This window comes from Rhamphochromis longiceps, linkage group LG2 (genome assembly GCF_057381845.1).
Source record: "Rhamphochromis longiceps isolate RC_006_pf linkage group LG2, R_longiceps_female_GT1.1, whole genome shotgun sequence".
Classification (NCBI taxonomy): Eukaryota; Metazoa; Chordata; class Actinopteri; order Cichliformes; family Cichlidae; genus Rhamphochromis; species Rhamphochromis longiceps.
Window position 1 is genome coordinate 4,872,100 of NC_140558.1, and position 72,089 is coordinate 4,944,188.

Genomic DNA, 72,089 nt, shown 5'->3' on the forward strand with positions numbered 1-72,089 from the left:
TTGAAACTGATTGAGCTTTAAGTGGTACAGAGTTATTACAGCCCAAGAGGTCTGGACTACTGCCATTTGGTGCACAAACTTGCCCCGGGATAAGTTTATGCAACAGCGCAGTAAGATTATTATTTTTTGTTAAATCTACGTTTATTCTTCTGTAGGTGATGTTGAGGTCTCTGTCTTCCCTTGGGCATTTTTTTCTCATCCGTGCAGCTCTTGCCATTTTTAAATTATTCCAAGGCTTAATTCATTTTAAAAGCAATGTCTTGGCAGCAGAGAAGTATCCTCTATGTGGTCTTCATTATACATGGGGATTTGAAAAATATGGAGGGAGCCAGTGTGTGGGCGAATAGACCAGGGATTCGAGAATACCCATAAAGATCACAGTGTTATCCTTTTATCATCTAACCTTTCCTATTATCTTTAACCTGGTAAAGTTTTATCTTATTATAGCGTTCTTTGAAATTTTAAAAACTTGACACATTAATTGCCCTTTCATTTTTCCTCAAGTAGCACAATCTCTCTGATGATCACAGAAATAGAAACCATGACATCCAATAATAAAGCATCCTTGTAAAAACACTCAAGATTTCTCAAAGGAGATACGACTGGGGGGGAAACAACTCATCTGCCTTGTATTAGAACCAGTGACATTTCATGTTTGTTAATGAAGCTGGCAGTAGACACATTTTATTGTCAAATACACTCACTGCTCAGTTTGCCAGGTACACTTGGTCAGTCGCTTGTTAACGCCAATATGTAATCGCCAATAACATTGCAGCAATTCAGGTATCTTGACTTGGTCAAGAAAAGCTGCTGAAAAACAATCATCAAAATGGACAAGAGAGGCGATTTAAGCTCTATGGCAAAAAAGAGAACATATCTAGTACGGTAAATTGTTAATTGCCAGAGGTCAGAGGAGAATGGCCAGACTGCTTTGAGATCATAAGAAGGCAACAGTAACTCAAATGACAGCTCGTTACAGGAAGGTTATGCGGGAGAGTGTCTCTGAACATGCCCAACAGACTGAACTGACCTGCATCAGTGCTTCAGGCTGTTGGTGGTGGTGATTTGGTGTGGGATATATATGTCTTGACACACTTTGGGCCCCTTAGTACCAGCTTAGCATCATTTATTTGCTGCGTCCTTCCTGAGTAGTGTTACTGATCATGCTCACTCATTCATAACCACAGTGTACCCATCTCCCGGTATCCGTTTCCAGCAGGATAATGTGCCATGTTACAAAGCTCAGATCATTTGATACCGGTTCTTGACAATGAGTTCGCTGTACTCAAATGGCCTCACAGTCACCAAATCTCAACCCAACAGTGCACCTTTGGGATCTGCAGCAAATGCGTGATGGCATCATGTCAAAATGGACAAACATATCATATCTATGTAGGTTTCCAGCATCTTGCTAAATCTAACCTATGAAGAAGTAGCTGTGAGAACAAAAAGTGGGGCCAATGCAATGTGAGCAAATAAAGTAGCTTGTTAATGTATTTCTCCTTAGATTTCTTCTTCTTCTTTAAACATTTTTGCTTAAGTAAAATTTCCAGTATAGGATTTCATGTTTGCCAAACAAAGTAAAAGAAAATTATTACTCTAAACTCAAAGCATCATGGCTAAATGATATTTTTGTCGAACTAAATTGAAGCCATATTGAATGTTCTAATACCTCGTTGGATATATCAGTTTAGAACAATGTATCATGAATTAGTACAAGATTTTGTGTTATTGACCTTCAAACCTCCTGCACTAACTCACTGTGTTTGAGTTAACCTCGCCCTTGCGTTACAGGGGTGGGGCTTGTCTTGGGGTCCTACCATGTGACTCCACACACCTGGAGGTAATGAGCTCACCAGTTCCGGATCACCTAATCTGCTGCCATTACTTAGAGCGATGGTTTCTCTTCAGTCTTTCCTGTACCGCTGAACTAACAATAGCAGCTGAAGCTGGTGCTCTTGCTTGTTGTTTTGTTATGCTTTCTCTTTGTAAGTCACTTACCTTGTTGTCCTTCAGCGCAGATTGCCTGGAGATCAGAGAGCTGAGACTTTTATTCGGTGTGAGAGACTCTGAAGAGAAGAGGGACTGTGGAATTGCCTGTCTGTTTGGAACCTAGACTTCACTGGCTGACACCTTTCCCTTTTTACCCTTGGTGTTTTCAATAAACCTGTTAAACCTTTCCTCTCAAGTCCAGCCTTTGAGTCCAATCCGCCTGAGTGGCCATGACATACTGTTTGTAAAATGTTCAGAAGTAGTGGAGTGAATTATAAAATAGAAGTCTATGGTGGTAACATTTGTTTTATACATTGTTTTAATATTTTTACCTTTGATTTTCTAATATTTTTGGGCATTAGTTTAAGTTCAGGCACCAAAATTACTTTAAGCTCAATTTGTTTTACTTACTTACTTACTTACTACTACTACTAATGGGACTAATACCACAGGTTTTTAATATGTATTACAAAGATAACAAAAATTGTACTTTTATCTACAGTACTCACTTTCTGTTATTTAAAATTCAGTAAATGTACGCACATAATTGTACATTACATTTGGAGTCTAATATGTGAACCTGTGTGAATTACACCAAAAGCTCTTTGATATAACTGGAAACTCCGTCACAGTGTTGGATGTTTACTCCTCGATGTTTTTGTCAGTTTGTGTTCTTCGCAGCTGTAATTATCTACTTCCCCTGAGGACAAATAAAGTTCATCGTACTTGTAAGGGTCTTGTTTATGGAAAGTGACTCAGTGCTCAGTGTCAACAACTCGGTTGTTGTATTCTGGGATCCAGCAATGCTAATGACATTGTTATCAACTCTGTTGACAGCTCTACATCTTGTTTGCTGAGTACTCAGATGAATTGTTGCTTGTGATTCGTGAGCTGCTCCAGTCAGTTGATTAGATCAAATAATCATGAAATGAAATCATTTCATTTTACTCAAAGTGAAATAAAGCAGTGATGTTATTAAATAAAAATTATTAATGCGATGGAAATGCTGTGGAAAAAAAGGCAATAAAAGCCCCCGTGTTTTTGGCCCCCTTCACCCTTTCTTCTTCTTTTTTTAGATAAAAACCATTTAATTATTTATCAAAGTTTGCGTTGCCATTTATAGGCACATGATGCATCAAGCAAATATGAGCTACATTAAGAATTTATATCAGATTCAGAACTGTATGTTGCAAATAAACAAGAGTCTTTTTGAACAGATGCAAATAGAAGTGCATTAGGAAAATCTGTTGAATTATAAATTTCTTTCCTGTGTTTCAAGGATTTATATTACTTATTGCTGAATCCATTATATTCGCTGACTCTTTACTGTATGTCTTCCATTTGCTGGATTTTCCTCTTCCTATGTCTATGTTATATTAATGTGGATGGACTCAATTTTGCGAGTAAGCTTTGCTCTTATCAGCTCTTCATTATATGTCATATCATAACTCATGAATTGCCAACAATTGTAGAGCTGTCTGTACAATCGGAAAACTTTCATATGAAAACTTTCATTCCCATCTATTACAATAATGCTTATCTTAGAGTGCAAAAACATTCAGTTTCTGTTGGACGCTGATTTACCATGTTCCATTCATTCTCTGTGATAAGTGGAGATACAGTGAAAGCTATTCAGCTTCAGTGCTGTGTGAGGATGCCGAGACTCCAAGGAACAGTTTCAATGACGGGAGGAAAGACACGGCCTTGGATTGTACTCATTTGTATCGCAGCTGCATGCAGTACATGAAAAAGCTCTACCAGCGTGTCAACAACAAGAGAGCAGATGAGTCGATTTTTCAGAAGCAGCATCTTAGTTCCTCTGCAAAAATCATCTTACACCTGCTGTTCAATTTCCCTCATAAAAACCCTCATAGTGAAACAGCTTCATAAACAAAGAGACCCATCATATTTTTAGTGTTATACACTTTTAATGACCTAAGTTATATGAACAGAACCACCACCCCAGCAAGACCACTGAAAGCCCTGACCAGCACATTCAGTTACTGATGCCTTGTGTATCATTGCTAGCTAGGAGCAATGGTTTTAAAGCTCTGTAGCTCCCTTTATGGTGAAAAAAAGAAGAAAATCATGGCTGTGGTAGCCTCATTACCAGGCAGTTAGAAAAGCATCAAAAAATAAATGGTACAAAGGGCTCAACAATTTAAGTGTGAATTCACAGTGGCAGAACAGGCCACAACACAGAACCTAAATGGCAGCTCTCCAAGCGTCCTTCTTACTAAAAATGACATATTTACACAGTCTTACAAGTCTGCAATATTTTCACAGGAACTTGAAATCACTGAGATTATGTTTATAATCAACCTGAACACCTTTTTTTTTTTCCTATGAGCCAACGATAAACATTGTGATGCTATTGACATAGCATCACATTTCAATTTAGCCAGATATCAAGGAGAAACAAATCCCTTGAGGATTGTATCAGGAAGGGCGTCGGGCTAAAAAAAAAAAAAAAAATCTGCCCAATCACACATGTAGAGCTACCTGCTGTGGTTACCTCTGGTGAATAAAGCAGCAACCACAAGCAGACCACAACCACAAGAACACACTTTAATATGCAGTATCAGTACTAAAACATTTCTCAGAGATTTTGGTCCATATTGACGTGAGTTGCTGCCTATTTGTTGGCTGCACATTCACGATGGGGAATTCCTGTTCCACCCCCCTCCAAAGACTCTCACAAGTGTTCTGTTCAATCCACTGTGGATGCCGTATGAGTGAAAAATTCATTGTTATGTTCAAGAAACCAATTCGAGGTGGTCTGAGCTTTGTAACGTGTTGTGTTATCCTGCTGGAATGAAAAGATGGGTACACACTGGGCATAAAGGGATAGACATGGCCAGCAACAATACTCAAGCAGGCTGTGGCGTTTAAATGATGCTCAGTTGGTACTAAGGGGCCTGAAATGTGCCAAGAAAAATCTCTCACACCATTACACCATCACCAGCCTGGGCCATCGATACAAGGCAGGATGGAGCTTTCATGTTTTTTTTTTTTTACAGCAAATTCTGACCCTACCATGCAAGACTCAACCAGATCATGTTTTCCCAATCTTATATTGTTCAATTTTGGTTGGCCCTTGCAAAATGCTTGAAGCAGTCTGGACATTTTCCTCTGATATTTGGCTTACAGATGAGCTATTTTTGCTCAAAGAAATGACACTCACTGGAAATTGTCTTTTTTTTTTTCAAGACCATTCTCTTTAAAGCTTACAGATGGTTGTGTGGGAAAAGCTCAGTAGATCAGCAATCTTTGAAATACGCAGACCAACTCTTCAATCATCTTTCTTCCTCATTCTGATGCTCCGCTTGAACTTCAGCGGATAGTCTGGATCATGTCAACATGCCTAAATCCATGAAGTTGTAGGCCATGTAATTGGCTGATTACATTTCATTTACATGAGCAGTCAAACGGCACTCTCAAAGTCACTTCATCAGGTCACTAAAATAGACTATCTTGTTTCTGCTGTTGGTGTTTGTTAGAATACTTATAAAGCATTTTAATAGAATAATGGCAAGAATTCAAATGCCTAAAAGGGTTTTTACTTCAGTTTTGGTGAGTAGAATTCTCATTTTATTTGTCTAACAATAAGTGATAATTAACAGATATTAAATCCGTGTCGTGTTACCTTGTACCACCACAGTTTTCTGCACGAACCTTGATAATTAAGCTTGCTAGTTAAAACATGGTGGCAACCTAAACGCTTGCTGAGTTTTCAAAATGTCTTCGTTAATGACAAGCACAATGCATATTTTATGCGAGACCAAGTTATTTTGCAAGCACTGTATATCGGGAATTATTCATGACAGCATGACACATGCAGGCAGGCATTTAATAAGTCATTTTACGCCCTCCTGAAGTGAATGTTTTGCATCAGTTCAGTAGGAATGAGATGTATGCATTGGTGGGTGTTTATTGGTTTTAATGTGTTCTATTCTCGTTGTTTCTTCTGCATTTCCACGCTGTCAAACTCAACTCTGCTGACATCAGACTGATCTTCTTTATACCTTCTACAAGCCAATCAGTCTCTGTTCCCTGTTCTTTAAAACTCTGCTCTGTCATTCGGCCCTTGAGACTCTCATTTTTGCAACGGTGCTGCATCTCTACCGTATCCTGGACGTTCAAAGAGCATCATCCAAGTCTCCGTTTGCCATCTGTTCTACTACCACCAACAGTGTCTAAACTACAGGTCCTCTCCCACTTCCTACCGTTGTTGAATACACTGTTCTGCTATGTTGCTTCACTGGTGTCTAATTATCAAACCGGTTTTTAAAAACTAAAACTCTGTACACCAGTAAGTAACGCGCATTGCTTTTAACTGAGCTCCTCTCATTGATATGCATTTAAAATGATCAAACAGGACAAGTGGATCATGGGACCTGAATTTGGGGACTGCCCACTAACCTGGCTAACTGCATTTATTTGGACTTTAATCAATAATTATGACCGGCAGAAAACTGAGGAATAAGGGAAAGATAACACAATTCAGCATTATCCATGGGTTACAAAATTCTTTTACTGCCAGAGTGCAAGAATATTTAAAGAGCCATCAGGCACAATGGTGCGATCCTACTTGGTACCCTTTACAGCATGTGCGAGTGCCGTATGAAGGTCAACAGCTTTATGGGACGTTAGTTTTGGAGATGGAATCCTTTAAAGGGCCCAGTTACATTTCAAAAGTTCAACTATACTTCAAGAAAAATTACCTCATTTGTGAAACACATAATGAGAGCAATGGAGTGCATCCCTCGCACAGTATTTAGCTCTCTCCTCTGTACAGTATAAAGCAACACTAGGAACAGTGATACTTTATACTGTAGACTTGAACTCAAAGACGAGTTCATGTTTGTAGACTTCCCACAATAGCTCTCTTTGCTTGTTTCCACAAATATCTTTTCACGTAGGAGTTAGAAAGGAGATGCATGCACTCACATTCATAAGGTTGCAGATTTGCGTGCTTTGCAAATAGTAGCATTGCGTATCCTCATCAAATCTACAATGTGCTCAATCTGGAGTGACATACCCATCTTTACTAGCAGACATCTCAATGCATGTGCAGATTTCTCCAGTTGCCTCTCACTCTATTTGATACAGACCTGTCCTCTCAGACCCTACAGAAGCATGGGTAATGAAGGCACTCCCAGCTGTGAATTCATTCATAGATCATCGGGTGATTTTATTAATGCATGAAGACTTGCTGGGTAGACCCAGTCCTCACCCTCATCCCTCAGGAGAGCATGATTAATGATGTTCCCCCCAAACTGCATCAGTTAGCCACCGCTATCTGGTATTTGTCTTTACAAGATCGTATCGACTTTTGGGAGATCATGCAGAAAATGAACTGTCATGTGTGCAGGAGCTCGCTGAACGAAGGGTGGTAATACCTCCGTTCTGTGGGCGAACAGAAACAAGGCTTAGCGTGAAAATAGACACCACGAAAGGCTTGTGTAGATGGCGATGCACAGACACCTCCTTGGTCTCACTGTGAGAGTAGAAATCTTGTTCTGCCTTTAATAAGTGTGGCTCCCAGCTTCTTTTATGGAAATGGGTTTTAACAGAGGTCTCAGCGAGGATATTATAACATATCAAGCTGTTCCACTGTTTGGTTACACCACATAATGGCATCATTATTTCTTCCTCTGCGTACAGATGGAAAATTTACCACCGCACACTGACATCAGGCTTTGCCTTTGTACTCTGTAAATGGCTACTTAAAGTCAGATTAACATCTAAGACCAAATTTCTAACACCCTTTGATTTCAGAGGTTTTTCTCTTCCATTCTTGGTGGCTTTTACACATTTGCACAGATTTCAGAAAGGCATTATAACAACATAGTACAAAACTTTACATAATGACTTGTTTGTTGTTTAGATGTACTTTTCTTCAAAGACATAATCTCCATATTTTTTTTTATTCAATGCAGAAGCAATCTTTGATCTTCCAAGGTCTAATATGACAATGACTTCCGTGGCAATTACAACCGATAATTAAAGCAATACCTCTCCTTATTCCAAATTTGCTGGGCATGTGAAACACTTTCACTCGCAGTTCAGGAATTGGAAAGCTTCTTCCGGTGAGTCGGAGTCAAATATAGACATTTAGAATTTTCAAAACAGAAAATATCAGTACATCTATTATCGCCCTCTTTTTTTCTTTTTTTGCTGTGTAGTCAAGCTTGAACTTATTTTTGCCATCAATCACCTAGTAAGGCAGCCCATATCCACAAACCTTTTCTGTTTCAAATCAGATTGTATTTTTTCCTCTTTTCCTTGTAATTCAGAGTGAAATCTTAAAATCTAAAGTCACTACCTGGTCCAAGAAGTCATCCACCAGCTATGTAAGGGGCAATCTGGAAGAAAGCGATTGCATCAACCAGGCTAATAATAAGTTAAGCCTGAGGCTGATTTTCTGACACAGCAGTGCTGAGGCTATGAGGGAGATCAACAAACAACAACCAGTGGAGGGAGAAAAAAGGAAGGCAGGCCTCTTATTGAGGCAATTCACATCTGCCCGACAGGGGGTGGAATGACTGCCTTGGGAAGATAATTGTGCCTGGAGAAAATCCAACCACAGGAACACTCAGAATTTTATCAGCAAACCACCTTCCTCCTTCGCTGATAGGCTCGGATATGAAAACTGGCAAGGTGCAGGTGGGGAAGCTGGGAGTGTCATTACTGGAGGGTCACCGCACATATGATAACCCTCACCAGTCTTTTATTTCTTTCACTTTGTTTATGCTCTCCACTCGGTTGCGTGCTTGATGAGGTAAACACATTGGTCTCCTGGCTTTTGAAATCAATTGGATTCTGGATTTGTCTCGGCAGGCTCCTGACGGACCCTGTGGTGCGGCCCGTTATGGGGCCGTGAGGAGTGCTCCTGCTGCCCTCCTTCCCTTCAAATACTGCGAGAGGAGGCACAAAAGCACTCATCACTAACTCAAAGGCGCAAGCAAAGATGCCACCGCAGTCTCTCTTCACCCTGCTTCACCCAGCTCTCCAACTGTGTTGCAGTATTGGGCAGAGGCCAAAACAACGCAGTATTTGGATGAGCCTTGTTCCTGTGAGAGACTGTAAAGTAGGTTGAGAGGACAGCCGTGTACACAAGCCTCTTCCTAAGCTAATGAACATTCTGGAAAATAATTAACGAGATGCAGCCAAATGTTGTGTTTGACCTTAGCTACCTTCATCTGTCTCCTCTAAAAGCAGCTCCATTTTACAGCTCACGATGGCTTACTTATCCATTAGTTTTAGTCTATTGGTAGATTAATACAATTCATATTACAGTTTGTTAATTGATGGCAAGTGTGTTTCTCCTGGACACAAATTACTTTGCATAACTTTTGGATGCGCATGGTTAACACTGTAAATTTATTTTTTCCCCTTTTAATTCCAAACAACAATCTTTTTTTAATCTTTAAATAAAAAAAAGAAAGCTTGCGTGCATAAACCTAACCAAAAACAAAACATTCTCAAGATTTGCACCACTTCTACTGCATCTTTTTGTGGACTCTGTCAGTCTAAAATTGGAGCGTGTTCTTTCAGAGTTTTTGTTTTGTTATTGAGACAGATGGTGCTTCAATGCACCAATGCCAAGGAGCACCTTGTGCTCATGTCAGGGATACTTGCAGCTTTGACAAACTGGCAGTATTTTAACACCCAGGGAATGAAAATGGGCTGGTTGTTTCTATCAGCGTTAATGGAAATATAATCGTAAATAGGTATGATATACTGGTTTGAGACCAGGCACCCAAAAATAATGACGATACGTGTTCTTTTATTCTACCTGCATTACCGGGACAATTCCAGCTGTTCCATCTGCTATTTCCATGATATTAAGCTTCACCGTTATTAAATTGATCCAATACTCTTCTTTACCTCCTTTTTCATGCCAATAATAATCTATTTCCAGTTCTTTAAAGCAATTTTGTCATTCTGCCTTTCAAACTCTTATTTGTGTAACCCACCTGCATCCCCACCTTATCGTGGATGTTTAGAGAGTGTCATCCATGTTTACATCTACCACCTGCTCCACCATTGTGCGTATAATGTCAGCAAGTTATCTTCAAGCAGTGCTCAGAGTCTCTATATCAATAAATAATGTTGATTACTTTCACTTGATCTCTCCTTATTGACATCAAAGTTATTCATGCATGTGTGTGTGATATATGATGAAAAGGTGGTGATGTTTAAGGTGCTGTGTTCAAGTCAGTGTACACTACATTTCATTACTGTTTAGTTTAATTATCCATTCTTCTGTGCCAAGGTGACATATTGTAGTTTTTACTCATATTTGACTGTTTGATGAACAAAATAATGACCTGCAGTTGAGTTCGGTGGAACGTTTTCTCGCAAATGGCACAAGCAAATATCGAACGCCATTTTTATCTGCATCTGAAGCGAGCGTTCGATTTACTGTGTGCTTTCTTTTTTTATTACAGCTGTTTCTTGATTGATCAAATTTGTTTTTTTTTATGCAAACGCAAACATTCTCCGTGTTTGCGCAGCGGCACACATAAAGCTGTTCCAAACTTAGTGTTTGAATTGTGCTGTAATATGTTTTTCCTACATACACATCAACACAGCTCTATGTAGAATTCTAATGCTGGTCAATATAAGAAATGGGGTTCAATTTACAACGACACAAAAGTGGAAACCAGGATCGCGCATGAGAAACAAAATATTTTGCACGTTTTCTTGATACAGTCATTAACACTGATTGCTTAGCTAAATGGAGATGGATGCAATTAAGTTAAAAAAAAGTATTCAGTTTCTGTAATAGGTAAATTTCTCATTTGTGATAGCTACAGTGATATATTATTAAATCACAAAGCTTGAGTCGTCTTCCCATTTGGGGGTGTCAGGCTATAATGTCAGCACAGTTCTGACATTATTTGTAAAAGGGCTCTTCAGCAGGTTGCTGTCAGAAGGGCCTGAACCCAATCCTCCTGGCTGAAGGATCATCTCCTTAATTACCAGGTCACCCTGACACTGAAATGAGGTATGATTTATGAGGAACATTACAGTTCAAGTGTTCATAACAGTAATAAGAATCCAGGACACTTAAGGATGATTACAATTATTTCTGCGGTTCAATTGTTCAGGGACCAAGAAGGATGTGCACTCATGGTTCTCTTAATCAGGTCTGAGCTGATTAGTGGTTGTAAATAATCTTAATATTTATTTTAACCTACTTTAGGTAAGAGATGAGGTTGGATTTGTCTCTTTACTGCTCATATCCTATTAGATTAGTTGGCAGGTGCGAAAAAGGGCACTAGTTTGCTTTTTTTTGTCCCACCAAGGTCATTGGAATTCAAAGAAAACAAACTTTTAAAGAAGATTTCTAATGTGACGAGATAGAAAGGCAGACTGCAGTGAGATATTCCCAGTGGTAGAACTTTTGTGATAGTTTGTGAAATAGCAAGGCGGTCTGTTCAAGGCTATTGCTTCTCACTCCTGCATTAAATGCACAGGCATAAATATATCAGTTCACATGCGCTCGCTGGGAGCAGTCGAAAGGTGTCCGGGGAGATGAAGGAAATCAGTTAATGAAGCATGTGCAGCATATGAGTCCGACTGAAAACAGATGGCCCACCCAAGAAAAATCGACATCAGCTGTTTAAGCACCCTTCTTAGCATTATTTCCATTTAACCATGACTATAATCATTCCCCAACGTCAGCACTTTTTTTAAATTTGGGAATTTTAGCATTATAATGTTTTAGAAGGCACTGTTAAAAAATGATGACGTCAACAGGGACAGCGGATCACCTGAACAGAAACAAAGACCATACAATCTCAGTTTAATCTCAAGGACTAGTTTTAAAATGATAGATAATAACATTTTTGAAAGGGGATTATCAAATATTTCCTCTTTGTGTTTTGTCTTTTGTGTTTAAACACACACACACAAAAAATGTATCATATACAAGAAGATATCTGCCCCGGTCCTATCATCTGGTTTTAGATAATACACAGCCTTATTTAATTTGCCTGTTTCCTTCGTAGCATCTTTGGTAGAAGTCCAGGAGCAGCTGTACACTTGAATTAGCTTGATTACTGCAGACACTGATAAATAAAGACCTTCACTGAAAAGTTCAACAGTGAGCTGACATGCAGCAGTATTTCTCAGCGCATGTCGAATAACTTAAGGTTGGATCAATAGGCAAGTCCCTTTCTACATCAGGCGAGTCTCCAGCAACTACCCCTAAAGAGCCATTATTTACTGCTGCCCACATTGCAACAAATGAACCCAGCATGGGCCCATTAATGTGTAATTAGAGAAAAGAATGAGACAAATATTTAACAACACGAGTGTTTCTGCTCATTAGATCAGCTTCAAAAGGGGAATTATTAATGCTTTCCAAGCTAGGACTAGTGGTAAGCTCGGGTTACAGAAGAAAAAGTTCAGCTGTGATTTCTTCCTCTGCTGTAGCATTGTCTGTCTGTCTGTCTGTCAGCAAGATTACAGAAAACCCGCCAAGCTGAACTTGATAACACCAGGAGGAGACATGGAACACTGGCAGTTTTAAAAAGGCAAAATTGCAATCCACTCTTCAGTGCCTTACTGGTTTAGTTAGCTTACCAATTATATACTGTTGCTTTTTAAGTCTTGTTAAGGAATGCAGAAATCTCCTTGTGATGCCACAGATGACAACATCAGTCAAAAATAATAACACGATATCAGATTAATTGCAAAAATCTGTTCTGTCTCCAGTTTGCCACTCACAAGCTACTCCATGTGGTAGTGGTATACATATTTACCTAAAACGTGTAATGTTTCTGGTTTAAGACTAGGAGCAGATACAGGAAGGGCATAAGGTTGTCATGAACTGTGTGTGGAGCAGTGTTGGGACTAACGCGTTATTAAGTAACGCGTTACAGTAACTACATTATTATTGTGTAACGAGCACGGTAACTAGTAATTATGCCAAAATCAGGAACGTGTTAATCGTTACTGGGATTTAGATAGAATCGTTATTCGTTACTTCGTGTGGTGGCTATCGTGGAGCTTCCACAGTTTCAATAACATTAGCAAGTGGTGGAGGCAGCAGGTGGATGAGGGAAAGGGAAACCGGAGGCAGGAGCAGAGACCCGAGGCGGCCGCCGGTCCGAGCGTCAGGTGAACTGAACTTCAGGTAAGAAGTTATGACCTGCAGTCCATCTGGGTCAGATATAAACCAAGTTTAGGTGGAGTTTATTTTCGTTATGCTGACTTTTTCGTACTGGGTACTAGCTAGCATGACAGAGTTTCTATACAGCTGGGTGGTGCTTTGATACTGATGTTGAACTTTATTTTGTTCATAAGGTTAATTATTAGAGTTTCCAACCGTCCCCTAAAAAACAGAATCGTCTCGTATTCAGAGAAAATATCAAGCATTTCGTATTGAGGTGAAAAGAAACACAGTTTGTCCCGGACTTCAGCTACAATGAAAAAGGCACAAAGCTGGATTTATTCTGTGTCTTTACACTGTCAGCTGTCTCTTCTTCTCTCATCCTCTCCCCTCCCTCTCCTGCTGCTACTTCAATCATGAAACTGATCAATGATCAGCTGATCGGCTTTTCTCTCTTGTTTGTTTATCGCTCACTTTGCGCCAGAAAGAGGAAACAAGCGGATGTTGCGTTAAACAACAGCAGCACGTTTAAGCTTGATCAGCTGTTGTTAGAATTTATTTAATATTAATTTCTAGTATCAGCTGATGTTTGCTGGAGCCACAGCTGTAAAACCTGCTGGTCATGATATCGTTTGGTTATCTGGGAAACATGAAGATGAAACCAGGAGATGTCCTTACTGAACCATCAGAGCTGAACAGGTGATGGAGAAACAGGTTTACCTTTTAGGTGACATGAATGAGTTGAAGGGAAGTTATGAGCTGTTTCTGAGAGACAAATAACACCAGGAACCTTTTCTAAGCAGCTGACAGCTGGTAACTGTGCAGGGGCGGGTCTAGCAAAGTGTTGCCAGGGGGGGCAGGTGGGGCATTAACAGGGAGAGGGGGGCACAAAGAAGTACTTTTCTTTCTTATTCTCATTTAAAATGTCTCGCTTTTAAAAAATAATTATCTGAATCTTACAACAAAAAGCGCACATGACGCTGTGACGTAGGCTAGAATCATGGCGGCGAACAACGACGGTCCAGGTGTGGGATTTCTCTTGTGGAAATATGCAGATTATTTTTCCCTTTCTATTGGTAGGTGGCACAGTGCACTTGTGGCAAGTAAGCAAGCTAGACGACTGCCAGTCTGTCTGGCTGGGTATCCAGTTACAGAAGCAATACATTAACAAGAGAATTCTGAGTAAAACCAAAGTTACTTTCCCTAGTAACTAGTTACTCTGAGAGTAACGAGTAACTTGAAGTAACTGAGTTACTTTTGATAGAAGTAACTAGTAATGTAACTAAGTTACTAATTTAAAGTAACTTACCCAACACTGAACATAACACATGAGACGAGGTACCTTAAAAGTAAGAGAAGCAAAACAAAACACAGCGCACAGGCAGGAGACTACCAAAGTAAAACAGGAAGTAACAGTAACATGCCCAGAGACGCAGACAGACACACAGAGACATGACTGGGAAAACATGGATTAAGAATGAAACACAAAGAAGGAAGCTAGACACAAGAACACAAGTATGAACACAGACACACACAAAGAGACACAGGGAAAACACATAAGAGGGAATCTAATAATCAAAAGCTAAACAGAACAATCTTGGCACTTTAGAATAAACTCAAGACTAACAAAGTAGACTTAAACATAAACCATAATAAAAAATGACAAAAACTCAAAACGCTGGGTGTACGGTGTACATTTTAGGACATCGTCAGGTATCAGACAAAAAATTGTCAGGTATCAGAAAAAAAATTGTCAGGTGTCAGTTGTCAAAAAAAAATTTGTCAGGTATCAGACAAAAAATTGTCAGGTGTCAGAAAAAAAATTGTCAGGTGTCAGTTGTCAAAAAAAAAAAAAAAGGTCAGGTATCAGAAAAAAAAATTGTCAGGTGTCAGTTGTCAAAAAAAAAAAAGTCAGGTATCAGAAAAAAAATTGTCAGGTGTCAGGAAAAAAAAATGTCAGGTATCAGAAAAAAAAATGTCAGGTATCAGAAAAAAAATTGTCAGGTGTCAGACAAAAAAGTTGTCAGGTGTCAGACAAAAAAGTTGTCAGGTGTCAGTTGTCAAAAAAAAAATTGTCAGGTATCAGAACACAAGGTACCAGAGAGAAAATCTTCCTGCAGGTGGCGCTGTTGTCATGTCCCACCCGAATTGATTTCCAAATACGTCATCAACGTGTGACCGTGGGAGAGCGTAAGGTCATTGACCTCACCGGAGTTTTACCGTGGTTCAGGCTCCTAACGACACAAGGTAAGTTTAACTTTTTCTCCCTTTTGTTCATATTTTTGCCACAGTTGTGTTATATTAAGTTGCAGTTATGTTGTGAAAGTTACATATCAGAGACGGAAAGCCAGTTTTGTACGAAACCAAATCAGTACTATTTTTGTCTGGCTAATTCATTCTAGCTAGCGACAGTGGTGAAACGTGATTCAAATTTAAACTGTTCAGTAATTGTTTTGTATACATTTCAGCAAATGGACAAGCTGAAAGCTCACGAGCAGCCTGCATCCTTTCTGTCGCTCTTTTTCTTTATTTCTCTTTTCTATATTGCTACTGTCGGGATATTTTTTGATCCCGATATGTTTTTTTCTGTTGTTGTTTTTAGACTTTGCTGCAATATGTCATCTGACGATGATGAAAGGAGTATCCGACTCTGGCTGGTTCCCATGACTGTACCAAAAATACTTTTTTTTTTTTTATTAAAAAAAGAGCATTAAAAATAAATGACTAAAGTACAACTTATTTATTAACTACTGTTCACCTCTTTCATATCAAAGAAGTGTATTTTTTTGCTACACATGTTTTATTTGTGGGCACTGAATAGACGATGCTTTTAGTGTAATTGCCACATAAAAAGATTTAGTACTTTACTGGTTAATTACTTATGTTCAGTGTAAGAGGTGGGTGATCAATTAGACTGTTGTTGTTACACTTAACCTTTCAAGATATGATGATAATAACATTGTTCAACAAAGGCTTAAAACAAAAGGAAATCAGCTGTGCACTGAATTCATATGGGCATAAAATAAGGTAAGTCTGCATTTCAACAGTTTCCGTGACAACTCTCTAAAATGACAAAACATGCAGTTTGCATTTAATATAATGTAAGTCTGTGTTGTCTTTTAACAGTGAGAGGCATCTGAGACGAGTTTTAAAACTTCTAGGGTTGAAGCGAAGATGCCCCCAACGACCTTTTACTGAAATCCACAAAGCTGTGGAGGTAAGCGTTAAAACATCAGTGCAAAAATTATATATTTTCCTGAAGTCTGTGTCATGAGCTATTGTAGAAACAATAAATGTTATTTTCTGTAGTGATTTAAAAAAAAAAAACATTCAATTGTCTGTTTGTTTGTTTTTTAGAGTGAGATGAAACAGTGGTCTCCTGAACAAGGAATCAGGGCAATGGTAAAGCGGGTAAGGGATGTCAGAGGAGTGCGGCCTTGTTACAGGTTGGTTAAATAGTGTGTATATGATCAAGTGTTCTCTTGTTTTACTGTTGAGCTCAGAGTAAAATCTATTGTTACTGTAGAGACGATGTTGCTAATATAATGAGGTATATGGATGCAAGTGGTCTTCAGAGGAGATCTCCTGGAAAGAAGAAAATTCCCCGTCGGAATTACATCAGCCGTGGTCCAAATGACACACGGCACATTGATGGTATTTATTTTATCTTTTCAATTAACCTTCCAAACATGTTTTGATGGTACTTCTGTTGAAACAAATTGTAATTATTATTTGTTGTTTCATATAGGCAATGATAAACTGAAGTTCTTTGGAATGTGGATACATTTGGGGATTGATGGGTAGGTTTGAATATGGCATTCGCTACTTAATTTATTATATTCAGTGATAGTACAAAGTTGCTTCAAGATAAGGATGTGCGGTAAACTGAGGTGTTATCTCTCCTGAGTAGTCTAGGGCAGGGATGGGCAAGTCCAGGCCTCGAGGGCCGGTGTCCTGCAGGTTTTAGATGTGTCCTTGATCCACAGCTGATTCAAATGGCTAAATTACCCTCACAACATGTTTTGTAGTTCTCCAGAGGCCTGGTAATGAACTAATCATTTTATTCAAGTGTGTTTACCCAGGGTGATATCTAAAACATGCAGGACACTGGCCCTCGAGGTCTGGATTTGGCCAAGCCTGGTCTAAGGGACCAAGATAAAGTATGAATAGTGAAGGAGGATTCAAGATGGCGGTTTTTAAAAGGCTTATTTCCTGCTAGTCTTAAAGTTCCATTTCAGACTGGCAGTTAATTTCAGGGAGGGCCAAGACCAACACAACAAACAAAACATCCCTGATATAAAGTAAACAGAATTTAACTCCAAAGAAAATAAAATGTACAATTTACGATAACCTACCTAACCAACACATAAACAGGAGAATACAAGGGATTACAAAACAAAAGGCAGCTCTCCCCTCGCGTCAGTCTGAACACAGTCAAGAGTCACATTCAATTCCAAAGGCATGTAAGCCTACACAACTATGGCAGTCAAAATGGCCGGAGGAACCAGAAACAACGCCTAGACATAATACAATGGAAAACCAGCATACTCTTGGGGAATGTAACAAAAACCAAACATAGTGCCAAAACATGATTAAATCATATGTACAAGTGGCCACTTTTCTGTTTCTTTCTTTTCAGATTTTCCAGGAAGGTTCTATGGCTAAAGGTGGGCACATCCAACCGCAAGCAAAACTTTGTGGCCAGATACTTCTTTGAGGCTGTTCAAGAACAGGGTGGTATGCAATATACTAAAAAATGGGGGGTTAAAAAAGATTACATTTTGTTAATAAATTTATTTTTTCATCATTCACTAATTATCTTCAGTTTGTGTCTTTAGGCTGTCCTCAAATGATTCGGGGGGACAGAGGAAAGGAGAACCTTGTTGTGGGTCAAATGCAGATGGCATTTCACATGCGAGATCTTGGGAATCAGGCATGGAGGTGCTTCAGAATGGGGACATCAGTGCACAACCAGGTATGTCTTTAAGCTGGTAAATGACTATTTCTAAAGTAACAACCTGACAACAAAACTGATAATGTCATGTTTCTGTTGTTTAGAGAGCTGAATGTTTCAACAGTATTTTAAAGCGGACATGGATTAAGAAATGGCTGACAACATTTGAGGTAAAGCAAATCTTTCACCTGTAAAACCTATTAACAAAGAGTAGCCATCCAAATTTCGTTAAACATACGATGGATTAGTTTATCTGAAAACACAAGGCCAGAATCTGTGTTTATGTACATCTGTACCTTTTCACTAATGAAATTCTCACCTTCACAACTTATGTCTTTTTCAAAACAACATGCGTAGGCCATGATGGAGTCTGGGATCCTTGAACTGGACAATCCTGTGCACATGTAAGTCAATATTTTTAGACATGAAAAATAATCAAGCAGCAGTATGAAAGTATGTGGTCTAGGAATGCCTTTCTTTTTGAGTACTGATTAAAATTTAGCTTTTACTTATTCTACCTCAAAGAAGCAGATGAACATATTAATTTTTTAATTCTCCTTTTTCATAGCAACTGCTTGCAGTACTCACACTTGCCACTGCTTCAAAGAGACTTAAAAACAGAGCAAACAGTTTGGAACACCCATGACATCCGCAAGCAACGCAATGCACCTGGTCCATTTGGGAAACCCGACCTTCTGTTTACCTCACCACCTCCTGGTATGTCATTTGAAAGCCTGTGGGGTTTTATTTTTTTGTTTGTTTTTTAACTTTCATTAGTTTACTTTTACTTTGATATAGCACTCTTCACAGGATAAAAACCACAAAGTGGCTTCACAATAATATAAAACAGATAAACATAAAACAGCACAATCGAACATACAGAATAAATGCAATCAAGGAAACGTAATGATGGAGGCAGAGCATTCCATGACCTGGGAGCCACCGCTTTGGAAGATCTCTTGCCTCTGGTCTTCTGGTGGGACTACTAACAGCCATTGATTAGATGATCACAGGCTGGGAGAGGGAGCGTGGGGTTCTATAAGATCAGAAATTAAGGCAGGAGCTTCACGATTCGGAGCATTGAAAGTCATTACTAAAATTTTAAAATGAATTTTCTAAAATATACTGGAAGCCAGTGTAATGAGCGTAAAACTGTTATAATGTGCTTTCTCTTTTGTGTCTTCCGAAGAAGCCTACTTGTAGTACAATAAGAGATTTCTGAATTTCTACTGTCAATACTAAAATGGCTTCATATTGACACCTTTAACTAAAAATTTATCTAAATGTTTGAGTGATATTTCCATCTTTAAGTTTCTGTAATAACATCTGTAAACACTGACTGCTTCTTATACAGGTTCTAGAACAGCTTTGTCATTATTCATTTATTTTTAACATTCAAAGTGAACATCTTTTCAATATTGTCTTTCATTCGCAGGATATGGCAATGTGCTGCACATTGTTGACCCAGACCTTTTAGGCTATGCCAAGCAATTAATCTGTGAGAGGGAAGAGCCTTCACTGGTAGCAAACCAGGAATTCAGAGACATGTGCCAGAACATTTTAGAAAACAGCCAGTTTCCCTGCACACCTGATGGTTGCCTTGCTGCATACCTCATGCTAGTCCAAGAGCTCACAACTGCCATGAACAGAAATGCAGTTCCTACACTTTCTACGTTTGCCGAGGCAAATGACATATACATCTTTCTGAAGAGAGAGAGGATGGAAGGTGCACCAGTAAACATTTCCAATGACCAATAAAATCATACAACAGTGTTTGTTAACATTTATTTATCCTTGTTTAAAATCAACAGGTAATTTGAAAACTGTCTGACCAACAAAATGTACAATAAAATGTTGAAATACAATTGACAAGGTGCCATCTTTCATAATGATTCAGTGTTTCATTTACCACAACTTTTGTTAACAATAATGTAGAACATAATTCACATTGAAAGACTTTTGAACTGCAGACTGTAGCAACATTACCACTTGTAGCCATATCGGCTCGTAAGATCAAGGCCTGACTTGAGAAACTTAACAACATCAGATGCGGAAGGCCTTGAGTCTGGGTCATAGCTCACCAAACCACCAAGAAAACTGTTTTTGTCACTGAGATGTGATAGGGCATGTGGTGGGGTTTTGGTCGCCATTAGTGCAGCCAGTTCTCTTTGTTTTTTAACCATCCACGGAGCGGAACCCGTCAGGATCTCCAGATATGTGGCTCCGAGGGACCACATGTCTGTCTGGAACGAGGCCTCTTCAAACATCAGTATGCATTCAGGGGCCATGTAAAGATATGTGCCACCAGCTGGACCAGTAGCCTGGGCAGTGAACTTACTCCCTTGACGAAGCATCACAGTGTCTCTTATGTTTGCCATGCCCCAGTCTGTCAGGACTGCCTTCTTAGAAGGGTGGTGAACCTATAAGGTATACATATGAGAACTTACCAGGTTGTCTAAAATTTCACAAATGTTATCAAAAATGTCATTCCAAAGACCACAGCTCATAATTGGGGAAAAAAAAAAACCCTCAAAGCTTTTAGCACCCAGATCACCCAATCACTGCAGATTTATTCTGAGATTGTTTATTATACCCAACATTAAAATTAACAGATTGGTTAATGATCCAACCCGGTTTTATAGTCCTGTGCATTTTTTAATCCCCATTCCACTTAAGCAAGTGGTACAGACTAATAAAATAATAGAAACTTTCAGTTTGTAAAGCCTAAACTTACAACATGTTTGGGAATTTTGTAGGTGTGCAAGAACCAACATATTAAAGAAAAATTGGACTATTAAAGAAACAATGTAAGGCTTCTTACTTTAAAAAAAAATCCTTTATATGAATATGCCAGAAAAGTTTCTCATTGTTCAAATGTAGTGTTTAATAGACTGAAGAGAATAAAGTTAAATAAATAATATACTATTTTTATTTTGATCTTCAAAAACAAAGTGGAGAAAAAGAAAAATACAATATGGCTTACCATGACATTTGCTGGCTTTATATCCTGGTGAATGATTCTCTGTGCATGGATGTACTCTACTGCCATGGATAAGTCCAGTGATATGAAACCGGCATCATCCCCTTCAAGCTATCAAGACAATATATAATATTAATAAAACAATGCGTAGCCAGGTGTGACAATCTAACATGTCTACCACTGGAAATGTATTACTTCAAATAGGATTAGTATTCAAATGCAACTGCTCGTGAGCTTTCAGCTTGTCCATTTGCTGAAATGTATACAAAACAATTACTGAACAGTTTAAATTTGAATCACGTTTCACCACTGTCGCTAGCTAGAATGAATTAGCCAGACAAAAATAGTACTGATTTGGTTTCGTACAAAACTGGCTTTCCGTCTCTGATATGTAACTTTCACAACATAACTGCAACTTAATATAACACAACTGTGGCAAAAATATGAACAAAAGGGAGAAAAAGTTAAACTTACCTTGTGTCGTTAGGAGCCTGAACCACGGTAAAACTCCGGTGAGGTCAATGACCTTACGCTCTCCCACGGTCACACGTTGATGACATATTTGGAAATCAATTCGGGTGGGACATGACAACAGCGCCACCTGCAGGAAGATTTTCTCTCTGGTACCTTGTGTTCTGACACCTGACAACTTTGTCTGACACCTGACAATTTTTTTTTTTGACAACTGACACCTGACAACTTTTTTTCTGACACCTGACAACTTTGTCTGACACCTGACTTTTTTTTTTTTTGACAACTGACACCTGACAACTTTTTTTCTGACACCTGACAATTTTGTCTGACACCTGACTTTTTTTTTTTGACAACTGACACCTGACTTTTTTTTTTTCTGATACCTGACAATTTTTTTTTTGACAACTGACACCTGACAATTTTTTGTCTGATACCTGACGATGTCCTAAAATGTACACCGTATGGGTGAAATGACCCAGGGCCACGACAAAGGTATGAAACTACCCTCTGTGGCGCTCCGGTCTTGTGAGCAAAGAAACAGCTGAAAGCAGTAGCATCTCAAGTACAAATTCAAGGCATGATTTTGCATTTATTTGTTATTTTGGAATTTTTCAAGCATAGAGTAATACTTATTACATTGCTGTAATGGTATGTTAACAATATCTTACTTTCGCCCAACTTTGTTGTTTAAAAAATGATTCATTAATACTGCAATGAGATGTTTTTTGGCCACACTGGTTTGGAATCAAGATGTGAACACACAACTGACATTATCACCTTCTGATCTGATGTGGTAAACAGTTGCTCATTTACACATCCAACAGATGCAGAGCAACATTAGCATTCATTTGAATTCACAATGAATCTAAGTCCAGTATTTACACTCTGCTCAGTCTACTCTGAATTTGAACGCCTCTCTTTAAACCGCCGCTTTGTTCACCGGATACCTTTTTCTGCTGTTTGATGCTGTGTTTGATGCTTTCACCAACACAGTAACAGTCAGTTAAAATACCAAGATTACAGGCCATAATCAACGAGATGAAGAGAACTGCGAGGTTGGGTGAATTCTCAGGGGGGTCCTCTATATGAGTGACTGCTGAGCCATTTTCACACATTAACTTTCAGGGGAGTCATGTGAGGATATTGACCACAATCTCTCACATGCAGCCCAAAGCTAGTCAGTATGCTTCAGATGCATTTTCAGGGAAGGGAGATGCTTGGATAGAACGTGCAGGATCCAGACTTGCTAGCGATAAAGGCACTGGGCAATTAACTGTGGGGACTAGTGAGGTGACAGGTTAAAAACCTACTAAGGTGGTACATTTCTGTATCACACGCACATGTGTCAGGTGAAGTCTGGAGAAGTTCAACACTGCACTGCTTTTGTGAACACTGCTCTGTACTGATCCGCGGTGCTTCAAATATGCTGCATTAAAAAGGGTAAAATAAAGAATGTGAGCACGAGTGATATTTTAAATATCACACCAGGTGTCTGGAGCGTTGTCATTTTCATGAAAGATGCTTCCTCTGTAAGTCAGCCTGCATGGCATTAACAAAGCTTCAAACTCAGAAATTCCATTGCTATATCGATCCAAAAAATCCAACTGGCAGAGAGTTTCAGCTAGCTTCATCATCAAAAGTCAACATCTTTATCTGCGTAAACAGAGAAAGTGAATCTCAGTTCACAGTGAATTGCTGTGAAATACGAAACCTTGGTTTCACAGGGATTGCATTAAAGATTGTACCTGGCGCTCTCTATGACTTAACAGAAGCACTGGAGTTAGTGCTGACTGACTTAAGCATACTGTAGTGACTGGTTGCAGTGGGAAAAGTGCTATCCAGCCTTAACTTACTCCTGTTGCTCTGATTAAAATTAATGCAGTAGCCTGCTTCATTTCGCAGTGGTGAAGCGTCTTCATGTAATGGTTAATTCATACGCTGGTTTTGTTTTCATCGTATTCCATATTATATTTGTGTGTTTAGTCTCACCTGGGAAGAATTCCTTCCTGTCCATCCAGTTCTCAGTGGCAGTTGATCATGCTCCACAACATCCCCCATAATCCCTTGCTCTGCTTCCATTTGATGTCATCTTTTCCCGGGGATTAGCACGGGTGCCCTGAGGGCTTGTGATAAGCATGCCTTCTTAGAACAGCCCAGTCAATGAAAAAAAAGAATCAGGATACTTAAAAGTTTCACTTACACATACACAGATGGTAACGCACATACAAAAACACACAAATATGTCATACACCAGAAAACTAAAAAGAAACTCATACATGATCGCCAAATACCGTCAATTATTCATCCAAATCTTTGACTGTGGATAAATCAATGGAAATTTACCAAATGTGAAAAACACTTAGAATATAATTTTGCCAATTTATTCACACACACACACATATATATAATAAAAATGTTCCCAGCTGGAGTTTATCTGTCAGCAGTTGAACAGTGAGCCCCGAGGCTAGAGTGCAATGGCTGTGTGTGCAGAACTGTTTGGATAAAAACAATATTCTGTCAATTACAGTTTTTGCAGTGGTCCCTGTAGACTGGATTTTTTTAAGCGTTTGGAAGTTTGTCCAGGGCATTTAAGTTTTGAAATAATATTTGGCTTACATCCTTTCTCTCCCTCTCAAATGCAGATTGATCTCATAAGCCTTGTAGACAATAGAAATAAAACAGAAAAATTAAGATTTTTTTTTTTTTTTTTTTTTTTTTTTTTTTTTTTTAAATCTGCTTCTACTAATTTATCTTACTCAACGACAAAAGAAGGTAGCTGACACCAAAACCCGAGAGGATGTAAACTGACATTTCAAAGGTAAAATGCACAAATGACAAGTGAAATAAACTCAGTGACAAGACTTTGAGGCCCGCTGTTAAAAAAAGGTTCTTTTATTCTTACACAAAGCTAATTGCGTAAAAATCAACCCACTGTTTAATGCTTTTCAGAGTAGTAAAATTCTACCACTTCAAAATGAACTGAAATAAACCACAAGTATAGTCCAACCACTTTTATGCACCTGTCAGACCACAATAGAGCAAGAAGCAGCGAGGAATGAGGATAGGTTTAATAACCAGAACACAAAACCGCAATGATCTGACATCTTGGTTTTCAGTCAATATCCAGCGATCAATACTTGGACCATGTTGAAACCAACATTTTCAGATTATACCAAGCATAAATGATGTATGTCATGGCTGAGTTATTGACCCCGGAATGAGAAAAACAAAAACAAAGTATATACACACATAAATAACTCAGAGACCCAGATGTCTGCGGGTATTTAGGGCTGTCATTACTCCAACATAAGATGCTGCCACAATTTATAGTCCCGTCTCCTTTGCACATTCTTTCACCACTTATGCACAGAAAAATAGGATCATCTGCATCTCTCTGGAGGACACCCCCATTGGGCTTTGTGTGGCTTATATGTGTACTACTAAAAATTTTCTTCTTTGCACTTCTAATTATTCAACAGATAAGGGAAGGGTGGGTTGTTCTCAGTAAAAAAAAAATAAAATAATGAGAGACACACAAAAAAGTTAATGAGGTTTTTCCTGTATTACACCTCTAGAGGCAGGGGTCCGCTAAGCAGCAATGTCATTAGACAGGAATTAAACTGGGACTGTTGTTTTGCTGTGCTATCAATTCATGTGCTTTAATTGCATAACTGAAGTGTTGTGCCAAAACAAGGCGAGCTGAAGATGCAGCAGCGTGAGTGTGACTGCTGCGTGTGTCGGTGAACAGAAGCCTTTATTGCTGTTATTCTTCTAGAAAATAGGGTTTCTATACACACACACACACAACCCTGCTTTCTTTTTTTTTTAAGTGCAAAGTCTTAAACTGGAGCAGACACAAACTCAGTCCCAAGAGAAGCAATACATTAGCGAACACCCTTTAGCAAGCTGGGGACTATGTCCTAATAGTATTTTAAAGCAGCTACTCTTGGCAATCCATCATGGAGATAGCAATCCCAGCCTGTCCCCTCATACTGCAATCATCCACACAGGTGGCTCTATGCACATTTATGCACCAGGTAATTCATACATGGAAAAAAACAAAACAAAACAGAAATATGCGACAAAATAATAGAACCTTTAACTATTTTAAAGTTAAAGTAATCTACGTTTTTATCAGCCTACTAGAAGAGGAAAAAAAAGGGAGAGGAAACCTGTGCACTGCAGAGCAGGTAGACAGCAATGACTTTGCTCAAGATAATGTCATTCAAAAGGAAACTGTCCCACTTCTTTAAAACTCAACCCGTGTCCTCAAAGCTGAAAGCACTTTAGGGAATAAAATAGGCCACAGCTACATCTCTGGGAAATGTCATGCGAGCAGTAAGGTTAAGATATTTTGGGGATAGCGATGGTGTTGGGGTTTGTTGGAAGAATAATGCAAGATACCAATTAAATAAAAACACAGATTGTATAAAACATAGAAACACCCACTGGTTTCGGACTGTGTTTTAACGCTTCAACAGAAGGGTTGAATGCTAATTTATCAGCTAACCAAACGCATAAAGTTTATGAATGCAGCAGCTAATTAGTGCCATATAATAAAATTCACTCACCCAAACTAAAGCACAAACATCTTGGTTGGTCAGTACCCCACAACAATAATATTAGCAACATTACCTGTTAAAAATTCTCCAAAATAACGTAACAGCACAAATGTAGTAAAGGACTCTGGTTTAATGACTAGAAATAATGACCGAGGCCTCGAAGACGCTGATTAGCTCCATCTTCCAGCTGGTTGAGTTGGGACACCTGTCCTTCAGTGCTGCCAACCCTGTCAAATCAATTATCCAGGTGGATGAAAATTCAACCAAGAGTTGTTATGAAGAGGAATATTGTCCACACACCAAAACTGTATTTTTGTACCAGACTATAAATATGTTTTTTTACGGATCCCCGCAAGGAACAGGGGAGAAAAAAAATTAAGATAAACTTTTGCGAGATCTCGCAAAATCTTAATTTTATTTTCTCCCCTGTTCCTTGCGGGGCTCCGTAGTTTTTAATGGTGTGAATGTGGGGATAGCAACTTTAGGTCTATGGGGATTGCCTCAAGTGGCACCAAGAGGAACTGTAGTTTTTGCCACTTCAGTGCTGGCTGTTTTTTTTCAGTCTCTATAGTTGCCCCTTGCGTCAAAATGCAAGAAGAGGAACTACAGCAAAGCTACCGTTGGGTAAAATATATATGGATTTACTAAACCTACTGAGAAAAATTTATCTAAACTACTGACACTATACAAGTGATGCATTTTTAAAAATGGGCTAATCTCCATGCTTTTAAGAAAGTATTAATGAGGCTATTACAGAAAACAGAGCTGCTCCCAAATAACTAATGGCTTGCAACACCTTCCCTGAATATTTCTTAAACTGATAAATCTTACTTCAGAACATTAAAATACTTTTTTTTAAAGAAATACTGCTGTCTTTTATGGCATAAATACTTTTTTTATGATTGTCAGGCTATCTGAATAAAACAAGCAAATGTAGTTGAAGTACTAGTGGTCTCTTGCATATATATATATATATATATATATATATATATATGTATACATATATGTCCAAAAAACCTCCTACTGTAATACATTACTACACATAAACAGAATGACACACATTTTTATGGATAAAAGCAGGTACATTCAAATGTCAGATCAATAATAGAAAGCGAAACAATAATTGACAGAGATAAGGAAGAAAAGAAATCCACTGCTATGTTAGGTTCACTTATCTTAGAGTAGAGTTTGCTATATTTATTTAAACGATATAATCTGTGAACTGAAAACTCTGGTGAGCAAGTGAAAGTGAGGAATCAGCTCTAAGATTGTATTATATTTACTGTTATTGTTGATTTGACAAATTTATCCCGTCACGTCTATAAAGGCTGCTGAATTGAACACCATTGATTCGAACAGAACAGAAATGTCAGGGAGAACAGGCGCAGACAGACCAACACACAGACCAAAATCTGACAGATGTGTCAAAATATAAAAATACTACATTTTCTTTTCATCTCTCTGTTTTTTTTCTTCCCTTTGTTGAGTGGGGGAGTAGAAATGTTTCCCTCCCTGCCACATTCCCTTTCCTTTGTTGCACTGGGATGATGAAGGCCTTCTTTATTCTCACACCGCCGCGCTGACTGAGTGATCCTTTGTTCAAAAGCGTGTTAATATTTTCATTTGCCTGATTGCATTATGAAGAAGTTCTTTCAACTCTGGGGAACAAAAAGCATAGAGAATAGTGGGAAAGAGTTTAACATATCCATCCTCAGCCCGCACACCTCAACCCTTCATGACTGCTATTCCTCCCAACCTTTGTAATTGAACCTGAGATATCAGGATGGGCGGTGCTGATGCCAGGTGGATACTAAAAATAGTGCTCTCTCATTGGACCCTCTCCTAGGGATGCCATTTTGTCATGAATTATGCATATATGCAAATACGGGACAAGAAAATGGATTACTTGAAAGGGCACCTGTGGTTCCCAGCTCAAAGATATACGCAACAGGGGAAATGAAGCAAACTGAGCTATCATTTAGCTGATGCACAGCTGTAAGAAGTGGAGAAACACTCTCTCAGACAGTTCAGTAATTCAAAAGTGGGTAATGACTGATAAATGGAGACAAAATCAAAAGCAGACAGGAGTTTATATATGCAGGTATGTGAAGGGTACTCTCATCATTCAACTCTTTATTCACAAGATGTTTAGTTTAATTACTTTTAAAATTTAAGGATATTTAAGGCAAGCTGGAGCACAGTATAGCATAATTTCTTATTACTTTAAGTTAACTTAAACGATAATAATTTGATTAAATGCAGCATGGAAAGTACTAATACTGCTAATGATAATAATGATATTGTTTTGACATAAGTGTCTGGCTCATATAGGAACTATTTTATCTATGTGATAAATAGATATTTTATGATATCAGAGTTTATTAATCATTGCAATTTGGTCCAAAGAATCAGGCTCCTTCTGAAATTTCTTGCAGACAAACCACAACAAAGACTGTATATAAAAAGATTGATGCAGGCGCAATGACAGTCAGTACTTCCTGTTTTGAGGCCATGAGTTTTACAAGATACCAGTGGTAAATAGCAGAGCTATTATCCAACACCAGCAATCTTCTTTAGCAAGGTCCAAAAATATACTGGTAATTTACACAGAAATTAATAACTGGTTATCAGTGTTTTCTGCTGATTTAATTATGAATAAAGTAGTAAAATAATATACATACTGAGCAATGTATGGGATGGGATTTTGGAATGTGGTAACATGTGGACAAAAAGTCTGTCAAAAAAGCAAATTCAAGCTGTAGCACATTCAAATTCAATACCACAATAGGTACACTGAAACCCAGCTACATTATTCATCCACTGAAAATGACAAAATCTGTTGTCTTGCAAAAGAAGTGCATTTTTTAAAAAAAGATGCAGGCTACATAGACCATCTAAAGCTAAATCTTTTGAATTCTTCAATGCTGCACGAAAAGCACCTTTAAAGTCATATTTTCCCCATAACTAAATGCTTTGTATGTGTTTTAAGGAGTTTTAAAAGCACTCCACCGTTTGCTGTGATTAAAAGTAATTACTGACTGATGTTACTCTGGTTATTCCTGTGGTATTTCCGACAGCCAGTCATATTTAGGCTTTTACTTTATCAAGCTATGGATTACTGCGTGCCACTGCTCAGGGTCTTCTACTACATAAAGGAACCTCTAAGATAAAACTGCAGCAGACATAAATGTGCTCTGCTTTATTCAATCCCAAGGCATCAGACAAGAAAACCAATCTTACCCAGCATTTCTCTGCTAGTGTCTCTGAATCCATCACTTTAAATACCTCCTCTTACTGGCACCTACTCATGTATGACTTCCCCGTGGTATAGTGCACTACTTGCCATCATCATCATGCTCTGCAGCTGCAGACTCTGCATTTGGAAGCTTCTCTATAACCATTACAATTAATTGTTAAAATCTGAATGCAAAATTAAATATATAATACCACTGAGAAATTATAATGGGCAAATGCAGGCAAATGTTTGCACTGAGTTGATTCAAATTTCAAAACCTCGTAGTCCAAATATGAAGTGTTAAGGTTCAAAATTGAGGAGGGAGAGTACAAACCACCCATGGTCCAGAAGGTCTTGGTCAAACAATGATTTTAATGAACACACGTGTGGGAAGATACTCTGTACGCCGACAGCAAGTGATCTCCGACTTAATCAAAGCATGAACAGATATTTTATAGCATCAGGGTTTGATTTACTGACGCCCCTTCATGCGTCACAGATACATTTTATACATAGATCAGATCAACACCACAATGACTTTTCACCCAGAAGATCATCTTCTATTTTCATGGCTGGTACTTTCCGTTCTTATCTTAAAGTAAATTGTTCCTCTTTCTTGCCGAGACAACAAGGACGGTTCCTCTTTTACCGAGACACTTTTGCAGTTACAACCAGACATGACTAATCTCTCCTCTAAATAAATTTAACTCATGTGTGTGTGTCACGACCTCACATGCTCTTTCTCAATTCACCTGTTGCACTTCTGACCTTTCACCAGACCAGAGGCTCACTGAGACTATGTGTATGTCTTCTACTAAATAAATGTTTTAACCAAGAACTTCTACTTAAAAGCTTAATACAAGAATATGAACATATAAAAGATATTAAAATGAACTGTTGTGTAAGCATGTACTGCAATTCCTTCTATGTTCTAGTTTTCCCTCAGCATGGATCATCTAGACACTCTCACTAGATGAAGCTTAAGACCATTAATGAACCTGAACATCAACTCAAATAAGCACAGATATGCATTGTGTATAAAATAGTCATAACTGCTTAAGGCCTTCTTAAAGCTATCTGTTACATTGTTAAAGCCTCGTCTTAGCCTGCTGCTCAAAATAACTTTCACTTCTGCAAAACTCTCCAAGCCTGTTTCCTGTCCTGTTACTTTTAGCCTTTCTGAAAGACACACACTGTTCAACCCCTGAATGCAATATAAACTCCAGATTATATTATTAATGCAATGGTAATGATGACAATTATTTAACAATAGCAGTAAAATAATTTCCCTGCTCCACAGAAGCAATTCTATGACTGTATCCTGATATCTGAAACTTTCTAAAGGTCCAAGGGAGATGAATGAGGTCTGGCCTCTAGCTGTGAAATAATCCCCTTCCTCCCTGACGAAGATTCATCCAATACAAAGCAAACTAAGGCACACTTTCTTTTCTCCTTTCATGTGGGCACAAGAGAGCCACACACAGCCTTCTATAAAGTGTTGAAAGCAGATGGATGCACTGTTAGTGCTGAGCAAAGGTGACAGCTCTCAGTCATCCGCTCACTGCAGGTGAAATTGGGGTCTCAGTCTTGACACAGGAAGCACGAGAACAGGGTAACAAGAAGCCGGGAAGCTGGGCTAATATCCTTAGTCACACGGATGTCTCTGTGCTTACATGTGCGGATATGTGAACTTCATGCTCTGCGAGTATGAATAAAAATTGATTCTGTTGTCTCTAAAGAAACAGAGCAATTATCCTCTGTCTCCCTCCCATCTGCTGTTTTTGTTGTGCCTAAGATGTCTAAGCTATGTTGTCCAAGTGTGCTGGCTGGGGAAGACATATTTATCCCATAAGCTTTTGTCTCATTAGGAGAAGCTATACAAGCGTATTTCCCCAATGTCCTTTGCACATGTGATACAAAGTTCACCCGCTCTAAGCAATGTTTTCTTACATGTTACACAATGAACATCAGTTGACTGCACTGAAAGCATCCTTTGGTCTTTCTGTAAACTTTGCAAACAACATTGTTCTTTGTTATGCTTAGGTGCTTAATTAGAGGCCAATATATCACTATAAATATTGGAATGACTTAAATATAGGTAAAGTGTATTTACATAAACACATTACATTTCTGTAGGTTCTTTGTGTTTTGGTTATTAAAAGATGATGGCTGGTTATTATGACTGTCTAACTATCCACAGTAAGTCCAACAACCAATGACTACTGATATAGTCCACTAGTGTAAATCCAATCTTGCATAGACATAGACAGAACCACCTAAATTATACAATTGAGGTACCTGAATGATGCAATCATATGAAAGATGCGTTGCAGTCTTGAAAAGAACGACCAGATGGGGATAAGATATGTTATTACTGTAAATGACGCTGCTGTTCTCATTCGCACAACATCAAATATTGCTTTACATTAAATATACAAGTATAGCTTTTCGTGTGACTCCCAACTCATTACGTTTGTACACATATAAAAGAACCCTTAGAATTACATTTAAATGCTCAGACTAAACATTGTTCTTTAATTTGGTTTGGTTTGTGTAAAGGGGAATACTTAAACTCAATTTAGCTTTGCTGCCCAAAGCTAGTCCAAGCAGTCACTCAAAGTAAAAGTAAAAAGTGGGTGGAAAGGAAACAAATTAAGGAGGAAACACAAAACTCCCAAAATGGACATGAATCAGAGCCTCCTCACTGACCTGTGACTTTCTCATCTGCCACCCCCTACTTACTAATGCAGGCTTTATCAATCTTAGTGCATCTAATATTTCAACAAGCATTGCTTCAAACACATTTTAAGTTATACGCTTCCACAACCTGCAACATGTGGTGGTGATTATCTAGCACAGGCTTTGGGAAATCTTGCAAGTTAAAACATTTGTTGGCCATGAGATTATAAAACGCGTCGCAGCCTTATGTCACGAGAATGATCAAAATTTGTGTACATACAGAAGGTTTCAACATGTGGCTCCATTTAGCGATTGTGCGTTGCAAGGTTATTTATGTTTTTTACCATATTGAATTCTCCAGGTGGCAGTCCACTAAATTAGCAGCTCGGCCAATTGCTGATAGCCGATATATTCATCCAATTGCTCAAGCCCTCGGGGTATGTGCAGGTGACTTCACAGCGCTTCATAAAAATAAACTTATTTGTGCTCTCTGGTAGCCAAATAAATAATTAAAACACTTTCTAATTAAAACCAACATTTTTGGCAAATGTGTGTTGCAGTTTGTTTGATACCCATTTTGCAGCATCGTTAAACTGTAAATTCATTAATGATTGAAGTCAATTTTTAAGCACATATGTCAAAAACATTCAATGTGTCGAACCCCTCCGATGGGAATTGGCCACTGTTTGAAAATACTCACTACTGTATTTGTGGGTCCATGTCTGTATGTGACTTGTAACAGACGTAATTGCGATGATGCGGTCGCATGTCCTTGTAATGTGTGTGCATTTGTTCATGTAGGTGCTTGTGTGTGTTTGCGTCCACCTGATCTCTTGCCAGTTGTGGCCATTAGCTCAAAGCTGAGCCTGAGCGGATGTGCAGATCAGAGTTCTGATCTAATCTGGAGGATCTGTGTCTGATGAGGTCTCCACTGTAAACAGAATGGCCAGCCAGAGCCAGCTACAGAAATCATGGAGCCACTGGGCAGCAGGGATGGAGTGGGCAGGCAGACATTAGCACAAGGGTAATTGCTGTCCCCACGGCAGCCCACTGAATGACATCTAATATTGCTGGGGAGGGTAGCTAACCATTACCAGTGAAGTCCAATTGGGCTCGAAAATGGTTCATCATACTCCCCGGTCGACCAATTTAGCCTCCTGTGTTGTTGTGTCTGAGAAAGGTATGGCAACTAGATTATTGATTGTCCTTGAAATTTTTTATACGCCAATGTTTTTCATAGACTTTGAACCGACAGCATTGTAAGGCTAAAGTGAAGAGGGTGACTGCTGCATTTATGGATGTGGTGCATTGCAGAGGCACACAAGCCTGATAATTGGGGGCCTTTGGCAACTTAATCTAACCGTAGGCTCCCTCTGCTTTGCAGGATTTGAATTTACTAGAATAATGTGCTTTATAAGCAAAATATGGCCTCATATGTGCTTTGTGTTTGTTTGCAGCTAGTTTCATCATTCTGTAGCGATTCATTCTGACATATTGAACATGCTTTGATCGCTCTTTGAAGCAAAAAGGCTTCATTTTAAGAAGACACATATTTTTAAGCACAGTAAGTGTTACAGCTCATGCTTGCATAGCTGAAAGTTTTGTATGAAGGAGGAAGAGTCTCATGAACGAATCCCCACAGGGAATGCGCACAATTATAAACAGATGCTGCAAAAGAAGGAGTGGGTCAATGAAGCCATATATTGGAATGATGAAACAGTTACTTCACAGCTACCGTTTACAGACGTCATCCAGACATATTTTGTTTCTCCCTATTACAGTGAAAATCTGTGATCCCAGAAGAACTAGTAAGTATTGAATTAAATGCTCCTTTTGATCATTTATTGTCGGCAGATATTTACGTTTGGATTTCCCCCCCCTTTCTAATGTAACATTGCAGACCTAATTGCTTCAATTTATTTCTGAACCCAATCTCTCCTTTCTTGCATGCCAAAAAGCTTGAAACCAGGCTGGAACCCATCTGCTTCATAGCCTCCAGATCAGCTCTACAGCTGGTCTTCAGGCCCTGGCTGATGCACAGATGTGGGATTTCATTTATATAGCTTTACTTAGCCAAGAAAACACTCCTTCATTTTGGCAATTTAAATTTGCAGAGGTGAAAAGTTTACTCATGCTGGACAATTCCAACATGATTGTGATTCATACTTAAATCCCTGCAGTTGGACTTCATGAAATATTTAAGAATTTGATTGCTTCCCTAGTGTGTGTAGTTTCCACTTCCTTTGCTATGCATACATTTTCCTGCAAATTTTGTCATGGTTTGAACCTAGCTCTCAGGTCTCTGAAAGGTAGCAAAGCTGCATAAGCGACCTCAGCGTGTGGCATCTTGCGTGATCCACCTGAAGAATGCTCCCTCCAGTTCTCTTTGTAAACCAAAACATTAGTCTACCAACATCTTCCTCAGAATTTACACACTCACTCTTTCCTCACTTGAACTGCTCAAAATTGACTCAGCGGCAGAGTTGCTTTATCTTGCATGTGCTCGGGCTCCAGTTCACCTAGTATCTTAAAAAGCAACATTGCATTGTTTTGACCCAAGACAATGAATCAGTGAGTGCTGGGTACTTAACTCAGCGGTAGCTCTCCAGGACTAAAGGTCATGTCTGTGCAGTTGCTACTACGTATATCCTCAGTGATGCAGCTCCAGGCATCTGGGGGACGGATGATGTCGTTTGACAGCAGCATAATCTTTGTTGTGTCACGTGTTAAAGGTATGACTGATTTTATTGTTACTATTAATATTATTTTTAATCATTTCAGGCTTTTTAACATATTTATCATTTGGCTGTCTCTCTCATTGCTCATCTGCTTCTGTTGGAACTACAGTACGTGGTTGTTCCTCATTTTACGTAAGTTCTTATTAGAGTGACATTAGTAGGTAGTTTTATACTCTATTAGAGAAGAAGGCATCTGCAGTATGCTTATACATGAACCGATCACTCAGTCATTCATTTTGTCACAAGCCGGCTGGACCTGGCAGCAACCAAGCAGCAACCCAGTGCTAGAGGGGAACCGGAGGCGAGCAAGACACGGTGTATGATTATCAAAGAGAGCAGAGGGCTGTGTATCTAAAGCTTAGCAGAGGCAAACTAAACAACAAGAAGTAGGGACGTGGGGGAGTCATCTGGGTGGCAGAATGAGTGGGAGAAAGAAAGAGAAACGACGACTAAAATAAAAGAATGATTCTGATTAAGAGTAAAACCACCGCTGTAGACAATCACGTGGGAACTGATGTTTGATTAGGTGTGTGTGTGTGTGTGTGTGTGTGTGTGTGTGTGTGTGAGACAGAAGGAGGGAGGGAGACAGTGGGTGTCTGCGTGTCTTTGCATCTGTATCCGCACAGCGAGGCACTCACATGGGAAGTTTCTCCCAGGGGCTGTTGTTTGTTTCCTGTCTGTCAAAATGTATACAGGAAATTTTCATAACATATTCAGACAGACACCTAGTTGGTGATGGTGAACTATGGAGGTCACACAATCTTCAGGGGATGACGGTGTTTACTGTGCCAAAGATTTTATGCAAAATAGTTTATTATTCATTGGAGTTTGTACATATCCGGTATTTTCATTCCTTTTGTTTGTTCCATGCAGTGCTTCTGTAGCCCAGTGGCAAACAGATGGAATTAGAGACTGTTTATTGTAATTATTATTAAAGGTGTTTTATTTTGTTCAGTTAAAAGCACTCATGATTGGAGAGAGACTCTAAAGAAAAAATCCAAATTATTTTGTATGGAATTGCATTATTTGTGTTATTTATTTATTTATTTTGTTTCTCAAAGGTTATTTTTTGACCTGGATACAAATGCAGTCCAACCAATGGGATTGTTTGTCCCGCCTTGTTTTTCATGTTTGGTTGCGCTGCTAAGGCTGCTTAGACCACACGCGCCATAGCAGTACCTGTGGGGGAAAACGTGGTAGCTGTTGAAACAGCGAAGCTGTTGGTGTCTGCTTGATTAGCCGCCAGATTTGGATAGCCGAAGCTAGTTTTATGAATACGAAGTGCTTTGCACTGGTGAGTAACGAAACTGTTATAGCCGCTGATCGGCATCCTGAAATGTTAATGTTGTTCGCTTCAAAAAACAAACGCTAATGGTGACGGTACTATGCAAGTAGCTAGCGAGTGTGCTAAACGCTCACTCCCGTTGTTAAGCGTTAGTTGAGAACTTATTAGCTGTTGTTAGGTTAAGGAAAAAACAGTATGTCTATCTGTTGTATTGAAATGTTTTATTGTGTTACTTTTATTCATCACTGTTGTTACTTGACCGTGAGCAGAGTATATTGAGTTTGCTGCTTTTAATGAGCAGTGTGAATTGCTTTAATGATTGGTGATAGCTACACCCATACGGTAAAAAAATATATTTTAAAATACATTTTGAAATATATTTAAAAATATACAAAAAATGGCCAAAAAATATATGTGCTAAAATACATTTTAAAATATATTTATATATTTAAAATGTATTTTAGCACATATATTTTTTGGCCATTTTTTGTATATTTTGAAATGTATTTCAAAATGTATTTTAAAATACATTTTGAAATATGTTTATGTATTTTGAAATGTTTTTTAGCACATATATTTTTTGGCCATTTTTTGTATATTTTGAAATATATTAATAAAATATATTTCAAAATACAATTTAAATTTATTTAAAATCATTCAAAAAAATATAAATTTAACCCTTCATATATTTCTAAGAAAACACATTCACATGTAACATCTGAAAGAAATCTTTATTTGATGTTTAAAACATACATATAGCATATCAATCAAGCAAGGAATATTCATTTTATAAGTTTATTCTCATTACATACTTAAACATTCTAAAAGAAACACACACACATATACATATATGTGTGTGTGTGTGTGTGTGTGTGTGTGTATATATATATATATATATATATATATATATATATATATATATATATATATATATATATATATATATACACACACACACACACACATATGTGTGTGTATGTGTATATGTGTGTGTGATTGTATGAACATAAGTCAGCATACTTAAAATGTAATTTCTTTTCCTTTTCCAGCAGTCTCAGTTCCCCCAGCTTTCACGGCAATCCTCAAAGCCCTTCTGAACACGCTGGGAAACCCCTTCCTTACCGCCACTGTAACAAACAAAAGTCACAGTTCTATTACTTTTATCAGAGTTAAAATAAAAATGTGATTTATGTTAGCTGGCTTCATTTAGCAAACAGATATTTCTGTTTATATAGATACAGATATTAATACAGATATATTTTACGCATAATTTTACCTCTTTTTTTTCCTAGATGGGAAGTCTATCCAGTTCACATTACAGTAATGCTAACACCCCTTTTGGTCGTCTCTCCTTACCTTCCAGCATTCATAAATCTGTTGACCTTCTTTGTCTGAGACCAACCACTACAATGCATCATCACCTATTTGTATTGGTAACTTACTTTACAACCTATTTTAATGGTTGCAAAGTAAGTTACTTGTGCTGTATGCAATTTTAGATACACAGAAAGTCTTCACTTACTATATATGGCTGTCATAGTGTCCTTATCAAGGGCAGTTCTTCACTCTGCGCCGATGTCCGTTTTGCTCTGTCCTCCTATAAAAAGCATGAACATTTGAGTGTTTGACTAGTTTTAGATTTCCAAAAATTTGATATTTGTACAACTAAACATTTGAACTACAATATATGCTATTGAGCGATACTTTTATGGGTAATTTTTGGTAAAGAAACTGGTGACAGAGTTGTAGGCTTTTTAAAGTACTATTAGCTAACCATTTGAACTGACTTTCAAAGCTGATTACCTTTTAAATTGCTGTGGATCAAAACCTCCAGTGGGAAGGCGGCCATTAGAAGAACACGCACCATTGAACCTGAAAATAACAAAAACAAACAAAAAACAGAACAATATATAAGAGTCCGGTAGGGTAATAAATCTCTTCTGAAGCAATATAGTTCATTTTGGGTGAAAAACAAAACATTCCTCTAAAATATATATACTGACATCAGCAATCAACATCATGATTGTAATTATTTCCTTTTTAGTACATCTACTGCTGTTTGCATGTGTCAAGCACTACGACTGTATCTATGCATATAAATTCACCATATATATCCAGCAAAAATGTTTTGTTATAGTCAAAAGGAAAACAAACAAAGGCATTCAATCAGAGGTGAGAAATTAATTGGGAATATGAATTATAGGTGAACTATTCTTTACCTACTAGCAATCAAGCTTCTTTAACCAAGAAGCTTGAAATATTTGAATGTAAAATAAAATAAATAAATAAATAATAATAAAAATAACATGATGTAATTAAAATGCACAACTTACATTAAGGAAATCTGCATTTGTATCCACAGGCTAAAAGTAAAACAGTAAATGTGTTAGTGATAGTACAGGTATTTGTAAAAAAAAAAAATAAAAAAAAAGAGGCAGTAACTGTGACGCTTCTAGTGGGATGCTAAATGCAGAGATTTATATTTACAGTATAATACTGCATGTACGGGTAACTGTGTTGTGAACTGTAACTGAATATTAGAGAATCTCAGAGAAATTAAATGTATTTATTTTTTGAATTTATCAATCATAAAACCGTCTGTTTTGAAGGCCTGTTACGATAGCGACTTTTTGTTGGTCGGTATATTGCCCCATAAACAATTGCGACAAGTTATGTCATTGTCATTTTAAGACCATTTTATGTCTTTGAATGTATAATCATAATATAACACCATAATAATGCAAGATCTACACACTTTCAATTGACAAACCAACATCTAATTCTTAAAGTATTTAGATCATTGAAATTAGGAATCAAAATATTAGATACCTTAAAAACTTGAATAAATAGTAAATTTTCTAACAAATAGAAAACAATGTTATTTAATGTTATTGTTTTGTTATCATTATATTTTATTTTTGTAAATATAATGGCGGATAAATTACATCATCAACAATTATTGAGGTCATGTACATGTATTGTGTGTTAAGTCGATATATCGATTATTGTGATAGGCCTACTGTTTTGGTATCATAACGAGCTTGTCAAACATGCATGACCACTAAACAATGTCTAAGCAGTAGTATTGGTCTGAATGACAACAAACATAACTAGTGTTTTGGAAAATCTGTTAGAAAACAGTTATTTCAATAATTATGATTAGCATGTGACACAGACACCGCATAAAAAACTACAACAACAAATACTTACTTTAGGAGGATGGGGGAGGGCAGCATGAGGTTGAGACTTTGACATCTGTAAAAAACAAATTCATGTATTACAAACAAGTCACTTAAAAATACATTAATGTGGCAGACTGTTCCCTGTTCAGATGCAGTGTATAAGTACAATCAGGGCTGTCACAACAATGGGGTGGGGCCAAGTGGCTGCAACCCTAGGTACAATGTGCAGGTATATATAATTACATATAATATATGTGAATAAAGCAAGAATCTGTTTAGGTTAGTCACTGTGCTGACTGATGCTTGCTAGGTTTATATGATTGCAAACTGCACAAAAACAACAACAGCAACAACATTAATGACAATGACAAACAAAATTACTTACATTTATGTAAATCTCACATTAGGAAGATCTGCATTCGATTTCATGGGCTGAAATAAATAGGCAGAAACATTACTGCTAAAAAAATAAAAAACAAAAACTCTAAAAAGCCTAAAAATGACTTAAAAAGCAAGGAAATGTGGAACATTGTAATTAGCGAACATTAATAAAGCATAACTGTTCTTTGTTTCTAACCTTGGTAAGTACTCTGTAGCCAGAAGGAGAGGTAGGATTTCTGTGAAAGCCAAATTAAATGTGAATAGGCTTTGATAGTTATTGAGAAGGCAGAATAATAAGAAAAGGCAAAAGTACGTCACAATATAATTAATTAAGTTACATATTTTGATTACCAAATTATGGAAGCGTGGAGCTGCCACCCAGGCAAAAGAAAAATAGAGCTGTATCACGTTATGACGTGAAATGTTTATTGTTCTAACATTATGCTTTTCATGTTTGTATAATATAATATCACGTTATTATAATATACATAATTGTCACGTTCGCACAATATTGTACGGACGTGATAATTATGTACATTTTTCGTACAATGTTGTTCAAACATGTTGTTCAAACATGATAGTATATTGTTAGAACGATAAACTTTTCACGTTATAACGTGATATACTTATATTTCTCTTTTGCCTGGGTGGCAGCTCTACGCTTCCGTTCCAAATACACGAGAATAAAGTAATATTATATGGGAAAAGGCACCTGCTAGCTTGATGATGGAGGCTTCTTAGACTGGCCACCCGCCTTGGCTTCTTGTCGCCACTCCACGAAATAAAGGTCCGTTTCCTCCATGCCGGCTAATTATTCATCCTCATTAAAATCTCGTATATGTTCAGTTGGCAGAATTGAGAATTTTACATCTTCCAACCACTTAATTAACGCGAACATAATCGGCTTGTTTCTTCCCGTCTCCTGTATCCGGCCGTTCCTCTCGCTGTCAGATTTCGCGCCTCAGAGACGTCGTTATTTTTCAAAAAAAAAAAAAAAGAAGAACGAAAGAAAGAAACAGCAACAACTACTAAAGAGAGTTTTTGCACGTTCATTGCACATTTGTGGGAATGTTTAAATATTTAATTTTTATTAATTACTTTTCATTATATCTTTATTTTTTAAACCACCGTGGCAATGCGCATGCGCATACACTCCTGCACGCAAAGGGCTTTGGAGTTGACGTAATGTCGCAATGCATTGTGGGAGCGCAGCACCATCTTGGCAGGTCACGAATCAAAACAAGATTGCTACGAACCATTCTGAAACGTAGCTCAAAAGAAAATGACGGTATAGAGACAGATTCTGTCCAGATGCAAAGAGACGGTACTTGATTGTTGAAATGTGGACCCGTATGAAATATAGCCGTGGAGTAGAAACCCTGAAGACCAAACCGCTATTGACTTAGCATGATCTACTTTCATACCTTGTCTGTGGAGTCAGAGCATACACGGCGCACCAATTTCGCAATTATAAATCTCTGGAGGCGCACATCCAATTCACCAAGGACTGGGTACAAGATTTGGCTATTTTTAAGCCTCCACGTTGTGAGTACGCCGTCATTCAAGCAAAGGTAAGTCAGCTTGAGTACTGCGAGTAAAATGCGTTTGATTCCCCCCAGCATTCAAATTAGTGCTAGCAAAAATTCATTCGTGAGGGGGAAATTACAGTGAGAACATGTAGAGGCTCTGTTAGAGGGATAACATAGTGAGTTCAGTGCATTGATGTGACATTGTCCTGAAGGATTTAGTTATTCTTTATGGTTAAAGAAATTGCCCTAATTAATTCATATTTATTATAAATAATCCTAATTACACATCTTGCTTCCTTGTTTGTGTCCTGTGTCACTAAAAATACATTCTGTTTTAGTTTTATACATTGATTAATGACCTGCAGAATCTGCTTGTCATATTAGGTGTCCATAGTTGTCACTTAAAGTCGAACTTTATGTTTTCTCCCTCTTGAAAGTGATTACATCCTTGCATTACATACTTTAGGTTCATTTTTTGCTGATAGGTTTCTAAAAAGAAACATGCAGATTTAGAATATAACATGCAGAGTTCTATAGATGGATACATAAAAACACTTTATTTGTTACATTTATGATAAATGGATTTGAAAGTAAATAAAACACATTTGTGTCGGACTTGGCTTATTAAAGTTCTTGTCTTTAAATGAACTTTGTCTGTGTGTGTTTTAGGTCCTGCACTCTTAAAGACTGAATTGCAGCATTGCAGCCACAGGTCATTGTGAGCATCACAGGGAAGGTTGAAGCCGCCCACTGCAGCTGTATGGCTAGAGTCGTGGAGACTTGCAGCCATGTCACTGCTCTTCTGTTTAATGTAGAAGCAACAGTGAGGATCTGTGGCACAAGGACTGTTACAGATGAACCTGCATACTGGGTTTTGCTGGGTAATATGACCAAGATACAGCCAGAGGTTGGCCATAAGATAGACTTCTCCTCTTCAGCTGCCCAAAAAAAAGGTTCTTGATCAAAACATAAACAGACCATTCGTTGTGACAGGTAAAAGAAGCCATCCTCAAAAAAGAAAAGTTCCACCTGCTACTGTGGAGGAGTTGGATCAACTGATGGGACAATATTTTTCCAAGCATAGTTCTGTTCTGAATAACCCATAATGTTTTAATTTAGGGGCCATGTAAATACTTTGCATTTACTGAATATGTACTTACTAAATACCACTGTTCAAAAGTTGAATAAAGAAAAAGAAATGTTTGCCTATTTTTAATTAAAAGCACTTTGTCGAACATCACATCAGTTACAATGTAGAAAAAATGTTATGTATAGTTTACAAATGACAAAATGTTCACATAAAATCATGACAGCATTTGTATAATATCACCCACTACTAGCATTCTGTAATTTACTGTCTCTTTTGAAAACTTATCACTACATAAACAGCACAAGACTTAAAAGTATTTAACAAGAGCATTTTTCCCTGGTTTTACTACCACACTGGGGCACATGTTCACCAAAACGCAGCAAACCTTTGCCATCTTATCCAGGAAGGTCACCTTTTTACCCTCACATGGAAGAAGTAATCTGATTGGCATGGTGGTATGTAGCATGTAGTTTGAAGCAGGGATTTCGTAGTGCCCCATGTGTAGTGTTGGAACCCAGTCAGGATTTGTTTCATTCATTTCATAGGCTGGTTTGTTGCAATAATGCCAAATAATTAGCAACTCTATAAATAGAAGGTAGTTCTGCATGTTTGTTCTAAGTTTGTGCTATTGAAAATAAAATTAACAGGCTATAAATAATAATATGAACTTATTTAGAACTTACCTGAATGAAAATACTGGAGCACACCAACAGATATCTGTGGCTGGTAGAGAACTGAATATCAGCTCGTCTCGCAGCTGCTATCCAGGCTAGACGCCTTCTTTTGGTAACATCCAACACATAAGCTCCCTCATGATGTTTCCAGGTGAGGAAACAATGAAAAGAGAGCCTGTTTTCAAGCTTATTCCTTTGTCGGTAGTGCAATCTAACATTACAACCGACCACACAGCAAGCATTTGTTTGGCCTGCTAATATGGCGCCTTGACCAAAAATCCTGGCTACGCCCCATCCCGTAAGATCACGCTCCAGAGCCCTATTAACGTACGGATCTAGAAAGAAGACGCTGCATTTTTAACTCTGAGGGAGATGGAGAATGAGCCTATTTCCAAAACAGTGGAGTGTGTTCCTTTAAGTACTAAATTGTATATATTGTCAAAAACTAAAGTGTACATAGCAGTTGTTGTATCTTGTTTACTGTATCACTGACAGATAATTTCAAAGTCAATGAACGCTACATTATAGTGAGATATTGTGTAATGTGAAATACTGTAAGCAAATGAATAAACAACCTAATTCGTGATAGACCTTTGACTCTGTTTTGTTTGAATCCAACTGTTTTTTGCAGATGTGCATAAAACATGTTACTTTTAGTATTGTTATCATTATCATCATTATTGCACTAAATATATTTTAAATAAAGGATACTTTGATATACATTCTACTGTAAGGTTGGAAATGTATTTTCTTCACCCTAAAATATGTTTTGAAATGTATTTTGGTTTGAAAGAAATATATTTTCAATTTCAAAAATATATTTTTTTGGAGCATCACAAATACAAAATATATTTACCATATATTTGAAATATATTTTGGCCAGGAAAAATGTATTTTTTTACCGTATGGGCATTGCCATGTAATGAAAACGTTTAGAATTTGATTAGTTGTACAACATTAGAAATTGAAACACATTTTGTTCATGATTTATACTTTAAACAGAAGTGTTAGTTAAGTGTGAACCGTGTTCATTTGAAGTAATTCTGACCTCACTCTTAGGTCAGGTTTTTTGAGTTGGAGAAAGGAGCCGAGACTCCTCGGAGAACATTGGATTACAGACTTTGTGGAAATCCGCAGAAGAGGAATAATTTTCCATTGCAATGGATGGCGAGCCACAGCCCATTTGGAATTGAATCTTGAAGTCTGGTTGCCTGAACTGTGGTAGGACAAAACAGTGCAAACCATACATCGATCGTGGACTGAACTCACACCAATAACTCACCAGATCACCAAACAGGCCTGATCTGGATCCTATTGACACTTTAAAAGACCCGGGTCTAACATTCTTTTCTTTTTTATTTTGGGTATCTGTGCGCGCACACACAATTTTGGTTGTTATTGTAAAGGCAATACAGTGCACAAATTTCAAATACAGTTGAACTATTGCTTCATCATTTGCAGTTGTGTTTTCATTGTGGTTACCCATCCTCTGGGCTCCTGTCGTTCCTGAAATCTTCTGATTTGCCCATTGTTTATATATTTTGTTACATACTGGTTACAGTGTAAAAGTGGCGAGCCAGCCAGGAGCCTTGAATTAATGGGTGACGATAGTGAAGCATATTTTGTGTGATTGAGCTTTTGGTAAGACCGTCTGTCGCACCAAAAGATGGATTTTGTTGAAAAATTAGGTATTAAGGTCCCAAATGCTGTCATAGTGCGTGGGGTAACAGGATCAGAAAAGGATGAAGAGATTTTTGAGTTCTTAAAGCAGTACGGCTCTATTAGTAGGGTCCTCACCATTGATGATCAAGTATCTGAATTCAACAAGGATCAGATAGTGGAGTATAACTCAGGAGTAGCAGTGCAAACATTAGGACCCTTGTTGCCCTATGTCCACCCCTCAGCTGCCAATCCTGATGTAGTATTTTCTGTACATGCTTTGACAGATGTTTATTCCCAGAGAGTTGGGGGGAGTGTCACAGATACTTACCTGAGTGAACTGCGAGGAATAGCCAAGCTAAGTGGGAAAGATTTTGAAGAGGTACTGAGAGAGGTGATGACAAAAATTGAAAAGTCTGTGGGTGTCGCCGAAGAAAGTGTTGCACTCAGTACTGAGGTTGAAATAGAGGAAGTTGATCATACTGACAGGCCCAGCCAGACCCCTGCTACTTTTATTGAATCAGCTGGTATTTCAGTCTGTCCTAAGCTTGGCCACGCTGATGATGAATATCGCACACCGACTTTAAGCTCTGGAACCAAGAGATCCCTGACTCTAAATCCTGGTGAGCTTAACCCACCAGACGTACAGAGAATTGTGGTTGAACACATTGTAAAGAGTGATGATAAGATGTCACGTACCCATTCCACCTTGAGACTGAGAGCTTTTTCTGGGAAGATTCCCCGGCCATATAATGAAGCTGATTATGATACTTGGCGCTCTCATGTTGATTTAATGATGGAGGACACTTCTGTTTCTGACTTGGAGAAGACTCATAAAATTCTCGAGAGCCTCCTCATTCCTGCTTCAGATGTAGTTCGACATCTTGGACCTGAAGCGCCACCATCTACCTACCTGCAATTATTGGAATCTGCCTTTGGCACAGTTGAGGATGGGGAGGAATTGTTGGTGAGGTTCATGAACACGTTGCAAGATCCTGGAGAAAAACCCTCAGCTTACCTGCATCGCCTGCAGGTGGCATTGAACCGTACTGTACGCAGGGGAGGTGTACAGCCACAAGAGGTCGACAAACACCTCCTGAAACAATTTTACAGGGGTTGTTGGAATCATGACTTGCTTGCTGTCTTGCAGCTAGAACTTAAGGATCGACAACCCCCATCACTCGCTGAGCTTTTGTTGCTGCTGCGTACTGCAGAAAATAGGCAAGAAACAAAAACTAGTAGAATGAAACGGCACCTTGGTACTACCAAACCTAAGGTTGTCTCCCATAGACAGAGTGTTCAGGAAACAAGCGAAACACAAGCTGAATCTGAATCAAGTGACCTAAGTAAGTTAAAGAAGCAAGTTGCTGACTTGAAGAGTCAATTGACAGCACTCATGAAACAAAGAAAACCCACTGCTTCTAAGAAAGAACACATGCAGAAAGATGAAACTAAAAAACCTGACCATGCAAAGACTGAACCAGGGCCCCCTCCACACAGCGCTTTAACTGTAAAGCCAAAACCGTGGTACTGTTTCCGTTGTGGGGAGGATGGTCATATTGTGGCCACCTGTGAGTCAGATCCAAATCCTGCCCTGGTAGCTGCTAAAAGAAAGGAACTGAGAATCCGTCAGCAGTTATGGGAAAGCCAACACCGAAACACACCTTCGTTAAACTGAATTCAGTCCCTGTCGTGGGACAGATGGGGACTGCAACGGGTCAAACACGTCCCGCTGATAAGAAGCCTAAAGTGACCACTAAGAAGGGTGCCATGTTAACATTGAATGCTGAGCGTGGTAATTTCAAATTACCCAAAGGTTTAATAGGGGCGAAAACTACAGCACAGGTTCAAATAGAGGGCAATTGTGTTAGCTGCTTAATGGATACAGGCTCTCAAGTCACCACTGTTCCCCAGTCGTTTTACAATCAGAACCTGTCACAACATGAGATCCGGCCTCTCTTTGAGCTTTTGGAGGTTGAAGGAGCCAATGGCCAATCTGTGCCTTATCTAGGCTACATTGAGATTAATTTTGTATTCCCCAAAGAGTTTTTAGGTGCTGAGGTTGAAGTCCCCACACTAGCATTGGTGGTTCCAGATGTTCGTACAGTCCCCCAGCCACTAGTTTTGATAGGTACTAACACACTAGATCTACTTTACGAACTCCATCGTGATACCTGTCCTGAAGAGTATGAACCATCACAATATGGTTACAAAGCAGTGCTAAAGATTTTGGGGCTGCGACACAGGCAGTGCAAGGATAACCGCCTTGGTCTGGTCACCTCGCTCGGAAAAGACCCCCAGCTAGTTCCAGCAGGACAAACCGTAGTGTTAGAGGGGTTCATTGATGTAAACAGTCATACCACTGAGAAATCTGTCCTCTTAGAACATCCCTCCTTGTCAGCACTGCCAGGTGGGGTGTTAGTTAAACCTTGCCTCATTGACTTGCCCCAGAAAGCGCCATATAAAGTGCCAGTCGTAATGACTAATGAGCTGGATCATGATGTTGTTATTCCCCAGAAGTGTGTGATTGGGGAAATCAGTGCATTTCATCGTGTTCTCTCACATGAGCATTGTGTGGTGACACCAGATTCTAGCACCAAGCAGAAGCTAGGCCTCAACTTCAACTTCGAGGACTCACCCATAAGTGCTGAGTGGAGAGAGAGAGTAACACAAAAACTTGCCAATATGCCGGAGGTCTTCGCGCAAAATGACATTGACTTTGGGAGAACTAATCAGGTAAAACACCAAATCAAGCTATCTGATGAGACTCCATTTAAGCACAGGGCACGCCCCATACACCCAAATGATCTGGAAGCTGTCCGAAAGCACTTGCTAGAACTTCAACAGGCAGGTGTGATCAGGGAGTCCACATCACCCTTCTCTTCTCCCATAGTGGTGGTGAGGAAGAAGAATGGGGATGTGCGTCTCTGTGTTGATTACAGGAAGCTCAATCTGCAAACAGTGAAGGATGCTTATGCACTCCCAAACTTGGAGGAGACTTTCTCCACGCTGACTGGTTCCCAGTGGTTTTCTGTCCTCGACTTAAAATCTGGTTACTACCAGATTGAGGTTGAAGAGGCTGACAAACCGAAGACAGCTTTCGTTTGTCCCATTGGATTTTGGGAGTTTAACCGTATGCCGCAGGGCATTACGAACGCTCCAAGCACATTTCAGCGTCTCATGGAGAAATGCATGGGGGATATGAACCTGAAGGAGGTTCTTGTCTTCCTTGATGACATCATTGTTTTCTCTAAAACGCTGGAAGAACATGAGACCCGACTGATCAAAGTTCTCAACCGTCTGAAAGAGTACGGGTTGAAATTATCCCCTGAGAAATGTAAATTTTTTCAGACATCAGTGAGGTACTTGGGACATGTTGTGTCTCGTAATGGGGTGGAGACTGACCCTGAAAAAGTGAAGGCTCTGCAAACTTGGCCAGTGCCTACTGATCTGAAAGAACTGAGGTCTTTTCTTGGTTTTGCAGGGTATTACAGACGCTTCATTAAAAGCTATTCTAACCTAGTGAAGCCCCTCACCAATCTGACCTCAGGTTACCCACCCCTTCGCAAAGGTACCAAGCCCAAAGCTAACACTCCTCAGTATCATGATCCGAAAAAACCCTTTGGTGAGCGATGGACTCCAGAGTGTGAACAAGCTTTCCGAGCGATCATTGAAAAGCTAACTACTGCTCCGATCTTGGGTTTTGCTGACCCCAAGTTGCCCTACACTCTCCATACGGATGCCAGCACTATGGGGTTGGGTGCTGCTTTGTATCAGGAGCAGGAGGGGCAGATGAGAGTAATAGCATATGCTAGCCGAGGTTTGTCCAAGAGTGAGTCTCGCTACCCTGCCCACAAACTAGAGTTTTTAGCTCTAAAGTGGGCAGTTACAGAAAAATTTTCTGATTACCTCTATGGTAGCCAATTCATGGTTGTAACTGACAGCAATCCCTTAACATATGTTCTGTCTACAGCCAAGTTGGATGCAATGAGCTATCGTTGGCTAGCAGCACTCTCCACGTTTAACTTCCAGCTTCAGTACAGAGCTGGAAAGTTAAATTCTGATGCAGACGGTCTTTCAAGACGACCACATGGAGAACTGCTCAATGACACCGTTTCACAAAAAGAGCAGGAACGTATACAGCGGTTCACTGAAACACATCTGTCTGGTCAAGGAGTCACTCTTGGCCCAGACGTGGTCCCAGCTATCTGTGAGAGGCACCTCATTGGCTGTAGCCCAAGTGAAAACAAAGAGATGGATTGTGCTTTCACCCTGGTAGACTCTTTGGCCATGTCTGTATCTGCTATACCAGATGAGTTTGTGAATGAAGATCAGTGTGGTGGGTTACCAGTTATTCCCCATATGCCAGTAGAGCAGCTAAGGGCAGAACAACGAGCTGACCCGTGTTTGAGGGAAATTATAGCTCAACTCGAGACTGGGGACAAGGTTCCACCCACCGTTAGAAAGCAACTGCCCGATATTCCCTTACTAATCAGGGAATTCAGTCGCCTTGAGCTACACAATCAAATACTGTACCGAACACGACAAGATGGAGGTTGTGTAACCTGGCAACTTGTTCTTCCAGAGCAGTTTCGAGACACAGTCCTCCATAGCCTCCATGATGATATGGGCCACTTAGGGATTGAACGCACTCTCGACCTGGTGAGAACAAGGTTTTACTGGCCAAGGATGGCTGCAGATGTTGAGAAAAAGGTTAAAACCTGTGATCGCTGTGTTCTGAGAAAATCCCTTCCTGAAAAAGCTGCTCCTTTAGTCACCATAAAGTCCACCAGACCTCTTGAGCTTGTTTGTATGGACTTTTTGTCCATTGAGCCTGATAGGAGCAATATTAAGGACGTCCTCGTACTTACAGACCACTTTACTAAGTATGCCATTGCCGTCCCAACTCCCAATCAGAAAGCTCAAACAGTTGCCAAGTGCCTGTGGGATAATTTCATTGTCCATTACGGCATTCCTGAACGTTTGCATAGTGACCAAGGGCCTGACTTTGAGTCACACATCATCAAAGAACTATGCAACATCCTGGGTGTTCACAAGATTCGTACTACGCCCTACCATCCTAGGGGAAACCCTGTAGAGCGTTTTAATAGGACGCTGTTGAGCATGCTTGGCACATTGGAAAACAAGGACAAATCACAGTGGCATAGCTTTGTGAAACCATTGGTTCATGCGTACAATTGTACAAAGAACGACGTTACAGGGTACTCACCTTATGAATTAATGTATGGCCGTAAACCCAGATTGCCCATTGACCTGGCTTTTGGTCTTCCCCTCAGAGACGACGGCTACAAGTCACATTCGCAATATGTGCAAAGTTTGAAGTCACGTCTGGAAGAGAGTTACAGGATCGCGGCACAAAACGCAGCAAAAATTGCTGACAAGAATAAGACCAGATTTGACTTGCGTGTAACCGCTTCTAAATTGGAAGAAGGAGACAGAGTTTTAGTGCGTGCTGTACGCCTAAGAGGGAAACATAAGCTTGCTGATAAGTGGGAGTCAGATGTTTATGTGGTGGTAAAGCAGGCGGGAGATCTCCCAGTTTACACAATAAAACCTGAGAACAGAGACGCTCCTTGGCGAACTGTCCATCGAGATCTCCTACTCCCTTGTGGTTTTGTCACACCCACTAAGGAGAAGCCTGTTATGACAAACTCCACACGCAAGCCTGTAACACGGCAATCAGCTAAACAGTATGATGAGACTGAACCTTCTGAGACAGAGGAGGATACCGTTTGGTTTCGTGAGAGGCGTCCCAGAGAAACCATTCGATTCACCACATTGTACGAGATTCCAAAATCATCCCCTGACACCGATGATGGTGAGGCAGCACAGATAAATTTAACTGAAGACTGCTTAGCTGTTAATGATACGGTAGTCAGAGAAGACTTGTCTCATGGAAATGCAGAAATCATTTTGGAGGATACTGCCTTGGATACCGTGAGTGAAAAACGCTCAGCTGCTGATGTACCTGGAAGTGGAAATGACTTAGCAGACACATCCACCTTTCAGGGAGATGTTCTTCTAAGCAGAGAAGACTCTGACAGTGAGCCTGAGGCCTTTAACAAAGAAGATTCACAACAGAGCGTGGAAGGTGATAAAACGGACACTCTTCGACGTTCAGTGAGGAATAGAGGTCCGCCAGAAAGACTGCAGTACACCCAGTTGGGTAATCCACTGATATCTATTGTGCAATCCTTATTCCAAGGCTTGAGCTTAGCTTTTACTGATGCTTTGCAAGAGAGTAAGGAGGTTGGAACTTACCAGGAGCCACTCTCTCAAGTGGTGAGGTCACAGCCATCTCCCATGCAAAGGGACTTGCATGAATTTAGGAGGGGAGAGTGTAGCCCAGTGGCAAACAGATGGAATTAGAGACTGTTTATTGTAATTATTATTAAAGGTGTTTTATTTTGTTCAGTTAAAAGCACTCATGATTGGAGAGAGACTCTAAAGAAAAAATCCAAATTATTTTGTATGGAATTGCATTATTTGTGTTATTTATTTATTTATTTTGTTTCTCAAAGGTTATTTTTTGACCTGGATACAAATGCAGTCCAACCAATGGGATTGTTTGTCCCGCCTTGTTTTTCATGTTTGGTTGCGCTGCTAAGGCTGCTTAGACCACACGCGCCATAGCAGTACCTGTGGGGGAAAACGTGGTAGCTGTTGAAACAGCGAAGCTGTTGGTGTCTGCTTGATTAGCCGCCAGATTTGGATAGCCGAAGCTAGTTTTATGAATACGAAGTGCTTTGCACTGGTGAGTAACGAAACTGTTATAGCCGCTGATCGGCATCCTGAAATGTTAATGTTGTTCGCTTCAAAAAACAAACGCTAATGGTGACGGTACTATGCAAGTAGCTAGCGAGTGTGCTAAACGCTCACTCCCGTTGTTAAGCGTTAGTTGAGAACTTATTAGCTGTTGTTAGGTTAAGGAAAAAACAGTATGTCTATCTGTTGTATTGAAATGTTTTATTGTGTTACTTTTATTCATCACTGTTGTTACTTGACCGTGAGCAGAGTATATTGAGTTTGCTGCTTTTAATGAGCAGTGTGAATTGCTTTAATGATTGGTGATAGCTACATTGCCATGTAATGAAAACGTTTAGAATTTGATTAGTTGTACAACATTAGAAATTGAAACACATTTTGTTCATGATTTATACTTTAAACAGAAGTGTTAGTTAAGTGTGAACCGTGTTCATTTGAAGTAATTCTGACCTCACTCTTAGGTCAGGTTTTTTGAGTTGGAGAAAGGAGCCGAGACTCCTCGGAGAACATTGGATTACAGACTTTGTGGAAATCCGCAGAAGAGGAATAATTTTCCATTGCAATGGATGGCGAGCCACAGCCCATTTGGAATTGAATCTTGAAGTCTGGTTGCCTGAACTGTGGTAGGACAAAACAGTGCAAACCATACATCGATCGTGGACTGAACTCACACCAATAACTCACCAGATCACCAAACAGGCCTGATCTGGATCCTATTGACACTTTAAAAGACCCGGGTCTAACATTCTTTTCTTTTTTATTTTGGGTATCTGTGCGCGCACACACAATTTTGGTTGTTATTGTAAAGGCAATACAGTGCACAAATTTCAAATACAGTTGAACTATTGCTTCATCATTTGCAGTTGTGTTTTCATTGTGGTTACCCATCCTCTGGGCTCCTGTCGTTCCTGAAATCTTCTGATTTGCCCATTGTTTATATATTTTGTTACATACTGGTTACACTTCTAAATGTATAGGATGCATGAACTAAATAGATTCGCTAATAAGTCATGAGTCTGATCAATAGGTATGTAAACATAGCCTTATATGTGTCACATTAACAAGGACCAATGGTCCTGGATGACCCTTGTCCTCTCCTTCCTACATTTACTGTTGTGAGAATCTCAGCAAACCTGGGCAGCATACCAATTGGACTTTTGGTTCATAGTTTTTTTTATTATCTCAAACCTGCTCTGAATGAGAATTGGGTTTACTTAAGTCACACAGTACAATGAATGAACAATTCTTTGTACTGGAGATATATTAAAAATAAATCTAATAACACCGGTGACAACTGTCAATATGCAGCATTGTTTCTAACTCGAGAATGGATCCTGAGCTACAAGCCAAACTATATTAGCTGATTCCAGCCTTTAGAGCTTTTGAGGTCTTCGTATTTATACTTTGTTTTTTAAAAATATTCAATCAGAAGACTTTATGATTTTATATCCCCGACTAATCGCATGGCAAAATAATAAGTAGAGTGATTCACAGTGGAAATGATGACACTGTCTATAACTTGAAATGAAATGAAAAATATTTTCTCAAATATGTTCTTCATACCAAACACATATTTTAGGTTATTTACTAAGTAAGTAGTCTTACTTCTACCTTACTCAAGATCTATGCTACAGAAAAGTAGTATAATTTATCACCTTTTACTGATGACTAATTACTAACTAATTGAATGAACAGGATACAAAACATTGTTTTCATCTTCGTGTAATGGCACTTGCATTAATTAGTTTTTCTGTGTTGAGTGCTTTTCATTTATATCTTTCATGCATTTGAGAATTGTCACATCGTGATACTGAATCATGTATATAACCTGTATTATTTGTCCCCAAAAATAGTCCCAGATGTGTGTTTTTTTGTAAATAACACGTGCATTTACAGTTGTTTTTTTTTCTTTTTTTTTTAGGTCTTTACATGGTGCAATGATTTAAAAAATTGATTCAAACCTGCACCCCCTAAAGAGTAAGTCCTCACTTCTGGGTTTTTTTTCTCTCCTCATGGCGAGTATGAGAAATCTTCCTTCCAACTGCTGGTGTGAAATGATAGATAAATACATAAACAGTAAAGTGAAGCAGGACACCTGCCTCCTTCATAAAAAAGCTAAACTCAATTTCTGGTAGCAGTTAAATTTAATTTGCCAAACCAGTCTGGCTGTTTACATTTGTGAGGAAACAGTGCTGTATTTCCCCCCCAAAGGATATTTCTTATTTACTTTGGGAAATTGGAGGACATTTAAAGATATCTTAGGTTGTTGTAGAACAACACACAAGGCAAACTGTGACAAATCTCTGTGATGAAGCACGAGAGAAAAATCTGAACCTTCACTGAAGCTCCCTTTGCTTGCAGTTACTGTTAGAACATCAAAATATACCATCATCTCTCATTGAAAATTAACCCTTTAAAACACCTCACACAACAGCAATATTCTGTTAGATGATGAGTTTCTTCCCATGTAACCAGATGTGTGTCATGATAAGACCTCCCCCACACATCAGAAACAAGAAACTCAATAATCTATTAGTCTCCACTCATCATTCTGTTCACCCCTGTAATGATTCAATCATCCTTCCCCAAAAATAATACTAGTTCACTAGTCTATGTATCACTTCTTAACCTACTAAGTGAACCGGACAAGATGATGTTAACAGAAACGCATGCTTAAAATACTGTTTGATCTTCATGAGCTTCATTGCATGTGTGTTTGTGTTAGTATGATTAATGCATTTTTCTGTTTGTGTAATTTTTGTGTACCTCTCCTCTTTGCGGTGCTCCAGACACTTTTCAATTCTCCACGTAAGGCAGTCGTTTTTTCTTCCCAGTTTCCTAAACCCAAAATTCATTTCCTACACTAAAACAGCCTTCCTCCATGTCCTCCCCTGCTCCTTCCACTGTGGTCTCATCTCATCTCCCCCCCCCCCCTGTCCTGTCCTGTGTTTTCCACTGTCTCATCTTGCCATTTTCTCCAAAAGTGGGAAATGTCCAACTCAGGCAGTCTTTTCAAAGGTCCATTCACACACAGTGAAGTTGCAGCTCGTTGGAAATGCACATCCATCCATCCAGTCATGATGATGCCATTTTTCTCCTCGCTGCCGCTGTGTTGCACAGCTGCTGGACCTTTTCTTCACTGCTCAGGATGCTGCTGTGAGCTCTTGAGATCCATCTCGTTGTTCTGGAACTGCATTTCTGGAGAACTGGTGCCAGAGGAACAACCTCCTTCTAAACGTCAGTAAGACAAAGGAGCTGATAGTGGACTTCAGCACTAAGCAGGAGAGGAACTACCAGACCCCTGTCATCAATGAGTGCCCAGTGGAGAGAGTGGACAGCTTCAAATACCTCAGAGTTCACATCACGCAGGACCTGTCATGGTCCTGTCACATCAACACCGTGGTGAAAAAGGCCCGTCAGCGTCTCTACCACCTCAGACGCTTGAGAGACTTCCAACTGCCCTCCAAGGTGCTCAGGAACTTTTACTCGTGCACCATAGAGAGCATCCTGACGGGAAACATCTTAACCTGGTTCGGGAACAGCACCATGCAGGACAGACGAGCTCTACAGAGGGTTGTGCGGTCAGCTGAGCGCACCATCCGCTCCGAGCTCCCTGACCTGCACTCAATCTACAGCAGGCGGTGCTGGACCAAGGCCAGGAAGATCGTGAAGGACCTCAGCCATCCCAACAACAGACTGTTCTCTCTGCTGAGGTCAGGAAAGCGATTCCGCTCCCTGAAGACCAACACAGAGAGACTGAGGAGGAGCTTCTTCCTGCAGGCGATACGGTCTCTCAATCACACCACCACACAGTACTGACCCACACATACAGTTCTTACACACATTCTGGACATTGTTTTCACTTCATCACTTAAATCACGTTAAGCATATTTGCACTGCACAAGACATAATGTGGATTGCACAACACTGGACATTATATTCTTCATTTCCAGTTAATACTTGTACAGCTGCTGTTATTGTGTATATATTTATTTATATTTCTTCATACATTCTTTTTTTTTTTTTTTTTTTTTTTTTTTGCCTGTCCCGTTTGGCTCTTTTGCCATCAGAATTGTTGTCTAAAGGCAAAGAAAGATGCCCAACGGATTTACTTTACCAAACTGACCATCCCAGCCTTGCCGTAATGGTCCATTTGATTCACCTTTTATTGTTTATTTTATTTTCACTTACTGAATACGGGACAGACTTGACTGGGGGAAAGTCTTCATACATTCTTATATAGTTCTATATTGTGTATTTTGTTGTACAGTTATTTTATTTTCAACTTTAATTTATATATTTTATCTTATGCTTCCCCAGTTAAATTTACCCTTCATTCTAATTTGTGTTGTACAGTTATTTCATTTTTAACCTTAATTTATATTTTATTCCTTCCTAGTTAAATTTACCCTTTTTAATTTTTCATATTTATTTCCTATCTTATTCATAGCCTTTTCCTTTTTTGTTTTCTTTAGGTCACGAGCAGTTGTCCAAGCATTTCACTACATATCGTACTGTGTATGACTGTGTACGTGACGAATAAAATTTGAATTTGAATTTTGTCTTCAGGGAGAGATTCTTGGAGCTTGTGTTCTCAGGGTGACAAACACATGGAAGTTAAGCTGTAAAATAATTCAGCCAAAACCTGGCTTGAGTGTTTCTAATGGTGTTAACCTATAATTTTCTTCCGACTGCTGCACGTGGAAAATTGATCCAGGTCTGCTCTTCACCTGCAAGTGACACACTGGGACATTTTGATCATTCTTCTCATTCCTTAAACAACACATCTCCCCTCTCATGTTCTGAACTCCCCTTTCTTAAAAACCCAGAGAGATTGTAGTTGCCCTACGTTGAAAAACACCAAACCCTCTTCCTATCCGGTTGTTCAGTGATGACGCGACGAATCCTACTTCCGGGTCTAAAGTAGTCTGCGTTTAATATGGCTTTTGTGTTGTTAACATGTTTAATGTTATGTATTTTCTTCTATTTGATCTCAAAAAGCTCCTAAAACAGTCAGTGATCACTGTTGACCTCCCTCGGCTTTTATTACCACTAATCATTTATTTAAGCTCAGTTTTTAAAACCTTAGGATGTAACTACAGCCCAGCCCATGCAGCAGTATATGAATGACTAACCTCGTATTGTGGATGGATTATCTCAGTGGTTCTCCTGGCTGAAGTTTGGTCCTTTTACAGCATCCTGCCATGCGATTACATTTGTTCCTGACCACCGAGAACACTCACATTAACTTTTATCGAGTGGAAAATAAGTTAGCTTGTTTATATTATGCTAACATAGCTGTGTCGCTAGCGGTCACGTAGCACATCATTATATACCAGCTAGCCCAACTTCAGTAACCCTACAAACGTCACTGCTGTTTAGTTTTCTGTCTTCATTTATGCTGGAAGTGATAACAGAGCTGTACGTTTTAATTTGTTTCCAAACCCCTGCAGTCAGGACATGCTATATTGTATTTAGATAGAAGCTAGCGAGCTAACTCCCTGCTAACTTCTAACCCCGTTAAATGTCATAAATTCCGTTTTCATGGATGCCTGGATGTTAAACTCAATTGTTACACCTGGTAGAGCAGAACGCTGATCATTTTATTAAAGATGAAAGACTTTAGACAGTTTTTCAACTCTCAGTAATGCCATAGTGATCGTTTGATATATGGACCTGCAGCGGAGTTTAGACCCAGACACGGCTAGTGACGTCAGACTGAACAACCGGATTTTATTGCTTATTTTTATCAACAATTCTGCTAATTTTGTGTGTGTGTGTCCACCCTAGGGGAGCTGGTGTACCACCTTCTCCCACTAGTTGGAAACAACTTTTACACACATTTCTACACTCCTCTCTTTTCTTTTCTTGTTTTTGTTCCCAATTTTCAACATTTTTAACCCCATTTTTCACTGTTTTTACACACACATCAACTTTTCCCACACAACCATTCTCTTTCATCTGACAACATACTTGCACTCACATTTCTTACCATACAGTCAAATATTGAGTTTTATCTCTGGCCGCTGGGTGAAACGTCCGCCGCTACTGGATCTAGATCCCATATTTACATTCAGAGCGTCCCCTGCAATGGCCTTCTTCCCTTCTCGGCAGAAAAGTGCTAAAATACCGTCACTCCGCACACTGTATTGTGCAGACGTGATTATCAACAGTGGACTTGAACCACCGTTCCCTGTGATGGACAGGTGTTTTTGCAATTACTTTCTGGCAGACGATTGCTTTTCTTTGCACAACACCGGAACCGAACACAAGCCTGGGGGCTCGAACCCCAGGATTTTCCTCCCGGAGACTCAAACTCCGTAGCAGCAAGCACTTCACGGCTCGGCCAGACAAAAAACTCCTCATGACTGTATACAAAGTTAGCTACAACTCACCCATCTGCAGGAGTCCCCTCAAAGTTGATGATCTCGGTGGTAACTGAAACACACGACTCCATGACTCCTCCATTTCCTTTGCTTCAACAGCTGGTAGGACAAAGGTACCTTTTCCCTCAGGGGTGATCAGCCCGTCCACGAAACCGTTGTTCAGCGACCACATGGACTATCATGTCGACAACGCCATTTTGTTGTGGAAGTTTTCCATTTAAATAAAGCCTGCAGATGAGCGGTGAGCGGTAGCTAACATTCTTTAATCAAACACACAAAGAACAGACAACCAAGCTTGATGAAGTCCCTGCATGACTGCGGGACAGACGGTCAGCAGAGTGTCCTTGAGCCTAGCATGGCTCTCAGTTAAAAACCTTCTCCAGGAACAAAAGGCAGTACACAGCTGTTTCACACCTTAACACTAGAATTACTGAGCCTTTTTTCCCCCTGGTGCGAGTCCCTACTACTAGATTTACTAGCCCTGCGCAAATTTACGTAAATTCCACTGGCACTGCGTTGTCTTTACAGTCCCTGGCACAGCTGCTTCAGCAGCCTGCGTCTGTGCTAATATTTCCTTGTGCTACATGAATCGGCAACGAAGTTCCTGAGCTAGAAGACTCAGAAACAATCTTCTTTTGCCTGTCCACCCTGTACATGCCTTGTACAAAATGTAGGCATTCACCGCCGCCAGGTCCAGCATATTGTAGAAAACCACTACTGACCACCTGCGTGTTGCTGCTCTTATGGAATACATCCGCACAAGTTGAGTAAGTTCACGCCAGACTTTATTCACCGTGCCCCATAACGGCGTTTTGCGCTGCAGCAGTCTGTGCGACAGTGACAGTGAAGTAAAGAAATTGTCTGTTGTGACGTTTCTCCCATCATCCAAAAACGGCTCCATCAGTTTCATGACCACGTTCTTGATCCCAAATTTGTCTGGCTTGGTTGCGATATACTGTGTGAATGGACAACGAACCTTGGTAGGGAACAGCTGTTCATCTATGGTCATGTGTTCTCCTGGAGTGAAACTCTTAGCACAGTTCTTGTTGAAGCGTGTCCAGATGTCGGAGATCACCGCAAATTTATCTGTTTTCACCCGTTCTGCCCGTGTGTCCTTGTCATCAAATCGAAGGTGTTGCATAATTGAAATGAATCTATCTCGGGGCATTGTCTCTTTGATTACTGGCACCAGAAATCTTTCTGACCAGCAATCCACAATGGCACCAACAGGACACATGATTGCTCTTACAAACAGGATTGAAATGAATGCCATCAGTTCATGAACTGACAAATTCCAGTCCGGCTCTATTCTGTGGGCTTGATGGAGCGTACACTCCCTGACGGTCTGCAGCTTTCCCACGTCTAACAGGCAAAGGAAGCTTTGGAGCGCACTTGTAATCTTACGCCGTCAGAAGATAAACAAATAGAGAATGGTAAATTTACATGGACCTCACTCTAAATGGGTTTATATAAATATCATATGTAATATGGCAGTGACAAACCTTAGCAGACTCTGTGGGTCCAGCTTGTGCAGTGAAGCACGAGCGATTTGCTACTGCACTGGGCATTCCAATGTCCAATGTTTTTTCTTGAGAACTGAGACCTGACAATTTTTTGTCTGATACCTGACAACTTTTTTCTTGAGAACTGACGATGTCCTAAAATGTACACCAGGCACGTGCAGAGGGGGGGGGGGCTAGAGGGGCTTGAGCACCCGTCCCTTTCCTGCCCAAAGTGCCCTTTTGTTGAGGCAACTTTTAAACTTTTTTTATTTATTTATTTATTTTTATGTGTGTGTGCATGCAGAGTCCTGTCTGTGCTCCTCAACAATAATATTTAACTATTAATCACAGTTTTGCTAAATAAAAGGATCTGACTTGCATCAGTCACATGATCACATTTAACCAATGATCGCCCTTGACGGCAGAACGCGCTGGTTACGAGCCGGGAACGAGCTCACAAAGAGCACGCGCATTTTTTGCGGTCCGGAGCTGTAGGAGAAACACAAGTTAACTCAGAGACACAGACTGATGCGACAAAACCAGTAAGTAGGTGTACAGCGCACACTGTAGTGTATAGCACCCAGGAGTATTAGCTTATTGTGTACACGTTGGTAAGCTGTCTTGTTGCAACTGACGAACTGAAACAAACGAGCGTGCTGTGTGTGCAACAGCGCGACAAACATTACCTGTCCTTTTATTAACTGCACAAGTAGTGCTGGTCATAGCTGCTGGCTGACTGGGTAAGGCTGTCATGGGTCTGTAGCTCTGTCACCGTTTTAGGGAACATATTTAGTTTTAAAGTACCGTAATTGTCGGGCTATAAGCCGCTACTTTTTGCACAAGCTTTGAACCCTGCGGCTAATATTCAGGTGCGCTTTGTAGTCCAGGAAATACGGTAAGTTACAGAGTTTTTCCTGCCTTTCTGGATATTTCACTAAAAACGATCTAATATGCATGTCCACATAATTATGCATTATTATAATTATAATATATTAAAAAACACGCTGTATTTTAAAGAACATACATTAAGAAGCAGATTATATTAGATTTATATTTTAAATAAGACAGAATTTAGATTTTACAGCAGTAAAATTATTGTATCAGTTTAAAAATGTAATAAGCTTTGCCCTGCACAGAGTGGATAGTGAAACAAATGGAATCATCATAAATACATTATTTCATATTTATTTCTTCCCCCTCCTCATTGCTTTATTATTGTAGCTCTAGTAATAAATAATAATGTAAGGATTCTGGATCAGCACCATGATGCCCATAGTATATACAGTATTCTGAAGAAGGTCTAAAATGTCACAGTGCGTGCATGTGAGTGTTTTATTTAGATGGATTTAAAAAAAAAATATTACTCATGATATAACATTGTCCAGACATGGCTGGTAAGGACATGAGGAGGAAACAGTAGGAGCTGTGTGAGGCTACTAAAGGCAGTGCTATAACATTTTTCTGTCATCATTTTATTATAGATTAAGTGCAAGAGTTGTTAGGTGTGGATAATTAGATTATAGTTTATTGCAATAGCAAGTTGTGCCTTGTTCTCAGATCGACAGCAAGTGGAGAGTGATATATGAAATGATGGGATGGAAGGAAGAAGAGAAGTAAAGAGTGATTCACAGGCAGAGCCTAAATTATTTCTCACAGTTTTTTGTTGCCTTATGGTTCCAAGCGCTGTCACCAATCTTTGCATTTTGTTATTATCTCATGACGCTTGTTTAATCAGCTACCATCTCTCCTGTGGACTTTTTAATGTCTACAGTCTCAGATCAACACAGCCCTGCCCTTCCCATATTAGATTCTTGATGAATGTGTGTTGTTGTTATTCAGCCTGGCTCAATGTGCCCCTTTTTAACTTTGAGCACCCGCCCCTTTAAACCTCTCTGCACGGCCCTGATGTACACCGTACCTAGGTCACGGTTTCCTTTCACATATAGCTTTGCAAAAACTGCATAAAAAGCACTTGCAGCAACAAAAACATAATATTCCAGAAACACGCTTTGCCGATCAGCTGTTTGTAACACCTCCTACGTCCATCAGCGTGAACTATCGCATGTCCACCATGACCTGCCCGAAACCGGAAGTGACGTCATTTTCGCGGAAATGTAGTTTTTTACCATCAAGGCCTCATGAGCCTATACTGGTGTTTTTAAAAGTTATCTTTGACTTTATGACTTTCTGTGTCGTTTCTGGGATGCTTAGAAGTCATATTGCACTGCTGGAAATAGTTTATTTTGATGCAGATGCTGCTTTTTTGCAAATTTGCACTATAATATTTATTTTCGTTTTTCCTGCAGTGTATAAAAATTGGTGTATATCAAAAATAAAACTATGAAGACACTCAAAATAAATTTCCTGTGGTGGGAAACTATTTTGTGCAACTTTTTTGTATTTACAGTTTTGAGGGATAAGCCTCTTAAATTTCTCTAACTAGAAATATATGTTAAAAAACAAAAACGATTTTCAATTTTTTTGTAGTTTATTGCAGTTTTTTTTATAATTTATGTAATTACTATGCACTTAATGCAGACATATTATTAAAACTTATGATATAATGGTTGTATTGATGCATAGCAACTTGAAATACTCCCAAAATGGCTCCACAGCATGTAAAAATATAATATAAGCTCTGGCGGAATTGGTTCTATGGTAGGTCTTAAAGGGTTAATGCCATTCAGTTTGTTGCCTACTACCCAGATCTAAATGTGGCAGGAGATGAGTCAAATGGTTAGAGGAGAAAGATGTCTCCTCTTCACTGAATGAGCTGCCTTGAAGCTTAGTCATCCTTCAAATGTCACACACACGCAGGCAGGAATAAAACATGTTGTTCGTTATCATTGGCAGTGCATGTAAATATGATAATTAACACTGCAGAAATAAGTCATTAAGATGACCATCATCAAAGAATTTCAAGCCATTTTCATCTACACGCAATGATGATGTCAGATGTCACGTTTTCAGATTTGCTTGAACATGCTTTTGCATTTGCACGGAATCAAATTACTGCTGCATTTTCTTGAGTCTGCTCCTGGTGGAATCTAGTATTTTTCTTTACTATAGCTTGCATGACAGCCAGCTAATAGAGATCAAACGCAATGCAACAGTGTCTAATTCCTGTGACATACTCACCACACACTAGCCACAGGTATTTCAAGCTGGAATTAATTTTTACCATGTCAGCATTCACCTCTTACCTCTGGGATAGCTCTTTTTCCTCGGAGGCCTCCTCTACGCCTTGTTAGCCAGAAAGCTGAACGTTCTGCAGACCCTGCAACACTGTCAACCTCTTCACAGCTGTCTAAAATCCCAACAAATCACCTCAAGCATCTCCTGACACTTTGCTCTTAAATTCAACTCCTGACAAATTCCCAGCCTATTTTACTTCATGTCCCCAGAAGAATGATGGCCTGTGGTCAGAGCAGTTTCCCTGTTAACCAACTGGGGGCACTGTTGCATTTCCAAGCTTGTTTTCACATGTAGGACACTAAGGTGTTGAGGTACGGGCATACCACAAATATATCCTGTGTTATTCATGGTTTCCCCACTGTTTAGGGAGACTTTGGTCAAAGGTTTGGGCACAATTTTCTGTTCACACACTTGCCAAAGACCTTTTAAGGTGCACGTCAGCATGCCACCACACACCAGAAACACAGAGAAAAGAGGAGAGTGGGCGGGAGAGAACGAGAGAGAGTAGAATCCAGGAGCTGTGGGTGCTGCACTGTGTTGTCTCCTGAAGCAAATGAATATGACAAGTTCCTGCCGACTCAGTTTGCTGGCAAATACGAAATCATTCTTCACTAAGCCAAGACTTTGCGTTGGAGGTGCTCCTCTCCTCCCTTTGCTGAAATCACCCATAAACAAGTGGCTATCATTTTTCGCTTCTTAGGCTCCTGCCATTGTGACAGAAAGAAAGAAAATATGAAAAGAGAGCATTTTTCTCTGTGCCTCATCTCCCTACAAATGCTTAACTACAATAATCCCCTTTCAAAAAAGATTGTTGCTACTGAATTATTTTTAAAGCAGTGTTGTTCTCCTTCCCAGCAGGTCTGCGGAGAATCAAAACCTGCAGTCAGTGAAAAATTGATTACTCAAGAGTTCTTACTTGTAGGTGATATTTTGAAAAGTCATGTTGCAGGTATGGTGCCCCTTAATAATTGTTTACTTACACGTGAAAATATAATTAGCAGCAGAAATTAATTGTTAATTTTCAGTTAATTATACAAAAATGCAAGCCTTCACTCGCCAATTATTTCCCATCTATAGTGATCACTGAGTAATTGGTATTTTTGTTGCAGCCCTGAAATTTAATCAGCTGTCCGACTGTTTTTCTGGCATTTAACAAGTTCAAATTCAGTTCTGTTTTCTGACTGGGTTTGCCAGATTTGCAGACCATAACTCTTTTGTAGGCACAGATAAAACCCATATGACTACACAATACAAAGAACAAAGTGCTTGACATGTACATACAAAATTTAGTAGAGTAACATCTATGTAACTGGGACCAGCCACATTTGTGTTGAATTTGTATTACATGCCATGCTAAACCATTTCATTTTCCTGCAGTGTTCTGACAGACAGCTAGTCCCATCAATCAGTAAATCCCATGATAGTAATTTCCTTTTTGTCTGATCAAACCTTCAAACTTGAAAGTCTCTCAGGGAGGTGTCTGGCAAGGTGGTGACTGGATGAGAATGATAGTTAGAGAAAGAGCGAGAGAGAGAAAGAGAAAGAAAGAAGAAAAGCTAATTTAGAATTTACTATTGTGTAGTGCTAGCCAAAACATTAAGCAACATATGTATGTGTTTCCCCTGTATACTAATATTTGTGAGTTTAAAGTTAAAAATAAGAAAATATGGATTTAAGTATTCAAATATGTTTTAAAAGTTTATCATTAGGTGTAACACACCAAGACCTTTAATTATTTAAAAGAAACAAACCCTTAACCTTCTTCATGTAATAGTAATGTCATACTTCTTAAGCAAGGTATCCAAATAAGGGCAGCAACAGAGCATGATGACACCCTTGATCCAAAAAATGCATATAAAAGAACTAAGATAGCATCTTATTTGTATATGAAGCAATGGAGCTCTAGTTGCCTGCCTGATCATACTTCCAGGCTTTGCTCCATCTATGGTTGTCAGCTCTATTATTGCTTCTGTGACCTTTAAACTGACTGTAATTAAATTGCTAGAAAGAGACATAATCCACAATACGCAAAGTACAACATGGTTTTTGACCGATATGTATATATATTAAAAAAATGTTCTGTTTTATAGGAGCATAACTGAAATACAGAGGGGGAAAAAGGCAATTAAGATCTCCCACTGGACCTTGGCATATTGTACCTGGTATATTTTCACTATTTCTTTCTTAATCTTTCACAATATTAATACAATGAAACAATCTTTAAAAGAGTAATTGCATTAACAGTTACATTTAAACTTCAGTGAAATATGCAAAAAATGTTATAAAACAACATGCAGATGGCCTGTAAAGAAAAAAAATACCTTATGAGTCTATATCATAAAACAGACTGGAGAAACTCTGCCAACAGTATCAGCAAATAAAGATTGCATTATCCCAGAGCTTAGTCGACACCCTCGTCCTACCTCAGAGAAAAAGAAAAGAAAGGAAAAAAAAACACCCTTTCTTTCAAAAGAAAGGGAAACGTTTGCCATGCATGTTGCAGTGTCTGTCATTATGCTGGAATGGCATTTCAAGAGTCAATTTGGTGCTGGAGTTAAAGTCGAAGCTTAGATGGCAGCAGCAAAATTACACTGGCATCACTGCAAGTCATGAACTGAGCCTCTGCAGCTGCGTCCCAAATCTCCCTAGCAACCACAGATGGTATTGTCATGAAGGTCCACAAGCTGTGGACAAATAAAGGTTTAACTATGCTAGGAAAGAAAATGAGACTTAACTGCAAAGCATATTTGGTGATGTGGGTGAAATTGTTTGGATATGGCTGCTGGCATGGGTTGTGACATTATTGTAGTTTCTTGGCCTTCAACCTCTATGTCTTAACTACAGCACTGAGAGTGGCAGGACCCATTTCATTTAAAGAGATCTGAACCTATCATCATTACTAAACCTTCCTGTTCCCAGATTTTTTAACCCTCGTGGTCAATTAACATTAGTTATTCATAGTTTTCTCATCACACAAACTCAAAACAACTTAAAATCACTTAAAAACACACCTTTTAGAGGGACCTGATAGCTGAGTGGTTAGGGCACATACCTTACACCGAACGCGATAGACGCGACCAGAGCGTCAGGCCCTGAGCAGAGTCCCAGGTCCTATATAAACCACCAAGACAACAGAATTAGATAGAATCCCTTTATTTGTCACTGTAGAGGTGTACAGCAAAATTTGGACCGTCTCCCTGAAACATACATACAACCAGTTCCTCTTGTTTCTATTCTGTACTTGCAAGTGTTAATGCTGCTGTGTCTGTGCATGTGGCCAACTAAAACTATATGCCTTTCCCCAGTAACTAAGGGTGTAAGACCTACAAAGGAGAGACACCCACAGCAAGCCTATTATCACTTTATCCTGCAAAGAAAAACACCATTAGAAGTTGTGCAATAATAACAAAAAAGAACAACACTTCTAGAGGTCTCGCTGCATATTATTTGTTGAGTTTTGAAAATAAAACACCTCTTATGCCTAGAGAGAAATGTTTAATGATGTTGCATAATGGTAATATTGCAACAATAGAACAAGTTTCATTGTAGTTTTTGTTCATTAAGAAATGTCTTAAATTCTACCCGACATTGCAAGAGCTACTTTTCCACCACCGAAGAGCTGAGGATCTTTTCTATTGCGTCTGAAACTCGGTGTTCCTACTAAATGGCAGCCATTGTAAAGCTGCTGTACATGTTTTCTGATAATTAAACATTTTTAAGCTGCACAATATAATTTCAAAATACGGATAACGCTCTCTCTAAACATTTCTAAACAACATTTTTGTATCATTCCTCATGGCTACTTCACTTTTTACTCAGGAGTCCTTGGATTTTCTTTTGATTAAGTTAGATTGAAAGGAATTGAAAATACATACTTAACAGTGTTAAAGCCTACACAGTTCTGTTGTATTCACCTTTACATATGCCTGATGTGTACATTAAATAAACAATAATAGAGGTTTCAAAGTTTTCCGTATAAATTGTGTAACAGATCGATCAAATTCATAGAGATAAATCTTCCAGTTATCAGTTTTCCCTCTTTTTCAAGTGGCAGAAGTACAATTACAGTCAGTGTAAATGCCTACACAGCACAGGCATTGCCAATGTTTGTTATGCAACAACAATATTTAGCATGTTTATCGTCCAACCCCAACAGCTTAATGTATGTACTTTCAGGGCTGAGAGCAGGTATACAATAGTGGGGGTGGTTCTCCAATGCAGTGATTCACTGTTGAGAGTCCTGGAGGTGTTTTACTGTACATGCTTAACTGAATAAAACACTTGTTTTAAGAGATGCCCACTTGATGCCCACAATAACCTGCACTCATGTTTTTTAACCTCTAAGCTAAGGTTTAACTGATACAGAATGTGTGTAGTGCTATTTAATCTCCTTACTATGTTTTAAAAGTGTGTATTTTCACATTTTACCTTTATTTTAGCTTTAAAATATCTCACATTTGGGTGGTTCAGCTTGCATTTGCTCCTCTTTATGATTCACACTGACTGGCATATTCTCTCCTAACCCAGACACTTAGCCTCTTGTGGACTTACAGCTTTCACGTCTCAGAATGTATCATCTACATTCATAAGTGTTCAGCCCTGTAGTCCACAGTCTACACAATGGGATTCAGCCTTGGTGTGAGTGACTCACTGCTCAACATTATGCATACTGTAACGTTCACAAGAACCAGACGGTTGGGGTCTCAGTTTGTCCGTTTATTCGGCACATAAGCCAGCGGGTTGTTAACTCAGGGGGAAGCGCTCTCGAACTACACCTCTCTTCAGCCTGGCACACACACAGAACAACCAGGTCCCCCCACCCCTTCCTGTACACCACCCTCACTACTTCCTGCAGCCCAACCAAACATGAATCTTAAAGGAACAACAACAGTGTGCAGAGAAAACCAACATGTCACTGTCCAGTAACACTTAACCATCGTTACAATACTCTACAGACTCTGCAACTGCTCATCTTTATTTTGTAGGCCTAAATCCATAAGCAACAACTTTCAATTGCTCTTTGGGGAATTAAGAGGCAGCTGTTGTAAATATGTTACAAAAACAATACTTCTGGCACTAATAGTCACTAGTATCAATAAAAATTATAACTACTAGACTAGAAAATGGGATGTAAATCAATTCAAAAGTGATGTGCATAGATGTTTGTAATGTTCTTCAGCTGCAAGCAGAGCTTGACATTATTCCCATGTCTGCGCTTCACTGGGCTGAAAGTATGAGTCACAGTGAGTCAAACTATAGATAGGCACACATTGGAACATGACAAATCAAATGTTTAGGCATTACACTCTGAAGTTGTGCAAGATTTTAAAATGAGCTGTTAAACACATTGTAATACACTGAAATCAATATAGCAATTTTTATTCTGAAATTTCATGTTACTCACTGGCTGACACATACACACATATCTGGAATGAATAAATATCAGCTGAGATTAAGGTCAGGCTCGCCTAGATTAGCTCACTGCAGATAACCAGCATGCATGCCGTACTTCAGCTGAGCTCTTGCAAATTGCTCCAAGCAGCACCCAAAACAGCTGGAGAAAACCGAGAGAGCAGAAATGGGTTTAACCAGACACATTTCTGATGAGAGGTTCCGAGACAGCAGCGGTCATCAGGACACTCCTATTGATTATACACTTTGTGATTAGAACAAGTGATTGACATCTGACATTTGATATATGTCATGTTCTTCTCCTATACTGTGTCTGCATGAGAATCTGAACTGTGGATGAAATTCAGCCAGATTCAGGTGATCGAATTTATCCTCTTACCATCACATAGTTTATTCATACAGCATGATCAGATTTCTCTAAAAAAGTACAGCACACATGCAGTTAAATTATTTATTAAGCAAACTATCCCACATCAGTAAAGTTTTGTGGATTGTATCTGCTCTTGTTCCTAAATTCTGATGATATTTTCAATAATTTCTTTGGTAAAATTTGAGGAAATAAGAAAACCTAAAAACATGAGTCAGAAACATCGCAGAAAAAGCAGAAATTAGCCATGCTAAGCTTGAAGTAACTAATCTTAAGGTGAAAACGAACTGTTTAAACGTTGTGTACAGAGAAGATAGTATTTCGATCTTATGTCATGTTTTGTGCATTACATAAATTCCTATTACTAGAAAAAAAGTGCTACTGTGAAATGTGATTTCTGCTCCCTCCAAACTTTTTTTTTCAGTTTTGTTTATTTATTTATTTGTTTGGCTGATCATGAGTTCCATTTTACAGTTTGTGCATCAGAGGATAGTAAAATTGAATTTCAGTGAACTTAAGGTTAGGACACTAGCATCAGCACACTTCAGCACACTCCTTTGTGCATTTACTCTTGATAAATCATATTCATTCAGCCTGGAACAATCCCATATTTTTGCATGCAGTTTGAGAACAACTGACATAATGATGCAGACTTGCACTCCTGCTGCATGAATAGCCATTTTTTACACTATCAAAAACAGAATTGCTGCATTATGTGTATCAATACGAATATTGCACATTTAGACAGTAACATAATGACATGTTGTATTTCACGAGTAGAGACTGTTAGAGAAGCTATAGTTAATTAATATAATGATGCCAGTTTCTTTCGTATTTCCACGTCAGATTCCGTTTAGTGCATATCTGCATATCTGGTCCAACAAGGCATGTAGTTTGCTAAATTCTTGGCACGTAGTGCAAATAAAATAAAAATGCTCATCCTACCCAGGTTGTAAAGTTAGTCCTATATCAGAGAACATTGAAGCCATACTGTAAATGTGCAAGCTTTTTTCAATGTTTGAGAACAAATCAAACAAAAACAAAGATAAATGTAATGGGGGCTTAGCGAAAGCTTGGTAATCTTACATACAAAAACCCCCTAATTTGCCACAGTGACAGTGCTAAGTTCACATATCTGGACATGTGGCTGTGATAAGTTCGGGAATGTGATGCCAGTACCCTTGCACTTGCAATGAACTTCTTTTGGTGAATTACTTGCTTACAGGAATGAGGGTAGTATTAAAGAATTAAAATGGCTAATTCCCAGCAAAAGAATTTACAACTTTGCATCACCTGCATTAGTTACAGACATTAAATGCCCCAGAAGGGTATGTTGTCATGGACTTCTGCGGTGCATTACCGGTAAAAGCCTTTGGCATTTTAATTTTGAAAGCCATCCAAAGCTATTATTGTCATTGTCAACAAAGTCTTCTGAAAGCAATAGGGATCCTGTTTGAAACCTCTTAAATATACTCCTGAGGTAGAGCAGTCATCTTTGCTGACAAGAACAATCATTGCATTTCAATTGAGACTATAATTACTGCAACATTTAACCCTTTATTCGCTCAATGCACCATTCAAGAGAATCAGATGCACCGTTATTGCCACACGCGCATGAAATGGCTTGATGACATTTCTAACATCTGACAGCATGACTAGTGACACACAAGGTATTACACAGCACACATAGTAAACAGTGACTCACATTAAAAAACAAAAAAAACAAAACAAAAAAAACCCACCCCTCACACACCGAGCAAAGGCGCTGTGAAACTCACCATGAAAATACAAGCCATAATTTCATTCTCTAAACATACAGTGAGACTGCTTGTCAGCAAACAAACTGAAAACTATCATTTCATGCAGTTATTCCGTTATTCTCTTTCCATGCTTTCTATGGTAAGGGTGTATGTATAATGCACAGGGCTGTCACTCCACTACTAAAAAACTAACAAAAAAACAACAACACTCAGCGATGGGCCCTGGATGTCAAATTCACTTTAAGCTTCATGCGACATGTTGGTGGAGTCTCACACACAGACCTCAGCACTAGCTGGGAATGTAAACTAAGTTAGAGTATAATGTTGCAGCAGCACATGTCGTGTGGTTAAAACATGCCCAGGTGGTTGCAGGTCAGCAGGTTGTAACGTATGAAAACATTTAACTATTCAAATAGCGGATATTTACCTTCGAACTCTGTGTGTGAGTTCTGAGTTTTAACTAATTTGTGAGTTCTAAATGCTCCCACAAGGTTTTGCTGCGATTTGCCCTGATTGCCTGACTCTTATCTGGAAGCCAGTCATGCATTTTCCCATCAAAGAATTGTGTTCTGGGTTGTCTGCTTGTTTTTGTCCTTGGTGTAAGGCCACAGTGATTCTGTTCAGCTAACTTTCCTGAGTGTGCTTCCACCCACACCTCCTTGTTTTGGGTGCAGTTGCATTGCCCTTCTCAGCCAGTGGAAGGATCAACACAGGCTGGGCGGGATAATCCCCATTGTGCTAATCTGAGAGACTAGCCTCTGGGATGCCACAAAATTGACTTGCTGAAAAAGCGATCTTGCTGCTCAGTATGAGCCCGGCTGACCACAAAACATAAACAAACTGGCTTTTAGTTATCTTGCCATTGTGAATGGCCTTACCTCACTAAAGCAGCAATGATACAAATTGAAAGAGACAACCTTAGGCCTAGGAAGAGGTGAGTCATTTGAGTTTTGTCCATATTTTTTCCTCCAGGTACAAACATGCCACACTAGCTCTAGGAGATGTTAAGCTGACAAACATAACTTCAGAAAAAACAAAATGCTTTACAGGAGAGTAATGAATTTATTGCACCACATTTGCCTGATAGTGGACCGAATTGTCAACTCATTGGACATGTTTTACATCTTCAGTGTGACATTTCCACTTGAGGCGATATTCATAAGGGAGGGGTTTTGATTTTTCCTAACCAATTACTAGAGACCAATGTATCAGCCCAGGCTGTTATTTATATATATATGCTAGTAAACACTGATGTGAGCTCTGCAAAGCGAGCTCTAGTTTTTTTTCTAAGGGATTTTAAGAGTGAAGCAAAATGGAACAAAATCAAACTACAAAGCTGGGTGATCTTAACAATGCATGCTGGTACACATGGCCTCCATTGCTCCATTACGTCTCTATGGTTCTGTTGCACAGCTTGACATCACTTGACAACAGCATTGCTTCCACCATTGGTACCGATTGGCTAATCGTTAGTCCTCATATGGTCTCATTTGACTGATTGTTTTCTATCTGAGAACGCATCGTTTCACGTCAGACGATTCAGTTACCTTTAAGGAGTCAACCAACTCAACGGCGAGCAACCTAATGGACTGCAGAGATGGTTTTTGCTGATGAAACCAGTTTTCATCGGGCAACAGGAAACATTTGAGTTTGAACATGTTTGGGGTTGCATGCAGCAATATTAATAATTAAGAGGCTTATATAAGCTTAGTAAGTATGCAAGCTGAATAATTGTCAGACATCCATGTTTTGTAGTATGATTGAATTTCAGCCTTAGGCTGGTGAGCATGACCATTTCTCCCTTTGAGGTGATGTTATTCATAAATTGAGCAGTCTTTGTTATTTTGCATTAATTAGCATGCAACACGAAAACTGCACCACCACAAATTAATCTTGACCTAAAAAGAAGAACAGACTGCAATTTTGCATTTGGCACCTCGCAGCAAACTAGTCTGCATTGCGTTTTAAACATGGCTTCCAAGTGTAGGCACCCAGTAATCCTTCATTATCACTTTATTCTTTACAACTCCCATTTAACAAGCAGGGATTTTTTTAACAGTAATTCTGGGGGGCTTTACAGGGGTCCTTGGGAGGTTCACAACCTCACACATGCTGCTCTTCTGGCAGAGTCAGCAGGCA

General features: G+C 39.1%; 2 protein-coding genes and 2 long non-coding RNA genes across 5 annotated transcripts; 2 read left to right on the plus strand and 2 right to left on the minus strand.

The window, feature by feature from the left end:
* Window positions 1-15,282: 15,282 nt before the first annotated feature.
* On the plus strand, window positions 15,283-19,939 carry LOC146676838 (uncharacterized). The gene is made up of 13 exons (XM_085415389.1): window positions 15,283-15,367; window positions 15,723-15,760; window positions 16,063-16,147; window positions 16,247-16,337; window positions 16,478-16,566; window positions 16,647-16,774; window positions 16,869-16,920; window positions 17,760-17,857; window positions 17,959-18,095; window positions 18,179-18,244; window positions 18,432-18,478; window positions 18,643-18,791; window positions 19,510-19,939. Exons 2-13 carry the CDS (start codon window positions 15,736-15,738, stop codon window positions 19,830-19,832), a joined length of 1,290 nt encoding a protein of 429 aa, XP_085271515.1. The 5' UTR covers window positions 15,283-15,367; window positions 15,723-15,735; the 3' UTR covers window positions 19,833-19,939.
* LOC146676839 (uncharacterized) lies at window positions 19,846-23,586 on the minus strand. Its single transcript, XM_085383925.1, has 3 exons — window positions 23,518-23,586; window positions 21,058-21,165; window positions 19,846-20,494 (listed from the first exon to the last, which is right to left on the minus strand). Exons 1-3 carry the CDS (start codon window positions 23,584-23,586, stop codon window positions 20,057-20,059), a joined length of 615 nt encoding a protein of 204 aa, XP_085240051.1. The 3' UTR covers window positions 19,846-20,056.
* A 13,440-nt stretch (window positions 23,587-37,026) lies between these two features.
* On the minus strand, window positions 37,027-40,573 carry LOC146676840 (uncharacterized). 2 transcript variants are annotated; one of them, XR_014912940.1, is made up of 8 exons: window positions 40,303-40,573; window positions 39,787-39,826; window positions 39,595-39,641; window positions 39,238-39,282; window positions 38,361-38,390; window positions 37,831-37,899; window positions 37,550-37,624; window positions 37,027-37,154 (listed from the first exon to the last, which is right to left on the minus strand). It is a non-coding gene; the product is annotated as an uncharacterized LOC146676840 (long non-coding RNA). The 2 variants fall into 2 exon arrangements; XR_014912939.1 differs by lacking the exon at window positions 37,027-37,154 and having other exon boundaries at window positions 37,284-37,624.
* Window positions 40,574-51,189: 10,616 nt separating this feature from the next.
* On the plus strand, window positions 51,190-52,184 carry LOC146676841 (uncharacterized). The gene is made up of 2 exons (XR_014912942.1): window positions 51,190-51,317; window positions 51,790-52,184. It is a non-coding gene; the product is annotated as an uncharacterized LOC146676841 (long non-coding RNA).
* Window positions 52,185-72,089: the final 19,905 nt, after the last annotated feature.

What these genes read in the sequence shown, in the direction of transcription:
- LOC146676839 (XM_085383925.1), bottom strand. Translation starts at nt 23,586, where the DNA reads ATGGGGGATGTTGTGGAGCATGATCAACTGCCACTGAGAACTGGATGG. An exon ending in CAGGAAGGAATTCTTCCCAG is followed by an intron (nt 21,166 to 23,517) that starts GTGAGACTAAAC and finishes TTGTCTTGATAG; the next exon opens with CTTGAAGGGGATGATGCCGG. An exon ending in TAAAGCCAGCAAATGTCATG is followed by an intron (nt 20,495 to 21,057) that starts GTAAGCCATATT and finishes TATACCTTATAG; the next exon opens with GTTCACCACCCTTCTAAGAA.
- LOC146676838 (XM_085415389.1), top strand. Translation starts at nt 15,736, where the DNA reads ATGTCATCTGACGATGATGAAAGGA. An exon ending in AAATCCACAAAGCTGTGGAG is followed by an intron (nt 16,338 to 16,477) that starts GTAAGCGTTAAA and finishes TTTGTTTTTTAG; the next exon opens with AGTGAGATGAAACAGTGGTC. An exon ending in TGACACACGGCACATTGATG is followed by an intron (nt 16,775 to 16,868) that starts GTATTTATTTTA and finishes TGTTTCATATAG; the next exon opens with GCAATGATAAACTGAAGTTC.